Genomic DNA, 72089 nt, shown 5'->3' with positions numbered 1-72089 from the left:
CTGTCCATGTATAACTAAAGAAAAAGACCACTTTCCATCATTCTCAATTTGAATTTAAACAAAATATTCTCACTAACACAATACTGAACTCTGAACACAAGCAATACACTGTAAACTAAATTATTTTTGCTGATACTTTATTTCGGGTTTAGCCGTTTCTAGCCCTTTCATGATTATTTAATTTCGTGATTTTCAAATATTCTTGATGAAGTTAAATAAGCAAAGATCAAAGTATCACATATCCACTACGATTTTGTTTTCTACTTGCAAAAATGAGTTGTTTTACAGTATGTAATGTTAAATCTCTAACTGGAAGACTGATCATACAGTTATTAAATACACTAGCACCTTTATGGTTAAACTAACTTAAAGCAGACCATCAATACTACAGGACTAGATTTTCTTTTGTTTGTGGTATTTAATCTCATAATTTCTGGTTATTTTTATTTTTTTCAATAAATCTCTCTTTTACTGTAATGTTAAACAATATTTCTCTACTCAAGCAGTTAAATATTTAAATTTTACTTGATGTGTGTGGAGAAATTTTGTATCACATGTAAGCTGGGAACAGTATATCTAACGGGAAATGAATCTGATACGCTTTTCAGTTTAAAATTGATAAAATCTCAGACTCCCGAGACTTCCCGAGATTTACGGATTTTGGTAGCGTCTGACTGAAAAACTATCAGAACTTCTCAACAAATAAACCACATAACTCTAATTGTAAATAAATACAAGTTTTATCATTTAGTAGATATATTTTGTCATATAAAATTACCAAAATAAGTTTGATTTATTTGATGTGAAGTGTTTTATAATAGTTTGGGAATTTGTAAATCATCGCGGCAATGGCCGCCATTTTTTTATTACCTTGTTTGCATTCTGCACAATTATGTGATGAAATGCTTGCGTTTTTAACAAATTTGAAGTGACAGAATACAAGTTTGATACACTAGCATCACTATAAAACTAGTTTGAAAGACATTTTATTGATAATATCAGAAATTATTAGGATAATAGTGAGTCCGTTTTTAACACATGTCCGTTTCTGTATCGTATCTTTATTAACTATGGCACGACGATAAAATCGACTACAATCAGGTAGTGTCAAGTCCCGTCAATATATATGTTCCTGATGTAAGGTAGTAGAGGAATCTATTTCTATAATTTTTTTCATTTTTTCATAAATTTCAACCTTTTTTATGCTTCTCCCTGAAATTGTTAGATGTCATCTTTTTAGTTGAACTCGCAATAATAAAATTAAAGGAAGGCAGAAAAATATTTGTTTAAAATGAAAAAAATCATTTTTTTAAATTGCAAAAAGAAATTAAAAGATTAAGACTAAACATAACCAGATATAAAGAATGTAGAATGCTTACACCCAACAGGACTTATTTCAATAAGACCATATGTAATAAACTTTTCATCTCTTTTTTACTAAATTAGTTTTAATTCAATGGTTCTTTCATTTTAATAAATATTCTCAGTCTTGATCTTTAAAAATCATTTTGTTATTACATCAAGTAAAATGTGTTCAATATATCCATATTTAAAAAAAATACAACTAGTATATCTATGAAAACATAAGTGTTTGGTATCTTTGGTTTAATTGGCCGTTTTTTATTATATAGATAAAATCATTTTCTATATAATCAATACCAATTAATTGAAACATAAAACATGTTTTCAACATTAAATATACCAGTTTGACAATAGTAGCCCACTATTGATTGGGAAAACAACATTTTACTCTTCACTTTGCATAAGTCAAATATTTATGTCAGATCCCTTTGACTTTAATAGTGAGTTTCAATTCAAATGCAGCATCTTACAATTCTATCATATTAGTGTTTTTTAGTCTTTTAATATGCACAACAAACACTGTATTTATATCTGTAAAAATGTAGACAAATAAACAGTTGCTTATAGCATAAACAGGTATACATTTTGTGTCCTTAATAATATTCAGTATTCTTTCAGTAAAAAGATATATAATACATCAAACAACATCAACATCCCAAACTCTAAAAATACTCAAAATTATTGCATCTTTATTATGTTAACGTTGTTGTGTAATTTGGGGTCACAAAATTCATATTCAAAAAATGTAATTCATAACAACAAGACCTTTTTTTCCTGGTGATAGGAGAACCATATTCTCCGAAAGGGTTTAATCTATAATTAAATTGTCTGAAATTATAATCTTCTAACTTTTTTATTGTATGGTACATATAAAGAAAATCATCCTTTCCTGAATTGAATTTTACATCTTTGAGCTTCTTAAAATGCTGATAAAATTCATTTGTATGGATTTCAAAACCAATCTGTTTTACATTCTTAAATGACTTTTCCCTCAGTAGATTTTCTAGTACAGCCCATTCCATGTATTCAATGTCAAACTTTAGGTAGTCAATTACAGTCTACAAAATATTATTCAAAGTATTCAAATAAGTATTGTAATGTAAGTAATGACAATAATAAATGGCATTTTTTATGTGTGATTTTACGCTAAAGGGTCCATTCTAGCAACACAAGTTTTAAATTAAACAAGACCAATACCGAGTCTGGACCAGCATTGCTGCATGTAACTAATTGAGGTTAAAATTGAGAATGGAAATGGGGAATGTGTCAAAGAGACAACAACCCGACCAAAGAGCAGAAAACAGCCCACGGCCTTGTACAATGAGTGTTGCAAAATTTCAAACTATTGGCAAACATGCAGGAAGTTTGTGCATGGCAGATGTAAAACTTGCTTACCAGATACACCCTACAACTCATCATTAACAGGCTGCCGACCAAATATAAAATCATAGCCCTCAATACGGACCAAGAAAACTTTGACAAAAAATGTCCTTGTACCATGAGTGTTGTAATATTTCAAACTATCAAACAGGAAGTGGCTGCACGGCAGATGGAAAAAATTGCTGAAACGCTACAACTCATCATTATCAAGCTGCAGTCCAATAAAAAAAGCATTCCGTTCATAGAATCCAAGTTTTATAACCAAGGTCTTTCGGACGAATGGAGTCGAGCAGTTACTAGACATCCTTTGCTTTGGGCAAAGCCGGTAAAAAAATAGATTTTGTTGCAGGAAGTTAATTTAATTTGAAGTCTATTTAGGTATATGCTTTCTTGAAGTTGTTGCAGAGAGTAATTTTCATGGCATGATTAATGAAGACAGAAGTCTGTTAAGATATATGTTTCCTGGAAGTTGCAGATTTTCCCAAATTTAGTCTCCACACTCGCTCATTTTTTTTATGCTTGGTCGCTATCTTCTCCTTGACTCTGAGGCAGATGAGGCAGATGAATGAAGTTTCTGTTAATAACAAAATGAGTAAAAAATATCCCAGAATAACCTTTTCTAAATTTACAATAAAAAAACTCAGTCCAGGAATTGTCAATGATGAATAAGACTCTTTGGTTTTGTATAGGAACTAATGAAAACATATAATCATAGGGACTGAAGAGGTGTTATAACAAATATATAAGTTTGGAACAGAAGACAAATGATACAAATACTTCACTATCAATAGTCACATTACTTACTTCAGAATGACCATGTTCTCTCAGTATAGTGGAAAATGTCTTTAATCCCTTAGAGTTTCTTCCTCCAATTCCAACTTGTTCAAAGTGTATTCTGGGATGTAATTTCTCAGTAGGTATTGGTATACTGCAAAAATATTTGTAATCAAGTCATTCTACAAGTAAGCAAGATGTTTCACGACTAAAACCTCTTGTTATATTATAATACATTGTAATATTGATACAATATCTTTTTATAAATTCTTTTGTGCCAAGTGAGAACTTCAGAGAGAAAAATGCAACATGTTAATGAAAGTAAAGTAAAGTTCATTTTAAATTTTTTCATGAAAATACAATATTTTACTCATGGAAGTATCAATTGGGCACTCTTCGAAACTTTTGATCGAAGGGTGTGCTTCCTAACTCTAGAAGAATGGATTTAAATAAAGCAATGATTTTATGTTTCAATAAAGGTACATGTTTTCTGGTACTGGCTAAGTTGACAACTATTCTTAAAATTTATAGAGGAAGTATTGCTATAAATATAAGTGCCTTCTGGCTGGAATTATCTTGCTAGCTAAAAATATCTACTATAAACCATATTTTATTCTTAATTTGTTATTTAAAATCCAACAACTGATGATAATGTGAGATTAATTAATTTGGTACTTGTACATGTTGTAGTTGAATACTAATAAAAGAACAGAGTTCCAATGTCCCCCGCATTGCACATATTTTATCTATCCAGGGGCAATAACTAAAAAAAATAAAACACATTTTTTTTTTTTTTAAAACAATTATAAATAAAAAGCGTGCAGGGGGACAAAAATGTTTTTTTTATAGTATACTTCATATTTCAAACAGACCTTCAAGGGCATTACTTACAGTATACTATAAGTTTTATAAAAAATTGTACCCGTGAGGGCGCTAACGAGGCCATTTTCCATAAATTTTATATTTCCAAGGGTCGTAACTCTTTTAAAATAAAATGCTTCGCTGAGCGCAGCCTGATACGACCACAGTGGTCGAACCCTGAACAGGTTAGGCAAATTTGGACACAATATTCAAGCTTGATACTATCTGAATTTGGATTGTGATCAAATTTTTGACATAATATAGGTTTATGACACAAAATAAATGTGGTCAAAGATCTTACAAATCTAATGCGCAATACTGTGCAATTGAAGATTTATTCTTGAAACTTTTAAAAAATTTGAAATTTTGAAAATTTTGAAAAAAAAATATGAACCCTTTTAAAAAAAAATTGGAACCCCCCGTTCCCCCCAAACTTTTTGAATCCCCCTTTTAGCATTAACCATCAAACTCAATTGCAGTCTTTCCTTTGTAGTATGGAACGGTTATAAGTACAATTTTAGAGAGATCCATACACTTAATCACAAGTTACTGTCTGGAAACTAGAAAAATGCTTTTTTTAACCATAAAAGCCCATTTAAATACATCATAAAAGTATTAAAATAGAAAATGACATCACAGTCATGACTAAAATTAAAAAACCTTCATCAGCAACTTTTAATAGTAATATCTAAATATAAAATTCCTTCATCAGCATTTAAAAGTAACTTCTAAAAATAAATTGACAGCTAGGACTTTGCAACCATAAAAACCCATTTAAATACATCATAAAAGTATTAAAATAGAAAATGATAGCATAATCATGCCTAAAATTAAAACACTTTCATCAGCAACATTAAATAGTAATATTAAAAATAAAATTCCTTCACATACATAATCATGGCTAAAATTATATAATTTTCAAAATAGAAAATGACATCATAATCATGCCTAAAATTAAAAAGCCTCCATCAGCAACATTAAATAGTAATATCTAAAAATAAAGTTCCTTCACATATACATGTATAATCATGGCTATAATTAAATTACCTTTATTAAACATTTTTAAAATAGTAACTTCTAAAAATAAATTGACAGCTAATCACCTAAAGACAATACTTTTCTTTATAAATAATTTACAAGCGGTGTAAGGGAGGTAATTTGACAATATGTGTTTGAATTACCTCCCTTACACTGCTTTGAAATTATGTTTTGTTCTGAAGTAATTGTCAATTAACCAGGAAACCCTTGTTTTTTCCCCCTTTTTTGCCCCTTATTCCTAAACAGTTTGAGCCATAACCCCCCAAAGCAAATTCTTACCATCCAGTGGCGGATCCAGGGGGGTTCCGGGGGTTGGAACCCCCCTTTTTTTTTATGATCAATGCATTTGAAGGGGGACATAAAGATGGAACCCCCCTTTATCCTGGGTTAGGAACCCCCCCTTTTATAAATGGCTGGATCCGCCCTTGCCATCCCTTTGTGATATAGTAACTTGTGGTATAATTTCAGAGAGATACATACACCATTTCACAAGTTATTGTCTGGAAACTAGAAAAATGCTTATTTGGGCCCCATTTTGGCCCCTAATTCCTGAACTGTTAGGACCATCACCCCTAAAATCAATCCAAACCTTCCTTTTGTGGTCATAAACCTTATGGTAAAATTTCACAGAAATCTATACACTTAACAAAAGTTATTGCCTGGAAACCAATGCATCTTCGGACGACGACGACGACGAAGACAACGTGATACCAATATACATTTGCAAAATTTTTGCAGTCGTATAAAAAGTCGATCGTCCACCATTATAGAATTTGTCCAACATTTTGCTGATATTAACCTATAGCATAAGTTTAATAAAAATCTGGCAAGAATTGTACCCGTTAGAGTGCTAACGAGGCCATTTTCCATAAATTCAAAATTTCCAAGGGGCAAATCTCTTTTAAAAAAAGTCGATCTACCACCATTATCGAACTTGTCTGAGATATTGCTGATATTAACCTATAGTATAAGTTTTATAAAAATTTGGCAAGAATTGTGAGAGTGCTCACAAGACCAGACGGACAGACACAAAAGCAGACGGACAGATGGTATTTCCATTCCATGTCCCCACAACGCGTTACACAGGGGACAAAAATTGGAAGTACTCAACTTGTCACATTTTTCAGTCAAATGATAACATAGCATCTATTTTATTTTTTTCTTCATAATATATAACTAAAAAAATTATTTTAGGATTGGATTTCATATTAAAGGTTTCAAAAAGGTAAAAACACTCTTTCATAAAAAGATTTGGGAATACTTTCCTTTATATACATTTCATTAATGACGTTCAGGATTTCTAAAGATGAGAATTTTTTTGAATCACCATATTACTTCTGGTAATCAGGCAACTGATGCAGATGAAGAACATTTTAGAACCCGTTCACACTAGCATTTTTTTTAATCAATCTAAATAAAACCAGTTAGCGTTCACATTATCTTTTATCCTAACGATCTCTACCAGTCTAATCTGAACCACTGCATTCCCATAAGTTAAAATGCAATCGGATCTAATGACCCGTGAAATTGTAAACACTGTATATAAATTAGGGATGTCAACTCTGTGAAGATTTACTAATCGAGTACTCGTTAGATTTACCGAGCGATACTCGAGTACTCGCTCGGAAAAAACATCTACAAAATAGAAACACAAAATTATACCCATTTTACCTATTGTGGGTCGTTTGTTGTCTTATATAGGACGTAAAACCCTCAACATTATTACATAGAACTAGATAATAGTCCCAGGAATTGTATACCATAATTAATAGCTCATTTGTTACATGCACTAATTATGTAAACTGACAATAATCTAATCAATTAATTAATAAAAATCTATAGAAAACTGTAAACTCAAACAACAATATTTGTGAATCGTGTAAAAACACATTTAGTGATCAACAAAGGGGTCATGATTAGGACTTACTGATGGCTATAATCATTCTCTGAGTGTCGACACAGGGTGCAACGAATTTGTTCTTATTTAGAAATATTATCTTTTCAACTTTCCTGGGATGAGTCGATTTCTCAACTTTGTAACGTAGCTAACAGTTCTGCTGATGAAAATATTTGCTCTGACGGTAAAGAGGTGGTGGAATGACTAAGACACGACTAGCTAAAAGTGTAAGCCTTAGAAAGGTGCTCTTGCTCATAGCCTATCTCTGTTTGAGAGAATTTTAAATGACAATTAAACGCAAACATTCGAAACGCATTTTTATTTTGATTAACATTTAATTTCCCGGGAGGCGCTCTTAATAAAAATAGTTTTCCTAAGAAAGCAACAACATTCTAACAGACACCGATTAGTCGAGTATCATATTGGTATTCGATACTTGGTACTACCGAGCGATACTCGAGTACTAGAGTACTTGTTGACATCCTTAATATAAATAGAAATACTTAATCAAATTAATGTAATGATACACACACAGGGAAAAAAATTGGATGAAGTTACAAGTTCAAATGTTGATACTGCTGTTCAAATAGTTTTCGTTAATTTTCAGCCCTTTTATGTTGGTCATCCATTTTGTAATAAATTTCATGTGTAATTTTGCCTTCATACATGTGCACAAATAATTTTCGATTCAATCGTACTTCTTTAGATTGATCTCTGCGTTCACATTTAAAGTTAGATCAGTTCACTTTATATCGATTCTAACTAAACTACCTCTTTTGGTGTTTTAGTTTAGACTGATTCAAAGTGTTCACATTGGGCTTAAATCGATCTAAAGTGAAATGATCTAATTTAAATCGATCGAATTGTCCAAGTGTGAATGGGGTCTAACATCATCTTATCTTCATATAAGTTAAAATACAAAACTAAAGTTCTATGGTATCAAAGTACAGGTAAATTATGACTTTTACATAATCTTATTATGTATACTCCACAAGTGTTGATATAAAAGTTACTTAATCTGGAAATAACAGTTGTCTTACCTAGGATCAAATGCATACACTGTACAATTGTATATTCTGGCTGATACTCTGTCAAATCTCCAATCATTACCTATTCTATAAATAAATAATTCTCAAACATGAACTGATATGGAAGTTTCATCAATCTCGTAAAGAGGGACATTTATATAAATAGATGATGTTTTTCAATAATTTTATGTGTATTCTTTACAAATGTATATATATTTTAAAAATAATCATATATCCAAGAGAAGTAAAACAAATGTATATTTTTTTTATTTTCACCTACAGGTTGTATACAAAAATCTTGAAAAAATACACAAATATAAATATATCAGCTGAAAAGAGAGCTGAAATTACTTGATGCATTTTTATATAATTTTTAATTCAAGCTCAACATGCCAAAGTTGCGAATGTAATCTTAAATAAAAAAATATATGACATTTACTGTAACAATGACAAGATACAAATGTTGTATGAATTTGTTGGAGGTATATAATGACCTATGGTAGAAATAAATTGTATATAGTCCTTTCTCTAATTCTTTGACAATTTATACCTTTCTGCACTCATTGTATAAAAAAATTTAATCAACGTGTGGTTGCCAGTGATCTCAGAAGATGATTGGATGAATTTAAGGGTCATAATCTTTATCAGCTCAAAATATGCTAACAGGTGTTAATGAAATTGACAACTTTGTGAAAGGTGGAAGGCACTCGAAGGGGGTTTTGGTTTAACAAAAAATGAAAATGTAGTTTTTAATCATTAGAGAAACCGATTCTTACATAGTTACTTGTGAATTATCGGATTTATTCAATCTCGATAGTTAAATTATAAATTTTAAAGTCCTCGCCAAGGCTCAGACTTTAAAATTGATAATTTAACTATCTCGATTGGATAAATCCGATAATCAACTAGTATCAATGTAAGAATCTATATTTAACTTTGGAAAATCAAATCTAAAAATGATTAAAAAAAAATAAATGTGGATAGTATCCACATGTGGACGCAGATGATGCCCCCGCTTGCATATCATATAGCTATAAAGGGACATAAAAATTGAAAACAACACGTTTAATAATTTCATGCGTCCGAAGCGCTTTTCTGGATTTACCTTCATCAGGAACGCTCAAAGCCAAACATTTGAAATCCGAGGGATGTATAAGTACCGAAACAGTTGAAGAGTACTGAAGAACGGTAAAAGTGACGCTACCCAAAAATTTTGTGGTAATAAGCATTGTGTGTAAGTCTCATAACACTTGGTTGAGGCTAACTTAAGTATAGAACAGAAACTAAAAATTCAGCAATTTTTCTATTTGTAAACACACATAACTCTAGAACGGTTGTGTATAAGTTTTATAACATTTGGTTGAGACAAACTAAAGTTAGAGAACGGAAACGAAAAATTCAGCAATTTTTATATTTAGAAAGGGACATAACTCAAGAATGGTAAAAGTGTCGCCACCAAATTTTGTACTAAATCTGTATTATGTAGTAATAAGCATTGTGTATAAGTTTCATAACATTTGGTTGAGGCAAACTAAAGTTAGAAAACAGAAACAAAAAATTTGTACTTGATCTTAGTTTTGTGGTAATGAATATTGTGTATAGGTTTCATAATGTTTGGTTGGGGCAAACTTAAGTTACAGAATGGAAACTAAAAATATTGCAATCTTTCGATTTATAAAGGGGCATAACTCAATAATGGTTAAAGTGACACTACCCAAATTCAACTTGATCTGTGTTTTATCAGTGGAAGTCAAAATTAAACATTGCATTGTATAAAGCATTGATTGTAGTTGATTCAACTATAATCATGGACAAAGGAAGATAACTTTAATTTTAAAAATTACTTGATACTTAGAAGAAAATAAAAATTTTGCAATTTTTCCATTTATAAAGGGGCATAACTCTAGAACGGTTAAAGTGATGCCACCAAAATTCAATCTTGATCTGTGTTTTGTGGTAATAAGCATTGTGTATAAGTTTCATAACATTTTGTTGAGGCAAACTTAAGTTAGAGAACGGAAACTAAAAATTTTGCAATTTTTCCATTTATAAAGGGGCATAACTCTAGAACAGTTAAAGTGACGCCACCAAAATTCAATCTTGATCTGTGTTTTCTGGTAATAAGCATTGTGTATAAGTTTCATAACATTTGGTTGAGGCAAACTTAAGTTAGAGAATGGAAACTAAACATTTTGCAATATTTCCATTTATAAAGGGGCACAATTCTAGAACAGTTAAAGTGACGCCACCAAAATTCAAACTTGATCTGTGTTTTGTGGTAATAAGCATTGTGTATAAGTTTCATTACATTCGGTTGAGGCAAACTCAAGTTAGAGAACGGAAACCAATTATGGGACGTACGGAAGGACGTACAGACGGACAATGGTAAAAATTAATGCCCCCACCACTAAGGCAGGGGCATAAAAATAAATATTCACCAATGTTTAAATTGAAGTTAATTGATCCAAATAGACATGAACATGTGTGTGATATGTTAATAAAACGCTTCACTGAGGGCAGCTGGATAAGACCACAGAGGTCCAACCCTGAACAGTTGGGGCAAAAATGGATACAATATTCGCACTTGATACAGGTCTGAATTTGGATTGTAATTAAATATTTGACACATAATAGGTTTCTGACACAGAATAACTGTAGTCAAAGAACTTAGAATTGGTTATATGATTTGAATTTATATTCAATTTTTTGCTTTTGTGCAATACACTGTGCCTGTGCGAATTGACCCCCCCCCCCCCAAAAAAAAACAAATAAATAAAAATAACCCATTTTTTTTGCTTTTATGCAATACACTATGCTGTTGCGTATTGACCTCCCCCCACCACCTTTCTTTTGCAAAAAAAAAAATATGTGAAGAAATTTTGTTTAACTTCTGAAATCTGAAATGAGAAAAAATTCCCCCCCCCCCCTTTTTCGAAAAAAAAAATTCTTTCCCTCAAGATATGGTCATAATCTCAATTTAAATTACCAATGGAGTTTGCAACCATAATTACCCATTTAAATACATCATAAAAGTCTTGAATAGATAATTTAAAAGCAGTGTAAGGGAGGTAATCCAACATTGTACAACATTGTACAATTTTGTTTTTGGATTACCTCCCTTACACTGCTTTTAAATTGTCCATTAACCAGGAAACCCTTCTTTTTCTTTCTGTGTTTTTAGACGACGACGCCTACATCATACCAATATACGACCGCAAAATTTGTTTTTGGTCTTATAAAAATTAAACAGTTTAAGTCCAATAACTATATCTTACTCTCCTGGAATGTAATTAGTCAGTAGATTTGACTCTACCATCCATAGCCAAATACCTCCATATTTTGATAGTACAGAACCACCTATTAGTGTAATTAGTCAGTAGATTTGAACATGTCCTTTCCATCTAAATGTTCTATCAAGATATTATAATATGTCATGAAATATGCCACCAGTGCAGTGTGAACTGTTCAATGTCTGAATATCAGAGTTCATTTCTGGTTTTCAGTGGGATTTGTGTTCTTAATATTTTGTTTCCCATGTACATGTATTATTCTAATGACTTTTTTTATCAATGATGGTTACGTGTTGTCTGTCCTTATATATATGACTTATTATTTTTCACTGCATTCTTGCTTTCTTTCTCAAATAGCCATCTCATATAAGTTAAGGGGAATTGATGGTTTAGATAAAAAATAAAGCGACTTGATAAGGATGCAAGCCTTTACATTGTTAATGACAGTGATTTGTATGGTTAAAACATAACATTACTTCTCCCGAGTAGTAAATAGTGGTCTATTTTTGTTGAACCACATCAAATTTGGTATTCATTTCTATAATACAAACCTTTTGGGTCATGACAGTTCATCTGAAATTTGTTGATTTTTCCCACTATCATTGTCTACGTTCAGTAGACCATGAAATTGGGGTCAAAACTCTAATTTGACATTAAAATTAGAAAGATCATATCATAGGGAACATGTGTACTAAGTTTCAAGTTGATTGGACTTCAACTTCATCAAAAACTACCTTGACCAAAAACTTTAACATGAAGCGGGACAGACGAACAAACAGACTTACGAATGGACGGACGCACAGACTTAAAAACATAATGCCCCTAGGTGGGGCATAAAAAAGGTAAATATGCCATGTCAGACGTAAACATGGTATAAACAATAGATGTATAATTACCCAAAAGAGTACACAATACATGGTTCATGAAATCCAAAAGGAGGAGACATACAAACATTCCATCCGCCATCATGTTGAAACCCTACTCTCTCATCATTTTTACATATTACATCTTTTGTTTCCAAGTATCTGAAACAAAAACAATATACCACATAGTCCAAATTTTTCAAACTATTCCTTTGTAATCTTTGAACTTAGACATATTTATGCAAACATCTATCAGTAAAGATGTCAATTTTGGGCCCTCAATTAAGTGCTCTTTTCCCAATAACTTGATGTGTTCTTTAAAAATCATATTTGGTTTGGCTTTATTTTGTTTGCAAATCAAGTGACATTTGGTTTTAACAACTGCTGATAAACTTGAAGTCTTTGAATACATTTATATTATCCATCAAGTGGTCAGTTTTCATGCTTCAAAATTTGATCCAGTCAAAAAGAGACTTGGCTGCCAGAGGCTTTTATCCCTTGATTTAATATGAAAAGAAGATGTGGTATGATTGCCAATGAGACAACTCTCCACAAGAGACCAAACGACACAGAAATTAACAACTATAGGTCACTGTACGGCCTTCAACAATGAGCAAAATCCATACCACATAGTCAGCTATAAAAGGCCATGAAATGACAAATGTAAAACAATTCAAATGAGAAAACTAACAGCCTAATTTAAGTACAAAATAATGAATGAAAAACAAATATGTTACACAGCAACAAACGACATTAGTACATATTATCATTCTTATTATAGAAGCAAAACTTATTGCATTATTAGTAGGCCTGTAACTCTTACTTAAAAAAATTCTCTTCCACCATACCATCCGACATATTCTTTGTGAGAAATATTGGAGGATTTTTCATCAACATCAATTCTGGCTTAAATGGTGGTTTAGGTGTTGTGGTAGCTTTCTGAAACATAAAAAAGAAATAAAATTCAGTGTAAATGTATATAAATCGGAGTTGCAGCTCTTCACAAATTACTATGAATATAAAATTTGCACTTATTTGTACATGACCTTTTGATAGGAAATAATCATTATATCATAATAATGTATATTATATGTATGTCAGCATCTATCTTAAGAGTTTCTTTAAAAATATACATTAATATAAATCTAGTTACTCAGTCTTTACCAAAAACTTTCAGAATCAGTGGCCGATCCAGGGGGGGGACCCCTTTTTTGGACGATCAATGCTTTTGAATGGGGACATATGGTTGGAACCCTTTGTCCTGGGTTGGGAACCCCTCCCCCTTTTTAAAAATGGCTGGACCCACCGCTGGTAAATGTGGTTACACAAGATTAAATTCAAATTGTTTGTGTTTTATGCTGTGCATTCAAACTTTATCAATAATTATTGTATGCTGATTTAAATAGTTAAAATGTATTTGTTATTTATCCATTCTAAGATGGTAATCATTTCTTAATTTACTTCTTCTGTCAATTCAAATGCTAATTTCATCTCTAAAACCAAAGCATAGTGCTTGTAAGCACTGAAGGGTAAAGATTGCTTTAGTGGGAAGTAAAATTAAACATTGCATTGTAAAATCATTGGTTGTAGTGGATTCAACTACAATTATATATAGACAAAGGAAGATAACTCCAATTTTACAGATTTCTTTAACAATGACATCATTGATATTTTTAGAACAGATATTAGTTTACTGCACCTTGCACAAGTTATGTAACTTTCTTGACAAGTATAACATCATTTTATAACTTGAATATCCGAGCATATATTTCATTGATAAATTTCTGAAAATGATCATGGATAGGATGTTTAGAATGTTATGATCAATGGACTATATTTTGTGTATCTCAAAAGAAGTGATAAACCTTGGAAGATTTAGAAATCAAGTCAGTACCATAGGGTTTTGATTGCATTTCATGCAATCTTTACCCAATAATAATGATAATAACAAGAGGCTCATGAGAGCCTGATATTGCTCACCTGGCTGTAATTTCAGTTTCAGGCATTTGACTTATTTGTAGGTCTTACTTTGCTGAACAATTTTGTCATTTACACTTTCTCTCTTTCTATAATAATATTAAAGATAATACATAACCCAAAACTGTAAAATTTCCTAAAATTTAACTATTTCTGGACAGTAACCCAACAATAAGTTGTCCTATTGGTCTGAAGATTACTTGACAAGTAGATCTAAACCTGTTTAACACTTTCACCTACGTCAGTTTTGCTCTTACTGCTTTAGTTTTTGAGATGAAAGCCAAAAACTTCATTTAACCCCTATGTTTTATTTTTAGAAACTGCCACTATGTTTTTAAATGGATCAAATCCCCGAATACAATCTATAAACTAGATACCATAAGGAACATTCAATTAAAGTTTTTAAGTTTTTTAAGTTTAAGTGTTTGGCCCAGTAGTTTCAGAGAAGAAGATTTTTGAAAAAGTAATAGACTTGCACAAAAAAAAAGTAAAAAATAAATGTTTCAAGGGCAATAACTCCTTAAGGAGTCAATTGACTATTTTGATCATTTGACTTATTTGTAGATCTTACTTAGCTGAACATTTTTGCTATTTACACTTTCTCTTTATCTATTATAATTTTTAAAGATAATAACCAAAAACAGTAAAATTTCATATAAAACTATTTCGGACAGTAACCCTACAATGGGTGGTCCAATTGGTCTTAAAACTTCATAGCAGATAGATCTTGAATTATTCATCACTTTAACAACTCCAAGTCACTTTTGCTCTAACTGCTATAGTTTTGAGATAAAAGCCAAAAACTGCATTTGACCCCTATGTTCAATTTTTAGCCATGGCAGCCATGTTTGTTAATGGATCAAAACTTCAGATACACTTTATATACAAGGTATACTAAGGAACAGTCAGTTAAAGTTTAGAAGTATTAGGCACAGTAGTTTCAGAGGAGAAGATTTTAAATGTTAGCAAACATGATGAACAAATTGTATAAAATTGTCCTTAAAGGGCAATAACTCCTTAAGGGATCAATTGACAATTTTAGTCATATAAAAACTTCTTTGTAGATCTTACTTTGCTGAACATTTTTGCTGTTTACAGTTTATCTTTATCTTCAATAATATTCAAGATAATAACCAAAAACTGCAAAATTTCATTAAAATTCCCAATTTAGTGGCAGCAACCCAACAATAGGTTGTTCCATTCGTATGAAAATTTTTGGTCTGATAGATCTTGACCTATTTAACATTTTGACCGCTATCAGATTTGCTCTAAATGCTTTAGTTTTTGAGATATAAGCGAACAACGTTCTATTTTTAGCCATGGTGGCCATGTTTGTTGATAGATCAAAACTTCGGATACAATTTATAAACTAGATACACTAAGGAGCATTCAGTTAAAGGTTGAAGGTATTTGGCCCAGTAGTTTCAGAGGAGAAGATTCTTGAAATAGTTTACAACGGATGTCAAGTGATGGCATAAGCTCACATGAGCTAAAAAAAGACATGTCCCCAACCACATATGCTTTCCATAGTCTAGCATCAAGCCATTATTTGCAATCATTATATTTTTCACCCGTCACAAAAATGCTAAAAGCTCCTAAGGTTTCCCCAATCTTTTTGTAAATTTATGTCTACAAACATAAAATAGTGTCCTTCTTCTTCCAATTACAGTTCAGTCAACCATCTGGCATATTATCGAAGTTGGAAACAAAATGAGGTTGATAGAAAACTTGCAAGATTAATAAATTACTCCCAAATTATTTATACAGTAAGAAAATCAATAAAAAAATCAATATGCTAATGCCTCAAAATTGTTAACTTTTTTTTCTAACAGTTGAGCATGCACATTAACCCTGTTCCTGTTCTATTGACAGATGCTGCCATGTTGTAAGTCATACAATTTCCTACGAATCTGTATAACTGATTACCAAAAAGAATAATGAGGACAACATTTTGCATTTATTCTGTTTATGTACATTATAAAATGAGTCTAGAGCTTATTCAACATATGATTTTGTTGCAAATAAAATGAGTTCTCTGGGAAAATTCACCTCAGATCAATCGGACAGAAATTTGTATATGTACAAAGATCAGTAATAAGCCGTCTTTGTACATGTATATTCATTGTTTTTAGGTATAGATTATTATGTTTTTAATTAAACTTTACTTTACTACCTCAAGATAATGTTTCTTTGTTTACAATGAAAATGACGTCATACATGTACATGTATATAAAGTTCCTAACGATAGGACATCTGACAAACATTGCATACCTTTCTGTAATTCAGTTACTTTTTCACCAGAAATTATGCAGGGATTTTTTTCAACGTACAATAAATTGTTACATATGAGGTGGTGGACAGGGTTAAGGGAACATGGGAATGAGGGGGTGGGAACTGGGAGAAGAAGGGGGTTAAAATATTGATATTCTGGGTAAATTTTTTTGATCAATTTTCATCTGGGAGTAATGGGAAGGATGTGAGCGTATGGGGAATCCGGGTCTGTTCGCTCCCATTCTCGTTCGCACCCCACACATGCGCACGGTCCCACCCTTTTTTAATGGTTTTGTGTTGATTATTTTTTTAATCATGTTTTAGTTAGTGTGTTGCTATATAAATAAGTTTATTTTATTGTTTCAAAATAAAGTGTCATTCTAAAAACATAAACAGGTTTCCTTTATTGTTTTATTAATTATTTTGACGAAATGAATAATAATAAGTAATTGTCATGATGATTATGGAAAAGTTTATTCATCTAATACTTTGCTATCAAACTGGTCACAATGATTTTGCCACAACAACAAATAACACAGAAACCAGGCCACAAATCACGTTAATTTAGGTGGTTATGGTGTTGCATGTCAGCTATAAGTACCTAGAGAGCATTTATTCCCATGTGTAAAAAAGATTGAAGGTACCAACATATATAATATTTCTATATATATGCTTATTTGGTGTTGTAATACAGCGATACAGAGCATTTGATATACAGATGTATATACATCTGAAAAATAATATATCAAATATTTGAATATAAAAATATGGTGCAAACAGACCCACAGGGCGAATGTGTATTGGGAGCAAACAGACCTGATACTGCCATTACTGGGTATGAGGGGGGGATATGGGAGTAAGGGCAGGGAAGTGGGTATCAGGGACTCCCTGATATATATAAATCTGCTGTTAACAGGATATCCTTAAGTATCCTTAAGATTTTGCTGACTTCATCCCCTTCCAAAGATAACACCTGCATCATATTAGGTAGTGAAATAAGACAATTCAGAGTCAACACCCCTTGTTTCAGTCACCTTTTTATTGTGTTCCATGTTTTCTATAAAATTTAGGCCAAGTTCTGGTATATTCAATTTTCCATCTTTCAGCATGTTTCTGTGCTTTTTTTCTTCTTCAGTCAAGTCGGTATCATCAAAATTTTCTTCAAAAAACATAGACTCTACATCGGTTTTACGTGTGTTATGTTTACTTCCAGTTTGGAATAAAAGAAAAATTCCAACAAATGCTATAATTGTAATAAAAAACACGAGCTTCCTAAATCGACTCATTTTAAAATACTCTATAATTGAAGTCATGATCTGAGTTCACCAAAATTTATATATTTCATTGTTTAAAAGTTTAAAGGACTAAAATTCCAGCGTGTTTTGACAGTTTAAAATCTTTTGTTTTGTTTATTCCGGAAGTGTGTGAATGAAAATTGATACAACATAAAACCAAAAACTATTGACCTAGGCCTATAACACAAAACAAAAAGAACGGACATAAAATATGTTACAGTAGTACACCTTAGCTAGCGAAGATTCTAACTATAGGCCTGGATAGCACGATGCAAATGGTTTAAAAGATAACTTCACTCACTCAAGATAATACAATTTCATTATATAAATGTATTCAGTGTATGTTCACTTGTTTTTCTTCTTCTTCTGATATACAGTTTCAGCTTCATTTATATTGAAGATTACGCCCTGCGGAACTGTTGCATGCGCGGAGTATGTGATTAAAAATATAGTTGAACAAACATTTTAAATTTGTAGAATACTTGAATGGTGATATTTACATGAAATAGAGACAACAAGTGATTAAAAAATATGCACATTGGTATTTATAGAGTTAATTTATGTTGTGGAGAACAGTTGGTGTCAACCCAGTGATCTCTAAAGGTTTCAATTGTTTGACATACTACCACCAAGTTGATATGTCCTCTGATTGAGTTAAGCTATTTCAATTTATATTTTATAGTGTGTCTTTCTATGTTGTGATTTTACACTATTGTTTCAGGTAGGGTGAATGTTGGCGCCTATTAAAACGTTTAAACCGCTGCATTTGTTTGCACCTGTCCTAAGTCAGGAACCTGGTGTTCAGTGGTTGCCGTTTGTTGATGCAGTTCATAAGTGTTTCTCGTTTCTCGTTTTTTAAAAAGATTAGACCGTTGGTTTTTCTGTTTGAATTGTTTTACAATAGTCATTTTTGGGGCCCTTTATAGCTTAATGCTGTTCGGTGTGAGCAAAGGCTCCGTGTTGAAGGCCGTACTTTGAATGATCTATAATGGTTTACCGGCTTTTACAAATTGTGACTTGGATGAAGAGTTGCGTCATTGGAACTCATACCACATCTTCTTATATCTATATAACAAAACTTAGATTACAATACCGTGAATTAATGCACCAATGCAATACCATTTCAATTTTACCAATCTGTTGGCTTATAAACCTAACATTATGATATATAATATCTTTCACAAAACATATTAGAAATATTAATCAAACAACATTCAAATATTAAGGAACACGAAACCGGTCGAAACTGGGGAAATAAAACCATATCAAGAATTTTGTTTTCTAAATTACTTTAGTAGTAATTACGCCAGGTACACAAAATATTAATATTCAGAAAATGTTATTTATAAGATTCCTTATGTTGGTGGAGATACTATTAGCATAGCTAATGGACTGAAAAAATATTTACGAAAAATACTCATATCAGCCTGGGAACAGTATATCTAGCTATTGGCTGAGACAGACCAAATATATGGAATGTGATTGTCTCTAACATTATCACATGCATGTAGATGTTTTGACTCTTGAATGTATGTAAATAACATCTTTAATTAGGTAATTAAGTTTACAATATGTAAAGGGTTCAACGGAACCAGAGGCTTTGTCTCGCCTGTGGTTACTACTGTCAGTATAAAGGTGTCAGAGGCGGATTTAGGAGGGGGACAGGGTTCCAGGCCCACCCTTTTGGAGCTACATTTATGGTTTATGTAAATTGTTTTCCCTTTCCACTCGGCCGAAAGTTGACTTATTTGGGGGCCCCCATGACCCTTTATCAAAATCCTACATCCGCATCTGAGTGAAATGTTGACTGTACAAATTAAGTCTATTCATCAGTTAAGTACAGAATTTTAAAAAAATCAAATGCTATTTTTTGGACTTGAAGATAAGCTTCGGTCCAAGTTTCATAACAATCCATGAAGACTTACACTTTTATCATGTCCAAATAATTTAATCCCAGATATAAATGTTAACGGCAAAAATTAACCTAGGTCCATCTATCAGTGAAATATTGAAAATAAAGAAAAAAATATATATATATTTTTCAAAATTTAGCTTCAGACACTATCTTCTAATCATAAAAATGCTTCTATGAAGGTTTTACAAAGTAATTGATGTTTAACAAACAACCCCAGACTTTATCTACTGGTTATCTGTAAAAAAAAAAACCTTTTATCAGCAAAATACGGAAAAAGGAACAGAAATATCTTTTAATCTGGATCGCTATTTACGCTTTCGCGACATAAATGTCACAGGCTTAACGAATATATGGGAAAAAATGAAAAAAAAAAAACAACAAAAAAAACAACACCCAAGATATTTTAAAATTCTAATAATTAAAAAAAACATCTTCTCTTAATCACAAAAACCTGCTGCCTAAGTTTCGTGTAATTAATTCTATGAAGGTTTGACAAAGTATAATTGATTTCTTAAAATACTTTATGTCAAGACTGTGTCTAAAGAAAAACTAAGTCTATTCATCAGTTAAAAAAAATATTTTTATGATAAATATTTTTTTTTTCAATTTTCATAAAACTCAATGACTCTTTGTTATTGATTCTAATAACTTGATAGCATTAGGGAAAACGAGCAAATACTGGTCTGCTCTTAGTCAGAATAATGTGTCCGGAAGGGTGGTTCATTCAACCTATGCCAACATTTTGAAATTTAGGTATTAAATTGTATGAAAAAATGTTGGCATAGGTTGAATAAAATATAACAGATTAAGTGTTATAAAAACAAAAACTAATCAAGGGTTTATCAATTTACAACCAGTATAAAATTGGCGTTTAAGTGTACCCAAAACTATTTTTGTTACTTGTAATAGTCAAAATGAAGGCAACTCTATGTGTTGCTGATCGCTTTTGTATTAGAAATTAACATAATAAAACAATTGATGGTTGAAGATTGCTGAACGTCCAGTGGCAAATATTTCATGCATGTTCAGGATATACCAGTATCATGTGAATATAATACAATATATGATGAAAATATTTGATGATATTTTTCTAAAAGTAGAATCACATCAAATGCATGGAAATAATGAATATAGCATTATTTAAAATCTGCGTCACATTGAAAAGTGTATTTTTTAATAGTTCAGAATTTATGAAATAATTGTGTTTTTGTATATATTTGTGTTACTTCTTATTACAATAGTGTTTTTTTCTACATTTCCATGTATTCTATTATACAAAAACACATATTTCGTAAATACTGACATCAGAATTAAATACAATTTTACCATGTTCCCTATTACACCATTATACCAGAAACATATATATATATATAAGAAGATGTGGTATGAGTGCCAATGAGACAACTATCCATCCAAGTCAAAATTTATAAAAGTAAACCATTATGGTCAAAGTACGGACTTCAACACGGAGCTTTTGCTCACACCGAGCAGCAGGCTATAAAGGGTCCCAAAAATTACAAGTGTAAAACCATTCAAACGGGAAAACCAACGGTCTAATCTATATAAAAAACGAGAAACGAGAAACAATTATGAACCACATCAACACACGACAATATATATACACATATAAAAATATATCTGATAATACTGTAAGACACTTGAGATCACGCCCGGTTTATGGTGAGTTTTGCGTTGCTCAGTCTTTAGTTTGCTATGTTGTATTTTGTATACTGTTGTTTGTCTTTTGGTCTTTTTCTTTTAGTCAGTTTATTTTCGACTTATGAGTTAGAATGTCCCTTTGGTATCTTTCGCCTCTCTTTTTGAATAGTCTGATAAATGGATGTAGTATTCGTTACGAATATCATATATTCTAGAAAGATATTTTCTAGAAAGGACATGTCTGGCCTTTCCAAATCTGAATATTATTGTTTATACATATTATGTAAATTAATATAATTATACCGCTACTCATATGTGCTTAGCAAATTGTAATTCTCTGTGTATAGATTTCTATTCTTTTATAAAATATTGTATGATTAAATGGAGAATTATGTTTCTAAGACATAGATATCATACTGAATTAAAGAGCTCTGTTAAAATTAGCTAGTGAAAGCCCATTTTTTATACTATGGTTACCAAAAATTTCAATTTAGATACATCAGATTCAATACACTTTTTAGCTTGGATACTCAGCAACAAGTCATAAGTGAGCAAATCTTGTATATCTGTGCTTATTATCACACAACTCAGATCAAGTACAAATTTGGGTAGCGTCACTTTTACTGTTCTTCAGTTATGTCCCTTTATAACTTTATGTGGAATGGCCTAATGCAAGCGGGGGCATCATCTGTGTCCCATGGACACATTCCCCATTTATTTTTAATTGCATATCTAGACCAACAAAATTTTGGAAGTATTTTACCAAACAAGAGTGTATATTGTAATATTTTTATCTTTTTTTTCATATATCATATTTTGACTGCAATATAATTTTGCAGGTATTTAACTGTTGTTGTTTTATTCTTAAGGAGTAAGTTTTAAAGCTTTAAAATACTGACTGTATTTTACCTGTAATTAATTATTAATTGTTATAACAACACCTATTGTGTTTTGTTTGTAGGCATAGGTTGAATATATATTTTTCAAATGTTGGCATAGGTTGAAGACACCGGAAGGGTTACCTAGCTGTCTTGCTGCGGTCTGTTACATTGTAAACTAGCACGTTAATATCCGACTCAGCGTGTCGGTCTAAAACAAAACAGAGGCGACAGATATGGAAGGGATATTCAAACTCGTAAGTCGAAAACAAACTACAATGCCATGAAAAAAACACACGAAAAACGACGAAAAGACAAACAACAGTACACAAAACACAACATAGAAAAACTGGCAAAAGACTGAGTAACATGAACCCATGCACCAAAAACCGGGAGTGATCTCAGGTGCTCCGGAAGGGTAAGTGTTTTTTATTCATACAGGAAAAATATTACTTTAACATGTATTCGTCCCGAATATGCATTTAATTTGCCGCTGGACGTTTTAAAACAGCCGTCCAACCAGCCTTCATACAATTCCGTATTTTTGATTGGCCGAGACATTCCAAACGTTATATATTAGTTCCATATAAAATGCAACATCCATCATGACTGCATGCATGCTAACCGATCGTGCGAGACCCTCATGGGTAGTCATCCCTGATAGTAGTAATGCATGCACGAATGAAAGTTTTCCACAAAGTCATCTCCTATTGGACAATGTTAATTGAATAGATTATGTACTGGGACCTTTAAATTTCTTCTAAGAGAAATCCATCATTCATTGATTAATTTACCTGACCAAAAAAAGATGAAAATATTAAACATGTTTTAACTCACAAAACTGCATGTGATGTTGTATTTCTTCAATATCAATAATATATTTTCAATCTGTTCAATGTAAACACTGACTCAATTATAAAAAGTTGATTTCTGACAAAATATTTAGCATTGTTCCTATTGAAATTTACATTTTTTTGGTGTTAGAATAATTTTCATGACATTAATGAAGTGAAATAAAAGTCTAATGGGATTGTAAGTATGCTTTATTTTACTTTCATAACTTGACTGGGTTTCTACAGCAGTTGGTTAAAATTTCTGACAGGTTCAGAATTTTTAATAAATTGGAATAGGTGGAGAGCAACACTTTCAGTCAAGTCACAGTAATCTTTACACTAAATTCATTGGATGTTGGCTGTGTACTGATTGATATTTTAGTCTTAGATGCATGATTTTTTATAGTTATAATTGACTGTAGACTAGCTGTCAGTAACTGTGAGTACTCTCAGATCTGTACTTAGTCCTTTTTTGTGGGGATATATTTATATAAGTACCCTGCCACGTCCGGTTTTTGTTTTTGTTAGTTTTTTTCTGCTTTGTATCGATCTAATTTAAGCCCTTTTCAACTGATTTTTATAGTTTGTTCTTATTTTGAACTGTTATAACGCTGTCTCAGGTTATGGGGAGAGTTTGGTGCCAGCAAACTAGTTTAACCCGGCCAGATTCTGTATGTGCCTGTCCAAGTCAGTAGCCTTTAATTCAGTGGTTGTCTTTTGGTGCTTTTTTACATTTGTCATTTCAGTGCCTTTTATAGCTATGGGTTTTGCTCATTGTTGAAGACTGTACGATGATCTATAGATATTAACCTCTAGACTATGTCATTTTGTCTTTGGTGGAGAGTGGTCGCATTGACAATCATACCACATCTTCTTATTTTTATAAGCAATACATATTCAGGATTAAAACAAATGAAAAACCCCAAATCTTCTACTCCTAGAATCAAATAACGTACATTGCCCACATCACTTTATAAATGATTGAATCTGGTGTGTTAAATATGCCTTTCTGTGAATAAAATGTCATGGATTACATATTCCCATTGAGGTATGCATGACACGACAATTTTTAACTCTGTGCCCTCTCAATACAAATCTTACTGTTTGACTTATCCATGCTTTCGTGTTTACCACAACAAGCCTGGCTTATCAGATAATAGTAGTTCAATAAATAGTAGTCTTGCTATCTCACCGTTTACCCTACATTTCCTTATTTTGTTACAATATCAATTGAGTGGTTGGAGATTTAGTTGACAATTTAACTGCCTATGAAAAATGATGTTTTTGCAATACGTCTCCTGATATTTCTTTAGCGTTAATGTGCAGAAAGCATGCGAAAGGAACTGTGAAAAATCTCCATAGTCAGACTGTACATTGCTGTATATTTTTATGTCTTGCAATCACTTACAGACATATTACTTCCATTCACTAACAGACAAGGTGGCTTCATTTCTATACCCCAATTACCCTTAGAATACAAATACGATCTTTTTAATTATATAATGGCTTTTCCTCCTCTTTATGTCAGTACTAGAAGTTAATTAGCGTTCTAGTCTATTAAAAAAAATCTGTGTAGTAGTATAGCCTAAATGTCTGAATAGTATTGGGCTGTTCTGTACAATTTTAAAAGTTGTAAACATTTATTGCAGATGTGGATTCAGGTTCGAAGTGAGACATGTAAAAATCTAGTCATTAACCACACACATAGCTCCATAAGGGAAGGTTGCCCCTGCTCCCACAAATCCACCTGATTGTTATAAAATCACTTTGACCAAACACTAGGCAACCGGGAAGCCAGCCAGTGGACAACCTGAGATGTACATGTGTAATATTGAAGCACATTGAAAGACATAAAGCAACCAGAGCTTTTAATGAATGAAAGTTTATAAAACTTCCTTAAGTTTCATGTATAAATGTTAATAGAATTAAACCTGAAGAATAAACTGAAAGCATTTTCAAATTTTCAAGCAACGCCTATGGAACCAATGTAATTTACCAGCCACTTCGCCCGCAATCCCGCCTGTAGACATGATTGTAACAGCCATTCTTTTATAGCCCATAAGAACCTCTATACTATTTTAAAACTGCCCATCTGAATTCTGTTGGCAACAGGGAGTTCAATCTAGCACTTCGTGGTCCATAAACTATTTCCAGATGTGTTATGAAAATATAACCTTTCTTTGAGTTAAAAATCGGAAAACTGTGAAAAGCAGCCAAAATCAAGTGGGGGTGGGCCACTACGTTAATTGCACCTGCATAGGTATTAACTTTTATCCTAAATTCATGCATAGGCAGTCCAGGAACACAAGGAGGCATTTAAATGGTCAAACGATCTGGTCTGTAAAAACAAGGGAACTGTTTTGTTCCAAAAACGGATATTTTGCCCGATATTTTGGCAGACCTGGCTTGCCATTAATAGTTCTCCAGCAAAGACAATCAAGTCACATTTACTTCCAGTCAGCATGGGTGGTTTGCTATAACTACAAGGTTATAACTGAATGACACAGTTTGTTCAATGTTCACCTCTCAAGGTCGTATCAAAAACGAATAAAATGGTCTGCAGGGTGCATGCAGCTTGATACGACCTGAACAGTTGGGTGAGATATGGACACAACATTCAAGCTTGATACAGCGCTGAATTTTTATCATGATTAAATACTTGATACAGCATAGGTTTTTGACACAGAATGAATGTGGTATAAGAACTTAGAAATTTGAAATTCCAAAAATTAAAAAAATAAATGTGGATAGTGTCCACATGTGGACACAGATGATGCCCCCGCTTGCATATCATATAGTTGTAAAGGGACATAACTGAAGAATGGTTAAAAGTGACGCTACCCAAATTTGAACTTGATCTGAGTTTTGTGGTCATAAGCATTGTGTGTAAGTCTCATAACATTTGGTTGAGGCAAACTAAAGTTAGAAAACAGAAACAAAAAAAATGTACTTGATCTTAGTTTTGTGGTAATGAATATTGTGTATAGGTTTCATAATGTTTGGTTGGGGCAAACTTAAGTTACAGAATGGAAACTAAAAATATTGCAATCTTTCGATTTATAAAGGGGCATAACTCAATAATGGTTAAAGTGACACTACCCAAATTCAACTTGATCTGTGTTTTATCAGTGGAAGTCAAAATCAACCATTGCATTGTATAAAGCATTGATTGTAGTTGATTCAACTATAATCATGGACAAAGGAAGATAACTCCAATTTTAAAAATTACATGATATTTAGAAGAAAATAAAAATTTTGCAATTTTTCCATTTATAAAGGGGCATAACTCTAGAACGGTTAAAGTGACGCCACCAAATTTCAAACTCGATCTGTGTTTTGTGGTAATAAGCATTGTGTATAAGTTTCATAACATTTGGTTGAGGCAAACTTAAGAAAGAGAACGGAAACTAAAAAATTTGCAATTTTTCCATTTATAAAGGGGCATAACTCTAGAACGGTTAAAGTGACGCCACCAAAATTCAAACGTGATCTGTGTTTAGTGGTAATAAACATTGTGTATAAGTTTCATAACATTTACTAACTTACTTATCCTCTTCATCCCCAGTGGGACATAAGGCCACAACAAACTGCCTCCACTTCTCTCTGTCTTTAGCCATGTACTGGGCTTGGCCCCAAGTGTAACCCATTGCTTCCAATTCTGCTGTAACAGTTCTTTGCCAGGTGATTCTAGGTCTCCCTGGTTTCCTTTTTCCTCGTGGTGTCCAATATAAAGCTGTTTTAGGTGTGCGGTGTTGTGGCATTCTCAGTACATGGCCTAACCATCTAAATCTTCGTTGTTTGACTTCTGCTGTTATGCTCTTAGCATTACATTTCTCCAAAAGGCTCGTGTTGCTGATCTTATTTGGCCAGAATATTCTGTTGATCTTTCTTAGGCAGCTAGTATGGAATGCATCTACTTTTTGAAGGTCACTAACTAAAACACGCCAAGTTTCTGAACCATACAGTAGGACAGATTTTACATTGCTGTTGTAAATTCGCAGTTTGGTCCTTAAACTGTACTGGTTGGACTTTCAGATTGTATGAAGTCTTGCAAATGTTGCACGTGCCTTAGATAGTCTTGCCTTTATATCTTTCCCTGTCCCATTATCTTTACTTATGATGCTTCCAAGGTAAGTGAAACCTTCAACACTGTCCACTGGCAGCTCATTGATTGTTATTGGTGTTGTATTTCTAGTGTTTATTAACATTACCTTGGTCTTCTTGGCATTAACATTCAAACCAGTTTGCTTTGCATAGTTGTTAAGTATGTTGGTCTTCTCCTGGAGGTGTTCATAATATTTGGTTGAGGCAAACTTAAGTAAGAGAACGGAAACTAAAAAATTTGCAATTTTTCCATTAACAAAGGGGCATAACTCTAGAACGGTTAAAGTGACGCCACCAAAATTCAAACTTGATCTAAGTTTAGTGGTAATAAGCATTGTGTATAAGTTTCATATCATTTGGTTGAGGCAAACTCAAGTTAGAGAACGGAAACCAATTTTGGGACGTACGTAGACAGACAAGGGTAAAACTTAATGCCCCCACCGCTACGGCGGGGGCATAAAAAACCTAAGATTCATTTTTAGTTTAATTTTAGACCTCAATATGGACGAATTTGATAACAGCGCCAATATCCAAAATAAACATACATATAGTCTTAGATGCATGTTTTTTTATTAGTTGTTATTGGCTTTGAACTAGCTGTCAGTAACTGTGAGTGCTCTCAGATCTGTACTTAAGTGTCTTTTTGTTGTTGGGATGTACAAGTTCCCGTCCACGTCTACTCTGTGTTTTTTTTACATGTATTTCTATCTGTATCCATCTGATGAGTTAAGCTTTTTTCAACTGATTTTTATAGTTTGTTCTCATGTTTTACTGTAAAATCACCCACCACATTCTGTATGTGCCTGTCCCAAGTCAGGAGCCTGTAATTCAGTGGTTGTAGTTTGTTGCTGTGTTACATATTCATTATTTTGTACATAAATTAGGCCGTTAGTTTTCTCGTTTGAATTGATTTACATTTGTCATTGTGGGGTCTTTTATAGCTGACTATGTGGTATGAGCTTTGCTCAATGTTGAAGGCTGACGGTGACCTGTAGTTGTTAATTTCTGTGTCATTTGGTCTCTTGTGGAGAGTTGTTTCATTGGCAATCATACCACATCTTTTTTTATATACAAACTTAAGATTCAGCAGATCAAAGAAACCCATATATTGATTTTTGTTGAAATCCAACAAAGTTTAATTTTGGATTCCAATTTGGAACAACTTGAAAACTTGGCCTAAAATCAATAAATTGCTTCGCCGAGCGCAGCTAGATATGACCACTGAGGTCCAACCCTGAACAGTTCGGGCAAAATGGACACAATATTCGCGCTTGATACAGGTCTGAATTTGGATTGTAATTCAATATTTGACACATAATAGGTTTGACACAGAATAAAAGAACTTAATAAAATGCTCCGCAGGGCGCAGCTTGATACGACCGCAGAGGTCGAACCCTGAACAGTTGGGGCAAGTATGGACACAACATTCAAGCTTGATACAGCTCTGAATTTGGATTGTGATTAAATATTTGACACAGCATAGGTTTCTGACACAGAATGAATGTGGTCTAAGAACTTAAAAATTTTAAATTGGACATTCACCTATTATGGTCCAATATCCAAAATCTAAATACATGGTTAGATTCAGCATATCAAAGAACCCCAAGAATTCAATTTTTGATGAAATCAAACAAAGTTTAATTTTGGACCCTTTTGATCTCAATGTGGACAAAAATGATAACAGGGCCCAAAAATCAAAAATCTAAATACATGGTTAGATTCAGCATATCAAAGAACCCCATATATTCAATTTTTGTTGAAATCAAACAAAGTTTAATTTTGGACCCCGATTTGGACCAACTTGAAAACTGGGCCCATAATCAAAAATCTAAATACATGTTTAGATTCAGCATATCAAAGAACCCTAAAAATTCAATTTTTGTTAAAATCAAACTAAGTTTAATTTTGGACCCTTTGGACCTTTATGTAGACCAATTTGAAAACGGAACCAAAAATTAAGAATCTAAATACACAGTTAGATTCGGCATATCAAAGAACCCCAATAATTCAATTTTTGATGAAATCAAACAAAGTTAAATTTTGGACCCTTTGGACTTCAATGTGGACCAATTTAAAAACGGGGCCCAAAATCCAAAAACTTAATACACGGTTAGATTCAGCATATTAGAGAACCCCATATATTCCATTTTTGTTGAAATCAAACAAAGTTTAATTTTGGACCCCGATTTGGACCAACTTGAAAACTGGGCCCATAATCAAAAATCTAAATACATGGTTAGATTCAGCATATCAAAGAACCCCATATATTCAATTTTTGTTGAAATCAAACAAAGTTTAATTTTGGACCCCGATTTGGACCAACTTGAAAACTGGGCCCATAATCAAAAATCTAAATACATGGTTAGATTCAGCATATCAAAGAACCCCATATATTCAATTTTTGATGAAATCAAACAAAGTTTAATTTTGGACCCTTTTGATCTCAATGTGGACAAAGTTGATAACGGGGCCCAACAATCAAAAATCTAAATACATGGTTAGATTCAGCATATCAAAGAACCCCATATATTCAATTTTTGTTGAAATCAAACAAAGTTTAATTTTGGACCCCGATTTGGACCAACTTGAAAACTGGGCCCATAATCAAAAATCTAAATACATGGTTAGATTCAGCATATCAAAGAACCCCATATATTCAATTTTTGTTGAAATCAAACAAAGTTTAATTTTGGACCCCGATTTGGACCAACTCGAAAACTGGGCCCATAATCAAAAATCTAAATACATGGTTAGATTCAGCATATCAAAGAACCCCATATATTCAATTTTTGATGAAATCAAACAAAGTTTAATTTTGGACCCTTTTGATCTCAATGTGGACAAAGTTGATAACGGGGCCCAACAATCAAAAATCTAAATACATGGTTAGATTCAGCATATCAAAGAACCCCATATATTCAATTTTTGTTGAAATCAAACAAAGTTTAATTTTGGACCCCGATTTGGACCAACTTGAAAACTGGGCCCATAATCAAAAATCTAAATACATGGTTAGATTCAGCATATCAAAGAACCCCATATATTCAATTTTTGTTGAAATCAAACAAAGTTTAATTTTGGACCCCGATTTGGACCAACTCGAAAACTGGGCCCATAATCAAAAATCTAAATACATGGTTAGATTCAGCATATCAAAAAACCCCATATATTCAATTTTTGTTGAAATCAAACTAAGTTTAATTTTGGACCCTTTGGACCTTTATGTAGACCAATTTGAAAACAGAACCAAAAATTAAGAATCTAAATACACGGTTAGATTCGGCATATCAAAGAACCCCAATAATTCAATTTTTGATGAAATCAAACAAAGTAAAATTTTGGACCCTTTGGACCTCAATGTGGACCAATTTAAAAACGGGGCCCAAAATCTAAAAACTTAATACACGGTTAGATTCAGCATATTAAAGAACCCCAAGAATTCAAGAATAAAACCCCATTGAAATTGATCAAGAAATAAGCAATTTATACGAAGTATCTTCTTTTGCACAATACTGTGCAATTGATTATTTCTTGCTATTGCGCAATACTGTACAATTGACAATTTCTTGCTATTGCGCAATATTGTGCTATTGGATATTTCTTGCTATTGCGCAATACTGTGCAATTGAAGATTTCTTGCTATTGCGCAATACTGTGCAATTGAAGATTTCTTGCTATTGTGCAATACTGTGCAATTGAAAATTTCTTGCTATTGCACACTACTTATTATATAATAATTTACACATCCTGTTTGGTGTGTATCTCCTACCATATCATTATTATTTGCTTTTAAATATAAATCAGAAATAACCAACTTAAAATGGAAAATTTTAAAAGAAAAAATAAAAAGGAAAAAAAGAAAAAAAAAAGAAAAAAAAAAAAATCTCCCCCCCCCAAAATTTTTTGAACCCCCTTATGATTCATCACCCCCAAACTCAATCTCAGCCTTCCCTTTGTGGTATGGTACCTTGCAGTACAATTTCAGAGAGATCCAGACACTTGAACACAAGTTATTGTCTGGAAACTAGAAAAATGCTTATTTTTGGCCCCTTTTTGGCCCCCAATTCCTAAACGTTTCGGGCAATTACCCCCAAACTCAATTCCAGCTTTCCCTTTGTGATATGGAACCTTGTAGTACAATTTCAGAAATATCCAAACACTTACACACAAGTTATTGTCATGAAACTAGAAAAATGCTTGTTTTTTGCCCCTTTTTTGGCCCCTAATTCCTAACATTTTGAGGCAATTACCCCCAAAATCAATTACAGCCTTCCCTTTGTGATATGGAACCTTGTGGTACAATGTCAGAGAGATCCATACACTTACACACAAGTTATTGTCTGGAAGTTACAAAAATGCTTATTGTTGGCCCCTTTTTGGCCCCTAATTCCTTAACTGTTGGTACCATAACCCCCAAAATCAATCCCAACCTTCCTTTCATGGTATTGAACCTTATGGTAAAATTTCATGGAGATCCATTCACTTAAACTAAAGTTAGAGTGCGAAAACCAATGTGTCTTCGGACGACGCCAGACGACGACGACAACGACGACGACGACGACGACGCCAACGTCATACCAATATACGACCAAAAAATTTTCAATTTTTGCGGTCGTATAAAAATTGTTTATATGATTTGAATTTATATTCAATTTTTTGCTTTTGTGCAATACACTATGCTGTTGCGAATGGACCCCCACCCCAAAAAGAAAAAAATCCCCCCCCTTTTTTGCTTTTGTGTAACACTATGCTGTTGCGAATTGACCTCCACCCTTTTTCAAAATTTTTTTTTTAACCCCCCCCCCCCCTCCCCTTTTTTCAAAAAAAATTTTGAAGGAATTTTCTTTTTGATTTCTAAAATCTTGAAAAGAAAAAATTGCCCTACCCCTAATTAATATACCTTAATCAACATTTTTAATATTATTAAAATAGTAACTTCTAATAAAATGCTCCGCTGGGTCGCAGCTTGATACGACCGCAGAGGTCGAACCCTGAACAGTTGGGGCAAGTATGGACACAACATTCAAGCTTGATACAGCACTGAATTTGGATTGTGATTAAATATTTGACACAGCATAGGTTTCTGACACAGAATGAATGTGGTCTAAGAACTTAAATTTTTTTAATTTACCTTTTGAAACCATATCATTATTATTTGCTTTTATATTTTAATCAGAAATAACCAATTTAAAATGGGAAATTTTAAAGAAAAATAAAATGCTTCGCTGGGCGCAGCTTGATACGACCGCAGAGGTCGAACCCTGAACAGTTGGGGCAAGTATGGACACAACATTCAAGCTTGATACAGCTCTGAATTTGGATTGTGATTAAATATTTGACACAGCATAGGTTTCTGACACAGAAAGAATGTGGTCTAAGAACTTCAATTTTTTTAATTTACCTATTATGGTCCAATGTCCAAAATCAAAATACATGGTTAGATTCAGCATATCAAAGAACCCCATGTATTCAATTTTTGTTGAAATCAAACAAAGTTTAATTTTGGACACCGATTTGGACAAACTTGAAAACTGGTCCCATAATCAAAAATCTAAACACATGTTTAGATTCAGCATATCAAAGTACCCCAAGAATTCAATTTTTGTTAAAATCAAACTAAGTTTAATTTTGGACCCTTTGGACCTTAATGTAGACCAATTTAAAAAACGGGACCCAAAATTAAAAATCTAAAAACACGGTTAGATTTGGCATATCAAAGAACCCCAATAATTAAATTTTTGATGAAATCAAACAAAGTTTAATTTTGGACCCTTTTGACCTCAATATGAACCAATTTGATAGCAGGCCCACAAAATAAAAAATCTAAATACATGGTAAGATTCAGCATATCAAAGAACCCCATATATTCAATTTTTGTTGAAATCAAACAAAGTTTAATTTTGGACCCCAATTTGGACCAACTTGAAAACTGGGCCAAAAATCTAAAATCTAAATACATGTTTAGATTCAGCATATCAAAGAACCCCATATATTCAATTTTTGTTGAAATCAAACAAAGTTTAATTTTGGACCCCAACTTGGACCAACTTGAAAACTGGTCCCATAATCAAAAATCTAAACACATGTTTAGATTCAGCATATCAAAGAACCCAAAAAATTCAATTTTTGTTAAAATCAAACAAAGTTTAATTTTGGACCCTTTGGACCTTAATGTAGACCAATTTAAAAAACGGGACCCAAAATTAAAAATCTAAATACACGGTTAGATATTGGCATATCAAAGAACCCCAATAATTCAATTTTTGATGAAATCAAACAAAGTTTAATTTTGGACCCTTTTGACCTCAATATGAACCAATTTGATAGCGGGCCCACAAATAAAAAATCTAAATACATGGTAAGATTCAGCATATCAAAGAACCCCATATATTCAATTTTTGTTGAAATCAAACAAAGTTTAATTTTGGACCCCAATTTGGACCAACTTGAAAACTGGGCCAAAAATCTAAAATCTAAATACATGTTTAGATTCAGCATATCAAAGAACCCCATATATTCAATTTTTGTTGAAATCAAACAAAGTTTAATTTTGGACCCCAACTTGGACCAACTTGAAAACTGGACCCATAATCAAAAATCTAAACACATGTTTAGATTCAGCATATCAAAGAACCCCAAGAATTCAATTTTTGATGAAATCAAACAAAGTTTAATTTTGGACCCTTTTGACCTCAATATGAAGCAATTTGATAGCAGGTCCACAAATAAAAAATCTGAATAAATGGTTAGATTCAGCATATCAAAGAACCCCAAGAATTCAATTTTTGATGAAATCAAACAAAGTTTAATTTTGGACCCTTTTGACCTCAATGTGGACAAGTTGATAACGGGGCCCAAAAATCAAAAATCTAAATACATGGTTAGATTCAGCATATCAAAGAACCCCATATATTCAATTTTTGTTGAAATCAAACAAAGTTTAATTTTGGACCCCGATTTGGACCAACTTGAAAACTGGGCCCATAATCAAAAATCTAAATACATGTTTAGATTCAGCATATCAAAGTACCCTAAAAATTCAATTTTTGTTAAAATCAAACTAAGTTTAATTTTGGACCCTTTTGACCTTAATGTAGACCAATTTGAAAACGGAACCAAAAATTAAGAATCTAAATACACGGTTAGATTCGGCATATCAAAGAACGCCAATAATTCAATTTTTGATGAAATCAAACAAAGTTAAATTTTGGACCCTTTTGACCTCAATGTGGACCAATTTAAAAAACGGGGCCCAAAATCCAAAAACTTAATACACGGTTAGATTCAGCATATTAAAGAACCCCAAGAATTCAAGAATAAAACCCCATTGAAATTCATCAAGAAATAAGCAATTTATACGAAGTATCTTCTTTTGCACAATACTGTGCAATTGAATATTTCTTGCTATTGTGCAATACTGTACAATTGACAATTTCTTGCTATTGCGCAATATTGTGCTATTGGATATTTCTTGCTATTGCGCAATACTGTGCAATTGAAGATTTCTTGCTATTGCGCAATACTGTGCAATTGAAGATTTCTTGCAATTGTGCAATACTGTGCAATTGAAAATTTCTTGCTATTGCACAATACTTATTATATAATAATTTACACATCCTGTTTGGTGTGTATCTCCTACCATATCATTATTATTTGCTTTTAAATATTAATCAGAAATAACCAACTTACAATGGAAAATTTTAAAAGAAAAAAAAAAGGAAAAAAAGAAAAAAAAAGAAAAAAAAAAATCCCCCCCCCCCCAAATTTTTTGAACCCCCTTATGATTCATCACCCCCAAACTCAATCCCAGCCTTCCCTTTGTGGTATGGTACCTTGCAGTACAATTTCAGAGAGATCCATACACTTGAACACAAGTTATTGTCTGGAAACTAGAAAAATGCTTATTTTTGGCCCCTTTTTGGCCCCCAATTCCTAAACGTTTCGGGCAATTACCCCCAAACTCAATTCCAGCTTTCCCTTTGTGATATGGAACCTTGTAGTACAATTTCAGAAATATCCAAACACTTACACACAAGTTATTGTCATGAAACTAGAAACATGCTTGTTTTTTGCCCCTTTTTTGGCCCCTAATTCCTAAAATTTTGAGGCAATTACCCCCAAAATCAATCCCAGCATTCCCTTTGTGATATGGAACCTTGTGGTACAATGTCAGAGAGATCCATACACTAACACACAAGTTATGTCTGGAAGTTACAAAAATGCTTATTTTTGGCCCCTAATTCCTTAACTGTTGGTACCATAACCCCCAAAATCAATCCCCACCTTCCTTTCGTGGTATTGAACCTTATGGTAAAATTTCATGGAGATTCATTCACTTAAACTAAAGTTAGAGTGCGAAAACCAATGTGTCTTCGGACGACGCCGGACGACGCCAGACGACGACGACGACGACGACGACGACAACGACGACGACGACGACGACGACGCCAACGTCATACCAATATACGACCAAAAAATTTTTAATTTTTGCGGTCGTATAAAAAGGAAAAAAATCTGCCCCCCCCAATTTTTTTAACCCCCTTATGATTCATCACCCCCAAACTCAATCCCAGCCTTCCCTTTGTGGTATGGTATCTTGCAGTACAATTTCAGAGAGATCCATACACTTGAACACAAGTTATTGTCTGGAAACTAGAAAAATGCTTATTTTTGGCCCCTTGTTCCTAAACGTTTTGGGCAATTACCCCAAAACTCAATTCCAGCTTTCCCTTTGTGATATGGAACCTTGCAGTACAATTTCATAAAAATCCATACACTTACTGTTACACATAAGTTTTTGTCATGAAACTAGAAAAATGCTTGTTTTTTGCCCCTAATTCCTAAAATTTTGAGGCAATTACCCCCAAAATCAATCCCAGCATTCCCTTTGTGATATGGAACCTTGCGGTACAATGTCAGAGAGATCCATACACTAACACACAAGTTATGTCTGGAAGTTACAAAAATGCTTATTTTTGGCCCCTAATTCCTTAACTGTTGGTACCATAACCCCCAAAATCAATCCCGAACTTCCTTTAGTGGTATTGAACCTTATGGTAAAATTTCATAGAGATCCATTCACTTAAACTAAAGTTAGAGTGCGAAAACCAATGTGTCTTCGGACGACGACGACGCCAACGTCATACCAATATACAACCGCAAAAAATTTTGCAGTTGTATAATTGTGGTACGGAACCTTCGGGATCCATACACGTATACTCAATTTATTGTCTGGAAACCAAGTGTCTTTGGACGGCAACAACAGCAAATAGACTGACAATGACAATGTTCTGCTGGGTGGATTTCACTTTCTGGAAATTTGTAGATCAGAAAAAGGGCTGGACAAAACAAGTTGAACTGCCAGCTATTGTGCACAAATGATGCCCCTGCTCTAAGTATATGTTAATAAGGAAATTGATTAGCAAAGAATGTGAAAACACAATAGTTTAGCTTGATCACATGAAGCTTGATTCCAAATTTCAGAAAGGATTTTTAGTTTTTGAGAAAACTTATGAAAATTTTATGCATTGCCTTTATGTGTAAGAATATACAAGTATGTTTTGAACAGGAAGTTGTTTAGTGAAGAATCTGAAAATGCATCACATGGTATATCCTGCTGACAGGAAGCTTGATACCTAAGTTCATGTAGCTTTGATTTGTTATTCATAAGGAAAGTGCTACAAAAGCTTCATGGGCCAGACGAAAGATTGTTAACCAGTACACACCCCTCCGTCAGACGGGGTATAAACATTCCATTAACTTTACCTCACCTTTTATCATTTAATCAGCTGGGTATATATGGATAATGATAAGTCCAAATAGTGAGAGGGATATTCTGCACATCTACACAAAATATTGAACTAATCCTGAAAAAATGTCCATTTTGGAAACACTTTCCAACCTACCTAAATAAGTATGAGTATGTGTTATAAACCATTCTAAGCACATATAAAAAGAAACAAGCATTCTGAGAGTATTGCATGTACATAGTCCCCTACCATTTTACTTGAACAAAATGCTAACTTGTTCTATAACTTGTCATGGTGTAAACAAAAAGTAAATATCATGTCAATATCTTGCATGACTAAAAACAGTGTGGAAAACTGATTATACGAGTGAAATAAACATTAGATATGATTAATAGTTCTCTAAAAATTAGATATGATGTAATACAGTGTATATCTATTTTAAAATTATAATTAAATATAATTAATAGTTCCAAATATTTTTTTCTTTCATTTGTCACAAACTAATATAGATTTGTAACTTATCTATAAAATGTCAACAACTTTTATCTACACAATGTAATGTATTGAAATATATACATTAATAAAAATAGATTATTATCTAATTAAAGGATTTCTCTTCATAATTTTTTTTTTATATCTATAGCATTCAGAAAATTAGTTTATACTAAATAACAAACAAACCTTCAAGTTATATCTACTTATTTCAAGGAAGATAACAATAATCATATTTTTTGGATGCTATGTTTTCCCGAAGTACCCGTTATTAAATTTTAAATGATTTGTAACAATGAAGAAACAATTGTTATAAAGAGAAATAACACATCTCAAATCGAAACATGATTGCTTATCTTCTCGAGACCAATCAGAAATATAAGAATATAAACTGTTGACAGAGAACTGTCTTGCCTATCGGCATATAATTCAGAAAAAGACAACCTGATGGACAGCAACATTGCTTATTAATTCAGTCACTGGACCATGATCTAGAAAATGGTCAACAAACTGAGATGTACAGACAGTAATGTAACTTTATAGAAAATATCGTTGTTTATTGTAAGTAGTTCCTATCAATATAACTTGAGCAGAAAAACTTGACATTGAAAATTTATCATGAATTCACTGAACCATAAACTAGGGGGCAGGGCCTCGAAATGGTCATCGAACTGATAGTAATGCAACTTCATAGCAGAAAACTTAACATTGAAAATTGCTAATGAATTCAAAGTCACCAGACCATGTCCTAGGGGGCAGGGCCTCAAAATAGTCGTCAAACTGATATGTACTGATAGTAATGCAACTTCATACAAAATATCATTGATCTATCAAAAGTAGATCCTATCAAACTAACTTAAGCAGAAAACTTAACATTGAAAATTGCTAATTAATTCAAAGTCACTGGACCATGGTCTAGGTGGCAGCGCCTAAAACTGATAGTAATACAACTTTATATCAAATATCAATGATCTATCACAAGTAGTTTCTATCTAACTTTAGCAGAAAACTTAACAAAAAAAATGTCTGGACTTTTACAAGTGCTTACCCAGAAGTGTGTGCAGGGAGGCAGGAAACAGAACTATATTTTTTCAGGGCCTAAATATTTAAAGAAATTACATTTGTATATCAGATCAAGAAAATTAAAAAAGAAGGAATTGACTTGCACATTTGGATAGGTAAAAAAATATAGACACTCACTGTAAGATAAGAAAATTAAAATGACAAGTGTTTGAGATGTAATTTTAAGTGTAACTTTATAAAGTTTCTAACAAGTTTAAAGGCTTCAGAAGCAGTGATTTCAAATTATTTGATACAGTCCAATGCATTGCTAGTAAATCATTTATTTCCAAGTTTAAAATGAAATAGAGAATGGAAACGGGAAATGTGTCCAAGAAACACCAAAGAGCAGAAAACAGTATATCTATACATCCTTAATAATAACATCTGGTTATAAATCAGTGACACTACTTTTATAAATACAATTCACTAAAATTATGAAGTGAGTTTTCTTTTCAAATCAATTAATTTCAATACATAAGAATAACATGTAATTATTTACAATTTATTTTATTTCTGTATCATGTTTGTACAAAGTTTAGGAATTAGCATTAGGTCCCTTCCTTCGTCCAAATGTGGATACAACAACACCAAATCTTCTGTTGTATTGCTGACGTCTCTTGGCACGGCCAGTCTTCTTCTTCTTGGCCTCTTGCTTTTCAACCTACATAACCAAACAATGAATGTAGATTTTTTTAATTGAAATATAAGAATGTTTCCATGGACTACTCCTGCTAACATACAAGATTTAACATGCTTACCTATTTGCAAAATGGATTCTAGAACCAGGAATTTTTGAATTGCAAAAAAAAAAGGTCCAAATTTAAATTTTTGAATTATATCTCCTCAAATGGTGTTTTACTATGCATGCTTCAAAGGTTTCTCTAAATTAATATCTGAAATACTTGGTGAAATATACTTTAAGCCTTAATAAGTTTTAAAGGGAGATAATATCAATATTTCAAAAGATCAAATGATTTTAGATGATCTCCCATGGAAACTTATGAACAACATAATGTAATTTCACATCTATTTTACTGAATATAACATGTTTTAAATCAAACTGATGTCTGATTCTTATGAATATAGTAAATTTATTATAAAAATAGTATGAAAGCTTAATTTGGACATTTTTATATAAATTCAAAACCTCTCACCTTTCAATTGACTCTTTAAAATAATATGTATAGAAATGTTTAGCAAAGCAATGTAATGGAATTAAGTCTTATAGGATTGAAGGTATGTTTTATTTTAACACTTTGCACTATGGTCACTTGTCAGACTAGTTTTCAACAGCAGTTGGTTAAAAATCCTTACCATCTGAATGGTTTAGTGCAGTAGCTACGTGGAGAACAACACTTACAGCCAAGTCAGAGTAACATAAGTACATTGTACATCTGGTTCTAAACTTTTATCACAATATCATAAACATAACCACCAGCTTAAATTACATTTAAAATATCCTAGGATTAATTATAAATTCTACGATTGTATATCTATGATACAAGTTAACGCTACGATTACATTGAAGGTAACATTATGCATACACCAATAAGTATCGATGGAGGAAGGGCATGTCATCATAAACATAACTTAATTTATATTTAAATTAGGATTCTTTATTATAATAACAGATAGTTGAAATACCCATGCCAAAACACAGCTCGTTTTTTAATATTTATTTGTCAAATTTGGTCTCTTGTAAAGAGTTGTCTCGATCATTGCCAATCATACCACATCTTCTTTTTTTATATTTAAAGCTTCTTACTGACTCATATAAAACATGAAATAGACATGGATCGATTCACTTCCGCCCACTCGTATACCCGTGGACACGCGTGGACAACGTGGGCACGTGGACAGAGAGTGCCCACGCCCATGGTGGGCACGTGGAAATAGCAAAATCCACGTGAGCTGTAGTGTATGTATTCATAACAAGAGGCTGTCATGTCAGAGTGACAGCAAACCGGTTTTCTTGCAGAAGTTGAACCCTGAACAGTTGCATAAGTATGGACACAGCATTTAAGCGTAAAACAGCCCTGAATTTGGATTGTGACTGAATATTTGACACAAAAGAGGTTTGTGACACAAAATGAATGTGGTCAAAGAACTGAAAAATTTGAAATTAGACATTTACCTATTATGGTCCAATATCCAAAATCTAAGTACATTGTTAGAATCAGCATATCAAAGAACCAAAGAATTCAATTTTTGATGAACTCAAACAAAAGTTTAATTTAGGACCCTTTGGACCTCAATGTGGTATTATTTTATTAATAATGAAAATAAATACAGGTTTAGATTCAGCATTTCAAAGAACCCTATATATATATTCAATTTATGTTGAAATCAAACACAGTTTAATTTTGGACCCCAATTTGGACCAACTTGAAAACTCGGCCCAAAATCAGAAATCTAAATATATGTTTATTAATAGACAATATAAGCTTAGTTTTTAAAGGAGTTTCCTTGATAAAAAAAAATATATATATATATAGCATTCAGAAAATTAGTTTATACAGAATAACAATGTAATGAAATATATCCTTAAATAAAAATAGATTATTATCTAATGTAAATGATATTTGCAATCAGGATCAAGTAAAAAATATATACTTATTAATTAATTACATATCTGTTCAAAGGGAAATACCTCAAAATAAACAAGAGACCAAATGACATAGAAATTACATTTCTGTTCAAAGGGAAATAACTCAAAATCATATAATAAGTTTCCCTTTTGGCTATTGAAAGGTCTACAACTCAACAACGAGAAAAGCTAAAATCTGAACTTCATCTTCATTTAGTCACAGGAAACAACATATCTAAATTTGAAAAGATTTGTCAAAGCGTTTTCATGTTAATGAACGGACACTGTTTGGCAGCCATCCGCCTGTCGTACATCCCCAAATCAATAACCAATTTTTCTTTCGAAAATCTGGTTAAAATTGTAATTTAGCTATTACTTATGTTTTATGGAGTCTGATTCTCAAGTAGTTCAATATTGTTTGATAAGATTTTAAACATGTTACACCAATTACAATTATGATTAATGTTTGTATCTACAGATCCAAAAAGTGGTAACACATTACAACTCATCCCTGTCAAGCTGCTGACCAAATACGAAATAATTCTGTTCAGTAATTCCTGATATTAAGTGCAACAAAAATATTTTTGGACAAATGGACAGCATGATTTTTTTATTAATTGTTAGAGGCTTTGAACTAGCTGTCCGCAACTGTGAGTACTCTCAGATCTACACTTAGTGTCTTTTTGTTGTTTCAGGGTTTGACACTAACTAAATGTATGTACTAGCCTGCAGGGCTAGTGAAATTATTTTCTACTAGTCCTCTTGTCAATTTACTAGTCCTCCTAGTGCTGAAGGCACTTGGACGGTCGTGCCACAGGCACAACCCTATCTAGGAGGGTCTGGGGGCATGCCCCCCAGAAAATTTTGATACAAATGAAGCTAAATCCTGTGTTCTGGAGCATTTCCAGAGGGCTTTGAACACGTTTTGTTACATGAAATTTCACTGGTTTGCTAATAAAAAATACAAAAAAAAAAAAAAAAATCATATTTTTATCATCTATATTAAGAATGTGTTCGAATTATTTTGAAGACCCCTTTCGATCATTACATCATCATCCTCATTTTACTTATCATTATTACTAGTGTCTTCAATGAAGATGGATAAGTTAGGAATTTAAAAATACACCAACAAAAGAGGAAAGGTTTGCCCTTGCTGTTTTTTGTCATAATTCTTCATGGACTCCTTCTTTTCCCTTGTTGTTTCAGTTTATTTTATTTTTTTGCAGGAAAAGATTTTATTCCTAAAAATCTGTATAGTTTTACCAGAGACCAAAGAATTGTATAGTATACAAATCCTTGCAGAGACCTATAATTTTGTTTTTATGAATCTGTATAGTTTTACCAGAGACCAAGGAATTGTATAGTATACAAATCCTTGCAGAGACCTATAATTTTGTTTTTATGAATCTGTATAGTTTTACCAGAGACCAAGGAATTGTATAGTATACAAATCCTTGCAGAGACCTATAATTTTGTTTTTTATGACAGTAATTCAATGATATTGTTTGCCTCAAATTACATTCGAAATACAGCTTTTTCCCCTAGAGAAAATTCCCAATTACTAAAAAAATGGCTTAAAATTCCTGCCAATAAGTTGTACAATTTTTCCCAAACAGTGATGGTATCGGTAGTAATGTATGTAAATTTCGTATTCATGTTATTATTTTGATATTATGAAAGCACTTTTGAGATCCAGGTTTCTGATTAGAATCATCACAGCGTTTGTAACACACATGGTTTTCAATGTATTAAGTACCATCATTGTTTCCGTTTCTTTCCCCTCCCCAAAAAGTACCTTTCATGTTAAAAAAATGTCTGACAATCAAAATATACGTGAATAAACTTTGTACAATAAAGACAGCAAAGGTCAGCAAAAAATCTGGGATTTGTTGACAATTAAAATTTTGTGAAATTCCTAGTTTTTAACAAAATTTTGACTAGCCCGTCGGACTACTGTGATGAAAACTTTACTAGCCCTCCCTAATTTTTACTAGCCTCGGGCTAGCGGACTAGCGTTAGTGTCGAACCCTGTGTTTGGATGTACAAGTACCCGGCCACATCCACTTGTATTTGTAGTATTTGTATTTTTATCCATCTGATGAGTTAAGCCTCTTTCAACTGATTTTTATAGTTCGTTCTTATGTTGTACTGTTACACCACTGTCCCAGGTTAGGGGGAGGGTTGGGATCCCTCTAACATGTTTAACCCCTGCCACATTCTGTATGTATGTGCCTGTCCCAAGTCAGGAGCCTGTAATTCAGTGGTTGTCGTTTGTTTATGTTTTACACATTTGTTTTTTCGTTCATTTTTTGTACATAAATTAGGCCGTTAGTTTCTCGTTTGAATTGTTTTACATTTGTCATTTCGTGGCCTTTTATAACTGACTGTGCAGTATGGGCTTTGCTCATTGTTGAAGGCCGTACGGTGACCTATAGTTGTTAATTTCTGTGTCATTTGGTCTCTTGTGGAGAGTTGTCTCATTGGCAATCATACCACACCTTCTTTTTTAAATAAACAAGGTGATAATATGAATATAAATTTGGGGTATAATAATATCTAATTTTTGTATACTCATACAGCAATATCTTACTTTAGGTGTCTGTCCCTTGACTTTTCCTGCACGAGCAAGAGAACCGTGAACTTTACCTGTTGATAAAAAAATTATACTTTTAAAGAAAATTCAGCATTGTTACGATCAAAGTATCATCTATAAGATTTATGTTGGTCTAGGGAAAAGGAGAAGATTCACAAATGCTAGATTAGGTGCTAATAAAATGCTTCGCTGGGGCGCAGCTTGATACGACCGCAGAGGTCGAACCCTGAACAGTTGGGGCAAGTATGGACACAACATTCAAGCTTGATACAGCTCTGAATTTGGATTGTGATTAAATATTTGACACAGCATAGGTTTCTGACACAGAAAGAATGTGGTCTAAGAACTTGAATTTTTTTAATTTACCTATTATGGTCCAATGTCCAAAATCAAAATACATGGTTAGATTCAGCATATCAAAGAACCCCATATATTCAATTTTTGTTAAAATCAAACAAAGTTTAATTTTGGACCCCAACTTGGACAAACTTGAAAACTGGGCCCATAATCAAAAATCTAAACACATGTTTAGATTCAGCATATCAAAGAACCCTAAGAATTCAATTTTTGCTAAAATCAAACTAAGTTTAATTTTGGACCCTTTGGACCTTAATGTAGACCAATTTAAAAAACGGGACTTAAAATTAAAAATCTAAATACACGGTTAGATTTGGAATATCAAAAAACCCCAATAATTCAATTTTTGATGAAATCAAACAAAGTTTAATTTTGGACCCTTTTGACCTCAATATGAACCAATTTGATAGCGGGGCCCACAAATAAAAAATCTAAGTTCATGGTTAGATTCAGCATATCAAAGAACCCCATATATTCAATTTTTGTTGAAATAAAAAAAAGTATAATTTTGGACCCCAACTTGGACCAACTTGAAAACTGGGCCCATAATCAAAAATCTAAACACATGTTTAGATTCAGCATATCAAAGAACCCCAAGAATTCAATTTTTGTTAAAATCAAAGTAAGTTTAATTTTGGACCCTTTGGACCTCAATGAAGACCAATTTAAAAAACGGGACCCAAATTAAAAATCTAAAAACACGGTTAGATTTGGCATATCAAAGAACCCCAATAATTCAATTTTCGATGAAATCAAACAAAGTTTAATTTTGGACCCTTTTGACCTCAATATGAACCAATTTGATAGCGGGGCCTACAAATAAAAAATCTAAATACATGGTTAGATTCAGCATATCAAAGAACCTCATATATTAAATTTTTGTTGAAATCAAACAAAGTTTAATTTTGGACCCCAATTTGGACCAACTTGAAAACTGGGCCCATAATCAAAAATCTAAATACATGTTTAGATTCAGCATATCAAAGAACCCCATATATTCAATTTTTGTTGAAATCAAACAAAGTTTAAATACTGGACCCTATCTTGGACCAACTTGAAAACTGGGCCCATAATCAAAAATCTAAACACATGTTTAGATTCAGCAAATCAAAGAACCCCAAGAATTCAATTTTTGTTAAAATCAAACTAAGTTTAATTTGGACCCTTTGGACCTCAATGTAGACCAATTTAAAAAACAGGACCCAAAATTAAAAACCTAAATACACGGTTAGATTTGGAATATCAAAGAACCCCAATAATTCAATTTTAGATGAAATCAAACAAAGTTTAATTTTGGACCCTTTTGACCTCAATATGAACCAATTAGATAACGGGGTCCACAAATAAAAAATCTAAATACATGGTTAGATTCAGCATATCAAAGAACCCCATATATTCAATTTTTGTTGAAATCAAACAAAGTTTAATTTTGGACCCCAATTTGGACCAACTTGAAAACTGGGCCAAAAATCAAAAATCTAAATACATGTTTAGATTCAGCATATCGAAGAACCTCATATATTCAATTTTTGCTAAAATCAAACAAAGTTTAATTTTGGACCCTTTGGACATTAATGTAGACCAATTTGAAAACTGGACCCAAAATTAAAAATCTAAATACACTGTTAGATTCGGCATAACAAATAAATAAATGTGATCAAAGATTTTACAAATCTAATGCGCCATACTGTGCAATTAAAGATTACTTCTTGAAATTTTTCAATATTTGAAATTTGAAAAAAAAATAATATTTGAAGAATAATTCTTTTTAATTTCTGAAATCTGAAATGAGAAAAAATTGGCCCCCCACAATTTCTTTTTATCCCCCCCCCCCCCCCCCTTTTCCCCTAAAAAAATTCTTTCCCTCAAGATATGGTCATAATCTCAATTCAAATTTCCAATGGAGTTGGCAACCATAATTACCCATTTAAATTTACCATAGTGCTAACTTAATCTATTTTATAATAGAATTAATAAAAATATAGTGTCAAATCTTTCATATGGATTTTTTTTGTAAAAAAAAAGATGAAAACATTTGCAGATATTTTTACTGGTCTTCCTTTATAAATATGCATTTCTTTAAACATAATTTAAAAGCAGTGTAAGGGAAGTAACTAAAACGTTGTATTTGGATTACCTCCCTTACACTGTTTTAGATTATCTTTATTGTTCATTAACCATTACTTTATACATAATTTAAAAGCAGTGTAAGGGAGATAATTTCAATGATGTATTTGATGTATCTCCCTTACACTGCTTTAAATTATGTTTTGTACTAAAGTATTTGTCCATTAACCAGGACAACCTTGTTTTTCCCCCTTTTTTGCCCCTAATTCCTAAACGGTTTGAGCCATAACCCCCCAAAGCAAATCCTAACCATCCCTTTGTGGTATGGAAACTTGTAGTATAATTTCAGAGAGATCCATACACCGTTCCACAGTTATTGTCTGGAAACTAGAAAATGCTCATTTTTGGCCCCTTTTTGGCCCCTAATTCCTTAACTGTTGGTACCATAACCCCCAAAATCAATCCCAACCTTCCTTTTGTGGTATTTAACCTTATGGTCAAATTTCAAAAAGATCCATTCACTTAAACTAAAGTTAGAGTGCGAAAACCAATATGTATTCGGACGACGACGCCGGACGACGACGACGACGCCGGACGACGACGACGACGACGACGACGCCAACGTCATACCAATATACGACCACAAAATTTTTTTGCGGTCGTATAAAAATCAAAAGTATTATATTGTGCACCAAATGGTTAATTTTAATGTGCCGATTAGTTATTCTTCAAGTTCAATTTCTTATATTCTAATAGGCGGTTTGTCTCCAAAACTGACAAATATTTTAAATTCATGACATTTCCTCTTCAACCAATTTATATGCACTCTTTTCTCTGTTTGGAAAACATAAATCCAACTGTCGAGGATAGCAAATTTGAACTTCTAATGCTAAGGCATATATACATGTATTTAAAGTAAATGAAACATAGACTTGGTATGATAAAAAGATGATTTATGCTTTCATCAGCCTCGGATAAGACTAGATTTATAATTAGAAAATTAAAATACTTCTTGTCAAAGCTTTTCTAGTGTTGTCTTTAACAAAATGCACACATACATTTCTAGCAGTTTAGTATGTTATATAATGAAGTGAAAAGTCAAAAAATAAAAGCTTACCTCCAAGCATTCTGAGGTCAACATCAAGAGTTGAAAGTTCATTGACACTAGTTAGCTGGAAATCATCCTGTAAGGGTTTTCCTCCAAACATAATAACCTGTTCCTCAACTGGAAATCCATCCTTTGCTAATAAAAAGCTCTGAAACATAAAATGGTTTATTGCAGGTAATACTTTAATTTTAAATAAGTCTTTATATAATAGGTTATTGATAGTATGAGATCACCCCTCTCTTTTTGTTTGGGTTTGTGACTTTGTGTCACTTGGACTTTATATTTTTTTGTTGTGTTTTATTTACTTTTGTTTGTCTTTGGTTGTTTTTTTATTAATGCCATGGCATTGTCAGTTTGTTATTGACCTATGAGGCTTAATATCCCTTTGTTATCTTCTTCCTCTTTTTTTTCAATATATCTTCCTTCATATTTCATGCCAATTAGTAAAATTATAAAGAATATCACAAAACATATGAAAGTTATCTCTATGACTTGGAAAAATGTAGTAACAAAAAAAAAAGCATTATCTAGAGAGCAGCACAGTGGGTTTCCAAGTGGAAAAATAGGATGCTCTTGTTGTTGAGTAAGTGATATAATTATACAGAAAGGCTGGCCTTGGACAATAATTAGTGATGCATGTATGTGGTCAGTCCAAGCTTTATACATGTACATATGACTCTTTTGTATGCATTTTGCTGTAAATATATTATAAATATGCAAATGTTTATTTGAATAAAAATAACTTAATATGGATTAGGTAAAATCATTAGTTTGAAAAATGATAAGAGCGCCCTATATATCAATAACAAACATGGCGGAACGTAAACAAACCACCTCACGATTTTTTCTCTCTTATTTCTTGCTTATTGTACTCTATATAATCTGCACCCCTTCTGGCAGGTTCAATTTTGGAGAATAAAACCGCGGACTATACAAGCCTTTTAACAGTATTAGATTTTTTATATATCTCGTAGCTTATGCCCCTTTAAGCAATAATCTAGATGTATATATTTAAATCATATTGGATAAAACATCTGCCATTTAAAAATTTCAACATTCACCTTGATATCTGCAATGGTTTCTGTTCCGGACACCTCAAAGGTGTGGGTTTGGCTACCCCGTACAAAAAGCTGCATTTTTAACCTACTGATAAAAATAAAATAAATGTGATAATTATCTACAGTTTTTGTCAGACAAGTAATACTCATGATACATCAAATGCATATTCAATATCAATGTGAAATAAATGTGGATAGTGTCCACATGTGGACACAGATGATGCCCCCGCTTGCGTATCATATAGTTATAAAGGGACATAACTGAAGAATGGTAAAAGTGACGCTACCCAAATTGGAACTTGATCTGAGTTTTGTGGTAATAAGCATTGTGTGTAAGTCTCATAACATTTGGTTGAGGCTAACTTAATTACAGAACAGAAACTAAAAATTCAGCAATTTTTCTATTTGTAAACACGCATAACTCTAGAACGGTTGTGTACAAGTTTTATAACATTTGGTTGAGAAAAACTAAAGTGAGAGAACGGAAACGAAAAATTCTGTAATTTTTTTGTTTATAAAGGGACATAACTCAAGAATGGTAAAAGTGTCGCCACCAAATTTCGTTCTTAATCTGTATTATGTAGTAATAAGCATTGTGTATAAGTTTCATAACATTTGGTTGAGGCAAACTAAAGTTAGAAAACGGAAACAAAAAATTTGTACTTGATCTTAGTTTTGTGGTAATGAATATTGTGTATAGGTTTCATAATGTTTGGTTTGGGCAAACTTAAGTTACAGAATGGAAACTAAATATTTTGCAATCATTCGATTTATAAAGGGGCATAACTCAATAATGGTTAAAGTGACACTACCCAAATTCAACTTGATCTGTGTTTTATCAGTGGAAGTCAAAATTAAACATTGCATTGTATAAAGCATTGATTGTAGTTGATTCAACTATAATCATGGACAAAGGAAGATAACTCCATTTTTTAAAAATTTACTTGATATTTACAAGGACGTATATGTTAGTTATACGTCCTTGATATTTAGAAGAAAATAAAAATTTTGCAATTTTTCCATTTATAAAGGGGCATAACTCTAGAACAGTTAAAGTGATGCCACCAAAATTCAAACTTGATCTGTGTTTTGTGGTAATAAGCCTTGTGTATAAGTTTCATAACATTTGGTTGAGGCAAACTTAAGTTAGAGAACGGAAACTAAAAATTTTGCAATTTTCCCACTTATAAAGGGGCATAACTCTAGAACGTTTAAAATGACGCCACCAAAATTCAAACTTGATCTTTGTTTTGTGGTAATAAGCATTGTGTATAAGTTTCATAACATTTTGTTGAGCCAAACTCAAGTTAGAGAACGGAAACCAATTTTGGGACGTACGGACGTACGTACGTACAGACGGACAAGGGAGCATAAAAAAGAAATTTGCTCTTGAGACGACAGAATCTCATAAGGATATGACTCCATACCAATATTCAAGTTGGAAACCCTGTCCTTAGGCTTACCAGACTCTTAGCATGGGGTCTGACTAGTTTTCCCACTACTGTGAAGCTGGGGATGAGTTAGCAATGCACCTACCTCTCTGTTTTTCGTCAATACGTGGGTCTGAAGGTTGTGAAATATTTCAACGCTTTAAATATATAGTTTCGATACCCTAAAATAGAACAATAATCATCTAACAAAACTTACACGTGCTGGTGCAATGCAAATTCAGCCCAAAAAGGAAGTTAACACTGAGCATGCGTCAAAACGGAAGCAAGACAACTCGCCACACTGCAAAATCGCCCCACACCAAACGCCCCACTTTTTCACCAACTCGCCCCACTTTTTAAAAAATCGCTCCACTCTGGTTTACCAACTCGCCCCACTTATGACAAAGGGTAAACCGATAATATATAATAAAGATCTGCCAACTCGCCCTACTTATGAAAACTTATCTACACAGAATAAAACAAATCACTTGTATTCAATTTTCGATTTTTATTAGTGGGACGAGTTGGTAGTCATTAATGCAGTAAGATATTATTCTTTTTTTCATAAGTGAGACGAGTTGGTAGACCTTTATTCAGCGGGATTTTACCCTTTTTCATAAGTGGGGCGAATTTGTTGGACTATAAAATACATCGGGATTTTTATTTTTCATAAGTGGGGCGAGTTGGCAGACCTTTATTCAGCGGGATTTTACTATTTTTTATAAGTGGGGCGAGTTGGCAGACCTTTTATATTCAGCGGGATTTTAACCTTTTTAATAAGTGGGGCGAGTTGGCAGACCTATATTCAACGGTAAACAAGAGTGGGGTGATTTTTTAGAAAGTGGGGCGAGTTGGTGAAAAAGTGGGGCGATTTGTTGTGGGGCGATTTGGCAGTGGGGCGAGTTGTCATGAATTCCGTCAAAACGCGCTGGATAACTCGGACTAAAACAAAATCGGCCTATCACAAAATCGGACTATAACAACAACAAATGGAAGTTTTTAACGACATTGACTGGCTTTAAACTCGGCTTACCACTATTTATATGCAGAAATATTGAACAAACTCGGACTACGATTAGTAAATTGAGTTGTTAACGTTTTTTTTTCTGACTTTAAAAAAAACCTTTATATATAAAAAATTATATACGAATTTATGAGAAAATGATAAATATTTTTGAAGAAACAATATAAAGAAATGTATTAAAATAAATTTAGATCCATCATTGAAATATGTGTTATATGAGTTGAATTTGATATTTTTGAATAAGGATAATTAACTTCTATTTGAAATATTATTGTGATTTTCTCGTTTGTGATGCCGGTTTATTGACAAAAGATGTTTTAATGATTGGCGTGTGTCCATGTTTGTATTGTGTTTAATCCTTGGTGTTCATTATTAGTATACAAACAAAGAGAAATTTGATTTACAGTGAATAGCTTCTTTACAATTTCACTTATCTGTAATTCTTTATTAATGGGGGCCATTAATGGAAAAGTAACTATATTTAAATTGTCACATCAAACAGATACAATGTCTTTTTAGAAAGGCAAGCCGACGCAAACATTTATTATACATATTTCTCACAAACCACTTGGATTCAACCAATAAAAGTATGGCCAGAAACATATAATTCACTACACTGTCTTATAATTACATAAGAATTGTAATCAAACTAAAAAAAAAAAAAAAAAAGAACACGAAAACGTCAGTTATACCATAGATATCTATGGTTATACACAAGCTGCTACTGCGAAAAAATTGTAATATTTAGTTTTCATGTAATTACAGGTAGTTTTGTTCTCACTTTGGGTGATTAAATAGGTGTCAACAGTACATGTGCCAGTTGTTAGTTTAAATTCAGGTGATTAAAAAGTTGTCAACGATACACGTGGCGTGATGTCATATTCCCAGTTCAATCATATAAGATATGCATATGATAAATTATTTTGAGAGGGACATACAAAGAATAATACAGAAAAGACAGATAACTGGTAGATTTTCATTATTTTAAAAATGAATTTATTTCTTTTCTTTTTATACATATCTTATTAACGTAATTTATATTACTCGCTTCTAAAATGTTAAAATGATTATTTAATTAATTGTAAATCATTAAGTAATAGTCCGATTTTGTGAGGCCGATTATGTTATAGGCCGAGTTTGTTATAGTCCGATTTTGTTATAGCCGAGGGATTCCATCAAAATAGTTCCCCAAAATCAATGACGTACACCACAAACGACTGTCGCAGAGCGCTGTGTTGCAAAGTGAGACTGAGAGCCAAAATGTCTCAGCAGCTGAGCCAAATTAATGAACAAGAAACAACATGCATCCCTTGTCTGCATCGTATTGGCGATAATATAAAGAAGCACAAGCTTATAAGCCTAGAAAACAAAACAGAAGTATAATTACATAAATATCTCCCCTGTTTACACTGCCACTGGGAACAGTATATTTAACTCAATATATATGTTCCTGGTTTACTGTAGTAAAAAGTATATAAAAAAGTTGATATATATATACAATCATTATGGCATACCACATCTTATTTTTATAAACAAGTTAATCTGAAAGTTATTACTCACATTTGATACTCTTCTATAAGAATTCAGTAAAACTAAAAAGGAAGTTGATTAGCAACCTATAGTGTTTCCTGCAACTATTGAAAAGGGCAGGGCAATTTTTTTCTCAGAGGGCACTCTTAGCGTGATTGGCTACACTTTAAGGACACCCTTTGTGCGGAGGACTACACTTTTAGGGCACTCTTTACACAGGATATAAAGGCACTGTGATGGATAGGGATTTAATGGAATATACCATTGTTTCATATTTTATTATTTATCATGTTTATTGTTAAGAAATAAAGATGTATTAGATTGTTAACTTAATTCCTTTTTGTAATAAAATTATCACTTCTAGACTCAGGTAATATAATCTTGATCATGTTCATTGTGCAATTGCCTCATTTCAATCAATAACTCCAGTTATAAACTTTAATACTGGATCACTGAGACTGATTGTCTAAGGATGCGTTGTGAAAGTGGACTAGGGGTCTTTGCATGACCAAGAGCATATATGCAATGCATTGCTTTTTAGATGCACAAACGAAGTGCCAAATACCCTTTGGATCTCGCATGGTTATACCAATCAAAGCTACCTTGGCTCATAACTCTACAAATATTCAAAGATTTGTATAGCAAGATTTACTATACATATTCTTCTGCTTTTCATCTTTTTTCCATCTGTGTTTTTTTGTGTTTTTTTTATTAAAACTTTGTTTTTTGTACTAGTCAAAACTATATCAGCTATACAGCCCTCAAAGTAGCTTCTGAAATGAAGTTGCCAAATGGCCACCAGACATGAAAATTTAGTGGCCAACTCAAAATTTCAGGTTGCCTACATTTTTTTTTCTAGTTAAACAGCCCTTGTGAAATGAAAGTATTAAGTTTTGTTCTGTGTTTTTATGCTGGCGAGTGTAGAAAATAATTTGTATAAAATCAACTGTAAAATAACCACATGATTTATTTAATTTTATATTCATTGTACATGTTTTAAAACAGTCTGCAACGTTAAGCGTTGTCCCAAAGCCCCAGTCTAGTAAAAATCTCATCAGACTTGTGCTTAGAAGCACTGGTGGTTGCCCGATCTGTCAAGTTAACATCTGAAATTGTTTGCGAAATTGTAGCCGGTATTTTATTGAATCTAAGAGAACAAATTACAAAATCAACGACCTTGTTTCTATCCGTTTACTGACGAAATCGAGAACGAGGCCCGACCTTGTGCTTTCAATAAATACAATGTATAAATGCCAATGGTTTTCTTTCTAACGGCACGTAATAGTCAAAGTTGTGACTGAGTGCAGAAATACGAAGTACAAATGTAACTGCCATTTTCAATCAACAACAACAAATTGCTTACAAATAAACTTCAATTACCTGATGCTATAAAGCGCTGACAAGATCAAGCTTAAATCTAAAAGGCGCTTGAAATACAGTATAAATTTGTGTTACTGTCAAGCGCTCAGATGATTTTTAAAAAAAATCCACTCTGATCGGGGAAAAATTCACAAAAATTTACGGACGCCAGATTTTCAATTTTCTAATAGCCTAAATGGTGACCAGTTATGAATTTTTGGTCGCCAATCAGCTTTTAAAGTCGCTCAGGCAACCATTTCAGTAGACTAAATTGAGGGCTGCTATATACATGACATATATTCTTAACTTTGATTTTATTAAGATAACAACTGTATGAAAGCCGTCGTAAATTCACACCCAATTTGATGTCTCTACCGACCGAATAGTATTTGTACTCTAAAATTGAGAATGGAAATGGGGAATGTGTCAAAGAGACAACAACCCGACCAAAGAGCAGACAACAGCCGAAGGCCACCAATGGGTCTTCAATGCAGCGAGAAACTCCCGCACCCGGAGGCGTCCTTCAGCTAGCCACCAAACAAATATGTATACTAGTTCAGTGATGATGGACGTCATACTAAACTCCAAATTATACACAAGAAACTAAAATTAAAAATGATACAAGACTAACAAAGGCCAGAGGCTCCTGACTTGGGACAGGCGCAAAAATGCGGCGGGGTTAAACATGTTTTTTGAGATCTCAACCCTCCCCCTATCTGTCTGTTCAAACATTACAAATTCAATAAAATTTGGCCATTAAAATTTTGATTTTCGTTCCAAGGGATAGAAATCGAAAAAGGTCTTGCTAAAAGATAAATTGCAGAAGCGATCTTAAATTACAGTGTGATGTTCTAGAATACGACAGAAAACGCATAACACAGGAATGATGATATCAAAGTTAGTTTATTCTAATCTTTAGTTCATGAGAAAAGTGTGATATAAATTTCATACATGATTACTATCTGTAATGATAAAGAAGGACATGTATTCAGTAAACAGGAAGCTGATGAGCAATGAATGTGAAAATGCATCACTCTCGCACTGTATATCTTGCCCATAAGAACCTTACTACAAAAGGTTTGGCTTCCATAGAACAACACTTGTATTAAACGGACGTACAGATAGGATTAACCCATTACCCCCCTCCTCTTGGAGTGAGGATATAAAAAGAACTAAGCAACACCTGCGCTTCAAAATATTCTATCATACGAATGAATTTACAAGAAAATATAATTTATTTTCGCATATCAAATGATTTTGTTGGTTAATGCTTCAGTTGCCTGCCTTAACAGATTTGTTCAAGTGACATTAATATCTGCATATTAATGGAATGTTTAAACTAGAATTTATATCTGTATGTAAAGATTGGCAAAACCAAAAAAGGCTGCTTGTGTATTTATGTGGCGAATCCTAACCAAATCTTTGAAAGGAGACTTTCTTGAAAATATAAACCTGGATTTTCCAATCGCGTGAAAAACAGAATCAGGCCTGTACAAAAGAAACTAACATTTTGCAGTCTAATTTTTCATGTAAGGCCAAAATTGAGGATGAAATAACTTATGTATAGTATGCCAAAATAGATGAAAATAGTCCACTGATGGAAACATTAAGTGACCACAATAAACACAATACGTTTCAAAATTCAATGAACCTATAAGTTAATACAAATATATTTTTGATTACCAGTAGCAGTAGACTAGTGTGATACAGTAGCAATAAGATAATATCTTGTTACACCACTGTCCCAGGTTAGGGGAGGGTTGAGCGCTCACAAACATGTTTAACCCCGCCACAATCTTTATGTGCCTGTCCCTAGTCAGGAGCCTGTTCTTCATTGGTTGTAGGTTCATGTCTGTCATATATATTTTCGTAAATTGTTTTGTTATAAATTAGGCTGTTAGTTTTTATACGCCTGTTTACGGGACATATTATGGTACATGTACCGTTGTCCGTCCCTCGTCAACATGCCGGACATTAACTCAAAAAGCTTTAACCAATTGGCATAAAACTTTGGGGAATTGTTAACATCTATTGACATGAGCTCCCTTTCGTTTTTTATGAATTTTAGACTTTACGTTTCCGAGTTATATGGTTTTGTTCATCGAAAAAAGGGGGACTTTCCAGTTTTGTAGGTTGTAGGTTACTGTAGGGAGAGCACCAGATGTCACAGTTTGTCTCTTGTCTAACATGATATCAAGATGTCATGCTATATTTATTACCTTGTAGGTTACTGTAGGGAGAGCACCAGATGTCACTGTTTGTCTCTTGTCTAACATGATATCAAGATGTCATGCTATATTTATTACCTTGTAGGTTACTGTAGGGAGAGCACCAGATGTCACAGTTTGTCTATTGTCTAACATGATATCAAGATGCCATGCTATATTTATTACCTTGTAGGTTACTGTAGGGAGAGCACCAGATGTCACCGTTTGTCTCTTGTCTAACATGATATCAAGATGTCATGCTATATTTATTACCTTGTAGGTTACTGTAGGGAGAGCACCAGATGTCACCGTTTGTCTCTTGTCTAACATGATATCAAGATGTCATGCTATATTTATTACCTTGTAGGTTACTGTAGGGAGAGCACCAGATGTCACCGTTTGTCTCTTGTCTAACATGATATCAAGATGCCATGCTATATTTAAATGTAATGAAAAGGGACAGTGGACTGTGAGAGATAATAAGGTAATAGCCAAATACAATCCAATTATTCATTTTTATTTGTCTGAAGTTATTGTTTGAGATGTTCTTAAAAAATGAATTGTTTAAATATTCCATTTAAGTTGAGACAAACATGTACATGATTTATTTTATAAAGGGAAGTTCATTCTTCTTGCTATGGTCAGGTCAAATGTCACCAGTCATTGCTAATCACAACCTTAGGTGTACAATTTTTATATGACCGTAAAAAAAATTTGCGGTCTTATATTGGTATCACTTCGTCATCGTCGTTTTGTATTACGGACAATAACTTAAGTAAATGTAAATAGAAATCTATGAAATTTAAACACAAGGTTTATAACCACAAAAGGAGGTAAGGTTTGTTTTTGGGGGTTATAGTCCAAACAGTTTAGGAATTGGGGGCCAAAAAGTGGCCCAAATAAGCATTTTTCTAGTTTCCAGACAATGACATGTGGAACGGTGTATCGATCTCTCTGAAATTGTACCACAAGTTTTCATATCACAAAGGGATGGTTAGGATTGGCATTGGGGGGTTATGGCTCAAACCGTTTAGGAATAAGGGACAAAAAAGGGGGAAAACGAGGGTTTCCTGGTTAATGGACTATTTAGAAAAAGTACAATGTTATGTTTGGATTACCTCCCTTACACTGCTTTTAAATTATGTATAAAGAAATGTTGTATTGTCTGAGGTGATTAGCTGTCAATTTATTTTTAGAAGTTACTATTTAAAAATGCTGATTAAGGAATATTAATTTTAGCCATGATTATGTTTGTCATTTTCTATTTTTATACTTTTATGATGTATTTAAAAGGGTAATTATGGTTGCAAACTCCATTGGAAATTTGAATTGAGATTATGACCATATCTTGAGGGAAAGAATTTTTTTTTTTTTGGGAAAAAAGGGGGGGGAGGGGGGGAGGTGAAGCAATTTATTAAAATATTATCTAGAATTATTACATTCTGACACTTCAAATTTTTTATGAATTTTATTGAATATCAAGTTATGTCCCTTAGACATTCAGATTTTTTTACTTATATAAGTGAAAAAGTCATCCTATCTTCTTTTCTTGAATTCTTAGGACTTTCTTTGCTCTAATAGAATTTTAAATTGTCTGTCCTTTGCAGATGTCTTAACTAATCATTTAAGTGTAATTTCATGGACAATGAAAATCTCATTTGTCTGTTATCTTCAGAACACTGCTCATTTACAAGTCCCCAAGGAGCAATTATTGAAGGCCTTGTGCAAATACTTAAGATCTTGGCGCAATCGGTTTCTTTGTTGAATTGATGAGATGAATCATTGAACTCTAATAAGAAATTATGAGCAAACCTGGGAAAAATCATTAAAGGCATGTTTTTACATCTCAAAACGTGACAATTTTTGTGGGATTGTAAAAAAAATTTACTTATACAAGTGAATTTTGAGAAAATTAAGGGCGAGATTATTCAAACATTTAATTAACTTATATAAGTATATTTTTTTTACTTCTTCAAGTAAATAAAGATTACTTGTACAAGAAGTACCCCTGACTGTACATGTAAGGATGTTAAGATGCATAAAAATAAGTCTGACACCAACTTGGTAATTTATTTTAATTTAGGCATTGGCACTCCACATGCTCCTGAAAAAAGTTATCAGTAGAATATTTTTTGTACGCATTTTGAACCAACCATATATGTGCAAAGATATAACAATATGGCCAGTAGCTATATATAGCCTTTCATTAATAGAAACACTGCTTTGATAGTTAAGTTTAATGTTTTATGCATGTTACCCTTGTATAGTTTCAATATCAAATAGGGAGTGCTTGATTTTTCCTTTGTAAAGAAGAAGCTTGAGGTGCAGGTTGATAGATTTTTTTCTATTTATGTATTTTTAGAGTCTGAATGGAGTATTTGTCAATGGAAAGAAACTGGAACCCATGTGTCCTCAAAATCTAATTGATTGTGACACAGTTCAGTTTGGAGTTACTAAAAATAGTGAAGAACCTCCAGAATTCCTGTATAGATTTCACACCAATCTAAAAATCAAGAGAGCAAGACCAAAGTCTCTTGATGAAGTTGACTGTGCCACACCAAAGCGACAGAAACCCATGCCACTTGAGGGACAGACAGTTACATTTCAAGGACCTAGCAACCAAAAACATCCTGAGTGGTCACCTTATCAGGAATATAAAGACAAGCTAAAACAGCAAGAAGAAGAAATGGCAAAAAAGATGAAGGAATATGAGCAAAAGTTATCTGAAATGAATAGTGTTTTAAAGGATAAAGAAGAAATGCAGGAAGCTATGAAAAATGAGCTGGAAGAGGAAAAAAAGAAGCGTGAAGAGAACAGAAAGGAAATGGAGGAAACAATGAAAAAAAAGCAAGAGGAAATGGAAGATGAATTGAGAAGAAAAGAGGTAATACTAAAAAGAATAGTGATTTTTCTATTATCTGACAAACATACTAATTTTTTCCATGACCCTATTCTTTTTTATACGCCCGTTTACGGGTCGTATTATGGTATACCTCTGTCCGTCCGTCCGTCCGTCTGTCCGTCGTCAACATGTCGGACATTAACTCAAAAATGCTTTAACCAATTTGCATAAAACTTTGGTGAATTGTTTATATCTATTGACGTGAGCTCCCTTTCGTTTTTTATAAAATTTAGATTTTAACTTTCCGAGTTATGGGGTTTTATTTATGTCTAACATAAGAATAGAAATGAATGCAAAGAATACTGTCTGCTTACCACCTACCAAACTGTCCTATTTATGCCTGAGACAGCTTTCTCTACAAAAAGTTATGTGGTTAGAATTGGAAAATAGGACATTTTTTTATTCATCATTTCATATCTACAAGTACATTATTTTTGTTTGACTTACTGATAATTGTTACCAACATAACCAGAAGCAAAGGAAGTACTGTATAGCGATTATTTTCGCGGGTGTAAAATTTGCGATTTAAGGACAACAAAGTATACGTAAAATTTTGGAGGTTTTTATTTTGGTGGATTCTTAAGTCCTAATTAAATATTTTGGCAGATACTGCAATAGCTGCAGATAAAAAGTTGTAACAATTGAGAAGCAAGTGTCTATTGTTATGATTAATTATTTTTTTTTACCTGCATGACGTCTTATTTATTGATTATATTCTGATACAGTTCATCAATAGAATACTGGTAACTTAGATATTTGTCACAGGTATACACACTTGTAAATTTTACGGTTGATTAGTTACAAAATTGACCGAACCTTTGATGTACTTACTAATTAGGTTATAAAATAATCAAAAGTGACTTACAACTCTTATGTAATTTGACACTTATTAATAAGGGTAATTACCTGATAGAGAACCTTACACTATAAATCTATTTAACACGATTTGATAAGGATATACATACCTAACAGTCATTTTATGAAATACATGAACGTACAATGCTCTTTGGCCTTTATGTTGTTAAAACTAACCTATACAATAATTGACCTGCCTACCAGAAAAAAATATCGTTTACAAAGCGCTTTAGCTATTAGCAAGTACCGAACGTATGCATAAATTTTCGCGGAATTTATTTTTCATGATTTTCATTTATCCGCGAAAATAACCCGCTATACAGTATATTTTGTTTTTATTCCATATCTTCTTAATATGGATGCTTCAGTTTATAATGAAAAGCAAGAAAAATAAATTATTGTTTTACATTCTATATTGTGGTATAAGGTATGTGAAACTAAAGGAATGATAACTGAGCAATGTTGAAACACTTTTAAGACATTACTAGACAATTTTAAAAAGCATCATTGAAAGCAATACTTTTTTTTTCATCTGCAAAATTAAAAAAAAAGAATTGACCTGGGGAGGTAAATTAAGACCAGGCAGGGTTAGGGGAAACAAACAGTCATTTTTGCATGGCCTTAGCTAGAAACTGTATCTAAAGTTTAAAATTCCTAAAAGATTGTTGTCATGAGAACTAATCTGTTAACAATATGAACAAGGAATCTGTTGTTATAGAATAATTTTATGATAGCAATAGGACATTATCATGATCTACAGGTTAAGTGACGTTCTTATCCACAATATTTTTAAGGATAATTTATAACCAAATAAACCATACATGTAGTAATGTATTAAACCAAATAAGTTATCACTTTAATTCTGAATGCAGGAAGCAGAAAAACAGATGAAGGAAGAACTGGAAAATAGGTTGTTAGAGAAAGAAGCTACACTGCTTGAACAGTTGCAGGAACAGAAAGAAGGATTAATTGAAGAAAAAGAGAAAGTAGAACAAAGTTTACGTGTAGCCATGGCAAAAGCTTTGGAAGAAAAAAATAAAACTTTAGAAGAAGAATTAATTAAACAAAAAGAGAAACTAGAAACAGTAATTTTAAAGAAAGAAACTGAACAAAAAATGTTAGAAGCACAATTAAATGAAGTGAAAGAAGAAAAGGACAAACAGACAGAGGCAGTGTTACATGCGAAACAAGACATTTTAACTAATTTTGCAGATTTAATGGAAACTGAGTTACAGTGTAGTATTTGTAATGAACTATTTGTACAGGTATGCTCAAGTTGACATGAAAGTGTAAATGTAAAGAATTTACTAGTCATTGTTACATATGTGGTTTGTCTTTTAGATACCGGTAAGTTTGTCAATTTTTAGCCACATGCAAAAAAAGCTGGACTTTATGGCTTTCAAGTCAACATCAGGTAAAAGAAAATATGTGCTTTTTAAAAGTGAAAGTAAGGTTCTTATTAGTGTTATTGTATTAATAAAGAGTATAGCTTGAATGTTAGTGTGCTCATGTTGCACACCTCATATGCATACAATGCACTATAAATTAGCAAAACCATGTACAAGTTATTATTAGTTCATGGATTTCATATCCAAGAAGGAAGTTATTGTTTTCATGTCAGTTGTTGCCCAATTATTACTGTGATTGCCATTTATATCTAGGTAAGTAAAAAAGTTTTATAGATAGTATTGAAAAAATGCCTGGCTGGCTCAATTTTTTTTTTTTTGGGAAGCTTTGAATTAAAAGTCTCATAAATTTTCCTGTTGTTTCATCACATTAGCTGTATATCAGAGGAGTAACATTTTTGCTGTAGCGTCAAGATAATTCTTTCCTGTATTCTGAATTTTGACTTTTGTAGGCGACATCACTGAACTGTTCTCATTCATTCTGTGCCTTGTGTATACAACAATGGATGAAAATCAAGAAAGAATGTGCTGTGTGTCGAGCTCCTGTAACAACAACAATGAGGGCAATATCTCTAGATAATTACATAGATACTATGGTTTCACATCTTAGTGATGAGCTTAAGGAAAGGAGAAAACAGTTGGTGGAAAGCAGAAAAGGTAACAAGAGAAAGTATGTTGGAATAGAATCAATATAATGTCTTTACTAGGTTAACATTAAAAGACATTCTTTTCTCACATGATAAATAGTTAGCTATTGTGTTGTTACTATCTTAGCAAACCTAGTTGGTGAGATGGCCTGCACAAGTTTTGAATATTCTTTGAATCCATATTAAAAGACATTCTTTTCTCACATGGTAAATAGTTAACTATTGTGTTGTTACTATCTTAGCAAACCTAGTTGGTGAGATGGCCTGCACAAGTTTTGAATATTCTTTGAATCCATTGGATGGGTGAGAAAAAAAATTAAACGCCTCAAATAATGCAAGATTTGGAAATGTTAGGCACCTTGGTTCACCTGACAGGTAAACAAGTACATGTACCTGACATCGATCAATCTTTCTGAAGTTGTGTTTCATATTTGACTGATCTGCAACTAGAGAATTATAGCAATAATTGGTATAGTTTGTTGTAAGAATGGTATCAAAACTAATTAAATTCAGAAAATGTTTGAGTGAAAAATCTACAAACTGTTGTTTATGTATATACCAATGTGCAATTGCCTTCAAGTGTGAAACTTACAAATGCATATCTAAGCTTTCAAAATACATTTATAAGTTTTTTAAATCTTGTCTTTTGTTCATCAGTTCATTAACAAAACCATGTTAAAGTTATTATTAGTTCATGGAGTTCATATCCAAGAAGGAAGTTATTGTTTTCATGTCAGTTGTTGCCCATATATTTGAAGATAAAAACATCAGAAAACTTACTAAACTTGTGGATGAAAATAGGTATCCAACAAATAATATCAGGGTTCCAGCTTGATTTTTTTCACAGGGTAGCCCGCCCTTTCCCGACTGCTGCCTTGTGCCCTTTTTAAGACCACCTGCCCTTTTTCGCAAGTCCATACCTATAATGCCGTATCATTTTGAAGAAAATACTATAATTCTACCTGTCTTCTTGTTAAGTCTCCCAAACGAAGTTTGGGAAGACTTATTGGTTTTGCTCAGTTATTATTATTATTATTATTCTTCTTCTTCTTCCTCTTCCGCCGCTTTTAAATTTGAACTTGTCCGCACCCGTTCTCCAAAACCGCTTGTCAGATTAACTTAGGATTTCACAATATGTTAGACTAACATGTCTAGTGGTGCAATCAGGGTTTTGTTTGTGCAATGGGGTTTATAAAGGGGTACTTTGAGGGGCAAAAAGAAAGGAGGGTTTTACTATAGAACCCTATGGGATTTTATTTTTTTAAATTTTCAAATGATTCTAAATTGAAATCCGTTTGTGATAGACACAATCTTTTTAATTGAAAATGTTCTAAATGATAAAGCACATTAAATGAAATACAGGGTTAGTCCCAAGGGGTCACCCCCACCCCCTGCCATTTGAGAAAGTTCTAATCTTGTAAATGGTCGAGATCCCCACCCCTAAACCATATATATTCTGGTTTGTCATGCTAAGATGTTTTGAATGATATACAGGGTTAGTCCCCAGGGGTCATCCCGACCCCCTGCCATTTGAGAAAATTCGAATATCTTGTAAATGGTCGAGATCCCCACCCCTAAACCATATATATTCTGGTTTCTCATGATAAAGCACATCAAATGAAATACAGGGTTAGTCCCCAGGGGTCACCCCCACCCCCTGCCATTTAAGAAAGTTCTAATACCTTGTAAGTGGTCAAGATCCCCACCCCTAAACCATATATATTCTGGTTTGTCATACCAAGATGGTTTGAATGATATACAGGGTTAGTCCCCAGGGGTCATCCGGACCCCCTGCCATTTGAGAAAGTTCTAATATCTTGTAAATGGTCAAGATCCCCACCCCTAAACCATATATATTCTGGTTTGTCATGATAAAGCACATCAAATGAAATACAAGGTTAGTCCCCAGGGGTCACCCCCACCCCCTGCCATTTAAGAAAGTTCTAATATCTTGTAAATGGTCGAGATCCCCACCCCTAAACCATATATATTCTGGTTTGTCATGATAAAGCACATCAAATGAAATACAGGGTTAGTCCCCAGGGGTCACCCCCACCCCCTGCCATTTAAGAAAGTTCTAATATCTTGTAAATGGTCGAGATCCCCACCCCTAAACCATATATATTCTGGTTTGTCATGCGAAGATGATTTGAATGATATACAGGGTTAGTCCCCAGGGGTCACCCCCACCCCCTGCCATTTAAGAAAGTTCTAATATCTTATAAATGGTCGAGATCCCCACCCCTAAACCATATATATTCCTGTTCATCATGTCTCGAACATTTGAATGACGTATACGGTCAGTCCCCAGGGGTTCCCCCCACCCCAATGTTCTAATATCTTGTAAATGGTCGAGATCCCCATCCCTAAACCATATATATTCCTGTTCGTCATGTCTCAGAACATTTGAATGACGTATAGGGTCAGTCCCCAGGGGTTCCCCCCTCCCCCAATGTTCTAGTATCTTGTAAATGGTCGAGATCCCCACCCCTAAACCATATATATTCTGGTTTGTCATGCCAAGATGATTTGAATGATATACAGGGTTATTCCCCAGGCATCACTAATGCATATAACTTTACTGGACTTTGTCCAATGTCAGGCGATCCTGGGAATTACGAATTATGGGAGCTTCCTTTGGGAGACTTTGTAACAGCATCCTGTTACAATCATTTCTTGTTTCTGACAAGTTTATGACCCTCTAATTAACCTTTAAAGCAGGTGTTAAAAGTTGTGATTTCAGGTAATCCGATTATCGCCATCGGATGGTCACTAATCCGTTAATTAATAAACCTCAAAATTGACCATTATAATTATTTTTCCCAGTAATATCTGTCAGTCGGCATTTTAATTTCAATATTTCTCAAAAGACAACAATTTGCAGTTCGTTTATCCGTAGACAATGATAGATGTTTGAGTAGTTTCATCATTTGAACAAAATTATTTTCACCCGGACAGTGTGCATTTTAATTTCGAAATTTTTTAAACAATCACTATTTGCAGCTCATTGACTTATAGGTTCTGTAATACAAACATATTTTTGTCACATTTTAGACTTTTCATCAAAATCTTTCAACAATTTTGATTATGAAGATGAAATTTTATTCAAAACGTTCAAAAATATTTTCACGAGTCAAACAGGTGCTTTCTTTATCATGTACTGCGCATGCGTGAATGTATTCTTATAAATTTAATAGACACTAAAACGTAAAATACGAAATAATTTAGTATAAAATTAAACGAGAGACACACATATATTTCTTACTGAGCAACTTAATTTAAAAACTGATTATTTCCTTCCTTTTTGTTAAACACGATCCAATCCGTAGATGAATCCAGATTCATTCTAAATATAATATCCTCTTGTCACTTCCTGTTTTCATTTCATTCAAAAATCGGAAGTTAACGTGATCTATTCTTGATAAATTTAGAATATACAGTCATTTAAATCGTTCCAAGTTTATAAAAATGAATTAAAAATATTGATTTAAACGTTTTCATTTATGCTGTGATTCCTGATCATTCCTGGTTTTAAAAAAGAGGAACCCAAATTTTGTTGATCAGAAATGTCCCCTGAAAATAACTGAAGTGAAATTGTGAACTAGGTTTCCAGATCCTTGTTCTAATCTTTAATATTTAAGCATCACATCAGTCAAATCATGCAATAACTGCCTACATTTGTAGCATGCCTAAGGCCTTCAAAGATCCTTGGCCCCTTACTGTTACCAGAAATAAGGTTAATTTTCATTTCGCGTAAAAGTGACTAAAGCCCTCAAACTCCTAGCTGAACCCCCTGCTGTGTACATAATAAAAGACAATGTTTGACATGCCCTTTTTGAATTATCAATCAGCGTGCTAAAGTGCCCTTTTCATGATTGGCTTCCTGCCCTTTTGAAATCCTAGCTGGAACACTGAATATTGAATTCACAGTTTACCCCACATCTTCTTTGATTCAAAATCAGAAAATGTTTGAAATTTCATTATCTGAGACAATAAAGCACTTATTTTGAGATGAATTGTAATTCCATATTTATATATTTTATTCTAGGTGACCAGCAAAAGTTTGATGAAGAAAACAAACCAAAACCTCCAGTAAATGCAGGACGAGGCCGTGGCAGAGGTGGAAGACGAGGGCGTGGTGCAAGAGGAGCAAGAGGTGGTGGGGCCAACAACCCAATAGTTGTACCTGCTGCTAATCCTTTAACCAATGCTGTAGGTCATCATCCTATTATTGTTGAGGATGATTTAGAAATAGATGGTGTTGAAATCACCATTGGAGAAGACGATGTAGAGGATAATAGTAATCCATTTACTGATTCTGATGAAGATTCTGCAATGAATTCTAATTCAGATAACTCGGATGATTCTGATTCTGAATATATACGAGGTGATGAGGGTGCTTATTATGGTGGTTATGGAACTTGTTACAGATGTGGTAAGTTATGATACATGTTCATGTACTTAAAACTAAAAGGAGAATTAAACCTTAATGAGACAGCAACAAAACATTGTAAGCTTACAAAAAAAAAAAGAGTTTGAGAGGTTACCATATAATCTTCAAAAATATGCAAGTAGTAACACTTTTTGCATGTGCATAGTAGTGAAAGAATCTGTTTGATAAAGTGTATATGCTATTTGCATTTGGGATAGACACTCAGAAATATTGTCAAATCTGAAAGAAAAAACCATCTACAACAAGTACGTGACTGTAAAAGATGTCTAGTTAAATGTATATAAAGGTTGGTGTATAAATTTATGTGTTTAGATATAATGAAATGTAGTCTAGTTTGATTTTTAAGGGGCCAAACTTCCTGACTGTAAACAATAAATTCAGAAAAAATTTTGCTTGCCTATTTTGTTTCAGTTGTTGAACAATTGACACATATGCAAGATTGTGATTATTTCTGTAACAATTTTTGCAAGAATAAAAACATTGCAAAAATTTCTGAATTTACAGTACTTTAATATTAACCATATTTTGATGAATATATAATTTCCACTTGATCAAAAGAAATATTTTTTACATGTTATCATGAAAACTACTGAACATTCAAATTTATTGTGTTTATTGTAATATTTGTTTTATTTGTAGGTTCACGTGGTCATTGGGCAAATGGATGTCCTTATAGATGAAAAGGTTGTACAAAAACTATGTGCTGGGAGATTACCAAAAAGTGTTCAAGACTGAAAACGTCATACTCAGTATTACCAAATGTGTTCATTATAAACATTACATATATTTACAATGTGAAATGTTAACAGATAGCCATAGAAATATTTTGAATTGATTGTTAACATGAGTAAAATTATGAGTTTCTTAGTATAGTACAAAAAAACAAATATGAAATCGATAAAAGAGTTGTATTGTGTTTGGCTTTATAACACAATGGGTTCATTGTTCACAGTGATTTATAAATGGATAGATAGTAAGTGAAATGCCACTACTATTTTAATATTGATTTATACTGTAAAATATAAATCAGACTGACTATTCATCAAATACTAAAAACTTATCAATGTCAGTTTTGTCTGTCTCATATTGGTATGCTAAATAAAAATTGATATATATAAAAAAAATCTGTAAGATATCAGATAAGGTATATATCCAAAATCAAGATTTAATCAAACACGAATACTGACAAATGAGTAAGGGCTACCTTTTAAATGCATTATAAGAAGGAATACAGATTATACTACCTTAGATAATTTCAAATATGTTTGACTGTACAATGATTATATTTTTTGTGTAAAAAATTCAGTTTTTTGTAAAAAGTAATATCTGATTTGTATTATAACGTGATATGCATATCTGTGTGTGTAATGTCAGACTAGAACAGGCAAAATGTAGAAAAATTTTCACTGGAAAACCTAATACTCGTGAATCGATAACTTTGGGTACAAAATAAGTTTTCACAATCTTAACTTTTCATTAAAAAATATTTCTTGATTTTATGAAAGGTTAATATACACATCTACATTTGATGCCTAATACTATCATATTCTTATCACTCCAAGCAGAAATGTTGAAAAAGCTCGCACAAAATTTTTTTGGACTAGGGTCAAACATTAACATAATGTTACTATACAAAACCTATAGGTAAAATCAGGAGGATGGTGTGATAAAGATAATATGGTTCAGGAATCAGTCTTAGTTAGATACTTGTTTTGTTTATGATTTAAAGCTTTTATTTGTTAAGGTGGTATGGGAGTATAAACGAAAAATAATAGAAATTTTCCAACTTTGCCAAAATGTAGTGTATATTGTGATATGTTCAAAAATATAAAAAAAGTGATAGGTCATCAAGCTTGTTTTCAAGCAACAGGTTGTGAAAAAATGACACAATTTGTATTTATTATACAGAGAAAAAGCATCATGATGTGAATAGAAGGTAAACTAAATGATAGAATTATAAAATAAAGTATGAGAAGGTAGCTCATATAAAATGCTTTCTGAATATCAAAAGAAAAAATGGGATCATTAACACAAAATAAAAAAATGTCCTGAATGTTTTTTTTCTGCTTTAACATCAAATAGGAAAATTTCCTTAAGATTCCTTTATAAATTGTACATTTTCCGAGTAACCTCCTCTTAACACGCAAAGTTTTTATAATTGAAATCAAGCAAAAATATTCTACTTTTGTTAAAATATGAGTGATTATAACTTAAGATCAATTAAATTTGTTAACTGAAATGAAAATTCTTATCAGTAAATTGCATTCCTGCATCAAAGTTTGCTGACTTAATAAAAAGTCTAGACCCATTGTGTTCTGCTGTTTTCTGATCCAAGTTGGTGGAAGATGCCCATTCCACCTTCAGGAATACATAGTTGCTTTAATAGAGTATACTGGTTTCTTATGTCCAAATCATTAGGACTTTGGTGGATTGATGTCTCATTGGCTTCATACCACATCTCCTTATCTTATAAAGTATAAAAATGCAAAGAATGACATGGGATGAAGATGATTGAAATTTTAGTTTCATGTTAATACCATGTAATACTATTCCTTTAAAGGTAAATGATGTAAATGTAGTTCAGTGTGCACAACAAGCTTTATCAGTAAATCTTCAACTTGTATATTTAAGACCATCAAACCAAAAGACAAAAAAAGGGCAAAAACTGTGGTCAAGATTGCCAATGAGACAAATCTTCACCAGAGACCAAATGACGAAGGAGCTAGCCACTATAGGTGACTGTATGGCCTTCAACAATGAGTGAAACTAAAAAAGGAGATGTGGTATTATTGCCAATGAGACAACTCTCTGCCAGAGACCAAATGATGTAAAATTTAGCAACTATATGTCACCTTACAGCCTTCAACAAGAAGAAAAACAATGTATACTTTATGTATATAGTATCCTGGTTCTTTTACAAGCAAAATTTATCATTATAATTACTGTTTATGTCAGAGGTTGAATTCGGATCTAGGTCTTAATCGTGTCAATTTCATTCAAAGTCAAATTCACTGGTTGGTAAGATTAAAACTAAAATTTAGATTTAAATGTTCAATTGCTGGATATAAAACAATATTTGTACATTGTAGTAAAATATAAAATTTATTTGTACTCTCTACGAAAAACTGTTTCTAAAGCTCGTACATGTAAATTTTATATTTTTCTACAATGTATAAATATTGGTTATGTATTCAGTGAGATTGTTGACTGGTAGATTATAAAACCAGTGCTTTTCTTTTAGCTTAAATATACTTGCATGTATTAACAAGTGTTTCAGTATGAAATATTTTTCACAGGAAAATCTGGATCCTAAGAGGTTGATTATATTGCAGTACACTTGTGTACAGATAAATGAGGTCTAGACTGGTTTAATGTTGATGTTGTAAGAGTTTTGGTAACTGCTGTTTGAAAGGGGCAAGTTTGAACTATGTGACAAGGTTTTTATCAGCGATCAAAATTTTGCTTTTAGTTTTGTTCTGTTATTTTTCTGAAAAAAATATCACTATTTTGTTTTCCTCTTATTTTTTATTCTTATTTTAATGATATGATTTATTGGCAGTGTATTATTACACTGCATCAGCATACATAAGTTTTGTTAAAATTACCTTTCTTATGCTATAAAGGATAGTTACAATTGTTTCTGTCTCAGCTGCAACGAAAGACACGGAAAGTGAGACATGGGGATTGCATTTCTGGCGACGACGAAACCGATGGCATCAACAATTGTTAAGTTTTCTGCTTAAGTTAGTTTGATAGGAACTACAAGTGATAGATCATTGATATTTAATATAAAGTTGCATTACTAACAGTACATATCAGTTTGAAGACTATTTTGAGGCCCTGCCCCCTAGGTCATGGTCCAGTGACTTTGAATAAATAAGCAATTTTCAATGTTAAGTTTTCTGCTTAAGTTAGTTTGATAGGATCTACTTGATAGATCGACGATATTTTGTATGAAGTCACTTTACTTTCAGTACATATCAGTTTGACGACCATTCTCAGGCCCCTCCCACTAGATCATGGTCCAGCGACTGAATTAATAAGCAATGTTGCTGTCTATCAGATTGTCTTTTTCTGACTTTTATACACACAGGCGAGACATATCTCTGTGTCAACAGTTTATTTTATTAACAGTCATCAGTTGATTGCTATGCAAAAATTGTTTTAATATTTTTTCAATAGGATTTTTGAACTACAGTGTGTATTTCCAAATTTGATGTATGAAATGTGTTTGATGCTGTTTAAGACTGAAATTACATAAGAAGAAAGAATAGAATTGCATTATTCAATAAAAAAAAAAGAGAAAAGAAACAAAAGTATTAAGAGCTTTTAGATAGATTTTACGAATGAAAAAAATGATAAATCAGTCAGATGGGAACAGGATTAATATGTTTGCCACCAATTTCATTTGACCTTTAAGTCTCTAATGTGAAGTTAACAAAATTCACAGACATATCAAAAGAATGAAATAAAAGGACTTGACTGTATATATTATTATATGTGAACATGATTTCATATTGTTTTATAGATAACACAATTTGACTCAAATATTTTATAATGAGAATTGCTTTAAATATGTTCTTATATTGTTCACTTTTTTAAATGCCTGTCATGGAGGGTCATATTATGGTATATGAATTTCTGTCTATTCAACTACATCTAAGGATAACTAAGTTTTCTAGAAAAACTACAACATTTTACATAACATTTGGTTCTGTGAAGAAAAACCCTCTTTTGATTTTTATGAAGTTCAAATTTGTTGTTGTAGAGTTATGGGAGTTAAATGTTAAAAATCTCGAAATTTGAAGCACGTCCAATGATAACTCATTTTGCTTCATTAAAACATCACTCAATGCTTTCTCCATGAAGAAGATCTCCCTTTCAAATTTAAAAGATTTTTCAGTTTGTAATTTCAGAGGTACATGTATACATAAAACCTTAAAAGATAAAATTCAAAACTATGAAGCACATCTCTAGTTTGCTTTGTTGGATGTTTTGTTCCATAAAGAAAGCTCCCTTTCAATTAGGACAATTTTAGATTTGCTGTACCTGAATTATGGGACTTGAGATATTAAATTTTTCATGAAAACTCATTTATTTATCAGATCGACACAGAATTTTTACACAATGATTGTTTCCTTTAAGCAAACATCCATTTTGATCATAGATTTGTTATGTAGATTAAAAGGACTTTCTTGGTAAGATTATAAATATTTTGTATGTGTTCAAATGATGGGGACAGACATATCATGCTTTTTTGGAGCAGCTGTTTATTTGATATATAAAAAAGTAAACTTAACATTTGTTTTAATTGTTACAAAATAAACAAATAAACTGGAGAGTAATGAAGTTGTGTACATGTAATCCATCGTATATCTGTTATGTCCAAAAGAATATCTGTTATGTCCAAAAGAATATCTGTTATCTCCTAAAGAATCTGATATTTACTTATGATTTGCCTCTGAAATGGAAATTTCTTTTATCTTAACATTCTTCTAGGTTATCATAAATTTGTGTGATGTTTATGATGAGATTTTGTGAGCTAATCATTTTCACCCGATCTGATTTTCACATTGTTTCACATAAGTTGCATAATTGGATTTGTTACTTATTACTTTTCATATTGAAACGATATGTGGTATTAAATTTCAGGATTAAGCCTGTTCTTTAGCAATATAGAATAAAGGTATGATCGCCAATAAAACAACTATCCAACAAAGTCCAAATGAAGCTGATTTAAGCAACTAAAGCATACATGTCAGGTCACTGCAAGTGAAT

At 32.6% G+C, this 72089-nt stretch overlaps 3 protein-coding genes across 5 annotated transcripts; 1 reads left to right on the top strand and 2 right to left on the bottom strand.

The window, feature by feature from the left end:
- Positions 1 to 1333: 1333 nt before the first annotated feature.
- LOC127698686 (probable methyltransferase-like protein 24) lies at positions 1334 to 18137 on the bottom strand. Its single transcript, XM_052202309.1, has 6 exons — positions 17776 to 18137; positions 13317 to 13432; positions 12527 to 12655; positions 8353 to 8427; positions 3547 to 3670; positions 1334 to 2420 (listed from the first exon to the last, which is right to left on the bottom strand). Exons 1-6 carry the CDS (start codon positions 18052 to 18054, stop codon positions 2055 to 2057), a joined length of 1089 nt encoding a protein of 362 aa, XP_052058269.1. The 5' UTR covers positions 18055 to 18137; the 3' UTR covers positions 1334 to 2054.
- A 21082-nt stretch (positions 18138 to 39219) lies between these two features.
- Positions 39220 to 50198, bottom strand: LOC127698704 (FAU ubiquitin-like and ribosomal protein S30). Of its 3 annotated transcripts, none has more exons than XM_052202334.1 (5): positions 50146 to 50198; positions 48502 to 48583; positions 47450 to 47588; positions 43906 to 43961; positions 39220 to 39389 (listed from the first exon to the last, which is right to left on the bottom strand). In XM_052202334.1, the coding sequence occupies exons 2-5, from the start codon at positions 48574 to 48576 to the stop codon at positions 39264 to 39266; spliced, it is 396 nt and encodes a 131-aa protein (XP_052058294.1). In that variant the 5' UTR covers positions 48577 to 48583; positions 50146 to 50198; the 3' UTR covers positions 39220 to 39263. The 3 variants fall into 3 exon arrangements, with proteins under 3 accessions (XP_052058294.1, XP_052058296.1, XP_052058297.1); XM_052202336.1 differs by having other exon boundaries at positions 48502 to 48586; positions 50146 to 50194; XM_052202337.1 differs by lacking the exon at positions 50146 to 50198 and adding an exon at positions 50035 to 50050 and having other exon boundaries at positions 48502 to 48586.
- Positions 50199 to 52138: 1940 nt separating this feature from the next.
- On the top strand, positions 52139 to 71656 carry LOC127698649 (E3 ubiquitin-protein ligase RNF8-like). Its single transcript, XM_052202224.1, has 7 exons — positions 52139 to 52329; positions 56416 to 56532; positions 58411 to 58932; positions 60678 to 61070; positions 61664 to 61868; positions 65907 to 66293; positions 66951 to 71656. Exons 1-7 carry the CDS (start codon positions 52150 to 52152, stop codon positions 66989 to 66991), a joined length of 1845 nt encoding a protein of 614 aa, XP_052058184.1. The 5' UTR covers positions 52139 to 52149; the 3' UTR covers positions 66992 to 71656.
- Positions 71657 to 72089: the final 433 nt, after the last annotated feature.

The sequence above is a fragment of the Mytilus californianus genome, unplaced genomic scaffold (genome assembly GCF_021869535.1).
Source record: "Mytilus californianus isolate M0D057914Y unplaced genomic scaffold, xbMytCali1.0.p SCAF_4, whole genome shotgun sequence".
NCBI classification, from domain to species: Eukaryota; Metazoa; Mollusca; class Bivalvia; order Mytilida; family Mytilidae; genus Mytilus; species Mytilus californianus.
Note: the sequence above shows the minus strand (reverse complement) of the source record. Positions and strands in the feature narration are given on the sequence as shown.

Coding starts and splice junctions, on each gene's coding strand:
- LOC127698704 (XM_052202334.1), bottom strand. CDS start 48,576: ATGCAGCTTTTTGTACGGGGTAGCCAAACCCACACCTTTGAGGTGTCC. Junction 43,962..47,449: donor TGACCTCAGAATGCTTGGAG/GTAAGCTTTTAT, acceptor TTTTATCAACAG/GTAAAGTTCACGGTTCTCTT. Junction 39,390..43,905: donor TCAAGGGACAGACACCTAAA/GTAAGATATTGC, acceptor TTGGTTATGTAG/GTTGAAAAGCAAGAGGCCAA.
- LOC127698686 (XM_052202309.1), bottom strand. CDS start 18,054: ATGACTTCAATTATAGAGTATTTTAAAATGAGTCGATTTAGGAAGCTC. Junction 8,428..12,526: donor TGTATTGTGTACTCTTTTGG/GTAATTATACAT, acceptor ATTTATTTATAG/AATAGGTAATGATTGGAGAT. Junction 3,671..8,352: donor GTGTATGCATTTGATCCTAG/GTAAGACAACTG, acceptor ATATTTTTGCAG/TATACCAATACCTACTGAGA.
- LOC127698649 (XM_052202224.1), top strand. CDS start 52,150: ATGACGTACACCACAAACGACTGTCGCAGAGCGCTGTGTTGCAAAGTG. Junction 56,533..58,410: donor GGACTGTGAGAGATAATAAG/GTAATAGCCAAA, acceptor ATGTATTTTTAG/AGTCTGAATGGAGTATTTGT. Junction 61,869..65,906: donor GTTGGTGGAAAGCAGAAAAG/GTAACAAGAGAA, acceptor ATTTTATTCTAG/GTGACCAGCAAAAGTTTGAT.